At 33.3% G+C, this 72,089-nt stretch overlaps 4 protein-coding genes across 11 annotated transcripts in view; 2 read left to right on the top strand and 2 right to left on the bottom strand.

Annotated features, from left to right (window-relative positions):
* Positions 1-10,321, top strand: part of LOC129879986 (S-adenosylmethionine carrier 1, chloroplastic/mitochondrial-like) — a 10,839-nt gene extending 518 nt beyond the window's left edge. Inside the window, exons 3-14 of one of the 6 annotated variants that reach the window (XM_055953779.1) lie at positions 785-898; positions 1,816-1,902; positions 2,232-2,304; positions 4,240-4,330; positions 4,706-4,759; positions 4,833-4,928; positions 5,038-5,127; positions 5,480-5,531; positions 6,016-6,077; positions 6,171-6,251; positions 6,758-6,890; positions 8,848-10,321. In XM_055953779.1, coding sequence (XP_055809754.1) covers positions 785-898; positions 1,816-1,902; positions 2,232-2,304; positions 4,240-4,330; positions 4,706-4,759; positions 4,833-4,928; positions 5,038-5,127; positions 5,480-5,531; positions 6,016-6,077; positions 6,171-6,251; positions 6,758-6,862 — 905 coding nt within the window. In that variant the 3' untranslated portion in view covers positions 6,863-6,890; positions 8,848-10,321. Of the gene's footprint in view, positions 1-784; positions 899-1,815; positions 1,903-2,231; positions 2,305-4,239; positions 4,331-4,705; positions 4,760-4,832; positions 4,929-5,037; positions 5,128-5,479; positions 5,532-6,015; positions 6,078-6,170; positions 6,252-6,746; positions 7,136-8,115; positions 8,135-8,847 lie in introns of those variants that run through there. The other 5 variants (XM_055953787.1, XM_055953805.1, XM_055953795.1 and 2 more) reach the window with 5 other exon arrangements.
* LOC129894688 (tryptophan aminotransferase-related protein 4-like) lies at positions 7,167-11,967 on the bottom strand. Its single transcript, XM_055970352.1, is given in 8 exon segments — positions 7,167-7,393; positions 7,555-7,835; positions 8,049-8,341; positions 10,100-10,140; positions 10,143-10,390; positions 11,228-11,297; positions 11,490-11,661; positions 11,962-11,967. Coding segments are annotated over 8 exon segments (1,338 nt in total).
* Positions 11,968-39,399: 27,432 nt separating this feature from the next.
* LOC129879979 (protein GIGANTEA-like) lies at positions 39,400-54,412 on the top strand. 2 transcript variants are annotated; one of them, XM_055953746.1, is made up of 16 exons: positions 39,411-39,554; positions 40,277-40,381; positions 40,690-40,782; positions 42,790-42,861; positions 42,967-43,021; positions 43,131-43,273; positions 43,394-43,665; positions 45,354-45,409; positions 46,323-46,563; positions 46,638-46,788; positions 47,790-47,999; positions 48,124-49,668; positions 51,278-51,346; positions 51,942-52,160; positions 52,349-52,441; positions 53,753-54,412. In XM_055953746.1, exons 3-16 carry the CDS (start codon positions 40,696-40,698, stop codon positions 54,053-54,055), a joined length of 3,516 nt encoding a protein of 1,171 aa, XP_055809721.1. In that variant the 5' UTR covers positions 39,411-39,554; positions 40,277-40,381; positions 40,690-40,695; the 3' UTR covers positions 54,056-54,412. The 2 variants fall into 2 exon arrangements, with proteins under 2 accessions (XP_055809731.1, XP_055809721.1); XM_055953756.1 differs by lacking the exons at positions 51,278-51,346; positions 51,942-52,160; positions 52,349-52,441; positions 53,753-54,412 and adding an exon at positions 50,087-50,287 and having other exon boundaries at positions 39,400-39,554.
* A 1,463-nt stretch (positions 54,413-55,875) lies between these two features.
* Positions 55,876-60,880, bottom strand: LOC129879964 (UDP-rhamnose/UDP-galactose transporter 6-like). Of its 2 annotated transcripts, none has more exons than XM_055953729.1 (6): positions 60,611-60,880; positions 59,499-59,736; positions 58,735-58,919; positions 58,452-58,652; positions 57,266-57,427; positions 55,876-56,418 (listed from the first exon to the last, which is right to left on the bottom strand). In XM_055953729.1, exons 2-6 carry the CDS (start codon positions 59,626-59,628, stop codon positions 56,113-56,115), a joined length of 984 nt encoding a protein of 327 aa, XP_055809704.1. In that variant the 5' UTR covers positions 59,629-59,736; positions 60,611-60,880; the 3' UTR covers positions 55,876-56,112. The 2 variants fall into 2 exon arrangements, with proteins under 2 accessions (XP_055809704.1, XP_055809709.1); XM_055953734.1 differs by lacking the exon at positions 60,611-60,880 and adding an exon at positions 60,421-60,571.
* Between the last annotated feature and the right edge of the window lie 11,209 nt (positions 60,881-72,089).

The raw sequence follows: 72,089 nt of genomic DNA, 5'->3' as shown, positions 1-72,089 counted from the left end.
TATATATCAATTTTTCAAAATGTAGTTTGTAATTAGAGTTAAATTGACAGTTTTACTCGTATGTGTAATGATTAAATATATGTTTTGAGGAATTTTTTTCATTGCCTGCTCGGAAGCTTAATTGATGTGTGTTTAAGTTCAGTTCAGTGTGGTGATGATTTTATGTTAACCCTATGAAGTTTGTGAATCTCATTTTTTTTATCAAGCAAACCGTTTTCTGTTTTATTGTTATAATTTTGAAAAAGTGAATTATCATATGTATTAACTAGACTGGTTCCATTCAGCTGAAAGCACGGCAAAGATTTTCTGTTTCAAAGAATCGATGTGTTTGTCGTCTGTGGATTTTCATTAGCTGCATTAGGCTCTAAGAAGCAGCGTAGAACATTTTGAAGGTGGAAGAGGAGAGTGTATCAGATGTGCCAGATTTCATCATAGGAAACCTGCCTTCACAAATTAGAGGTAGCATCTCTGGGGAAACCTCACATAGTATCTGCATAACTATTAAGTTGATTATAGAATCATCACCGTAGAATTGGCAAAGTATCTGCAGAACAAATAGTTGAATATAGAAAACAAAGTAGGAAAAAGAAATTATATTTCAAAGCATTAGCAAGTGCCATTAGTTTGACGTATGAGCTTTTCCATTTCACTTGGCTACTTTCATTTGCAAAATCATTGTTCTTTATACCTTTTACACATTTACAAATGATTCCTAGGATCTGTTGAAAAAGTTAGATAAATCAGACAATTGATGTTCCATTTTGCCACTTTTGATGATAAAAAGATCTTGCAGAAGATAGACTGAACTTTGAGGCACTCAAATCCCACCACAAGTCAAAAGCTATTGCATCAATCAGCAAACAGCAGAATCCATTTGATCTCTTACGCATACTGTATGGTAAGTTCTTCTAATTGCTCTGGAAGTCACCACAATGTTTTCTAGAGTTCTACTGATTAGATCAAGACTTTTAACTTTACTAGAGAGTGACTGACCCTTTTAATATGAACATGAAAAAGTGAAGATGAAAATAGAAGAATTGAGGAAAGAATTTTGCTTCTTCTGGTAAATTCTGTGTTGCCTTTGGGACTACTCACGATTACTTTCAGTTCACTTAATTATAAAAATTTCAGACGACTTTCGGATAACCGCAATAATATCAAGACTAAAATACAAAATTATGAAGTTTCAGGTGAAACAGAATTTGGCATACTTATAGTGTTACGCATGGACCATTGTTTGTGCTCTTTTGTGTCTTCACTAGGTCACCACTGTGCATGAAGTCCTCAAAGAAACATATGCAGAGGATGCAGTGCTTAGGAATTCATAAGCTAAGTTTATTCATTTATTTATTGACTAGAAGCTCATTCTATTAAAAAATTAGAGGTACATTATGCTTGAATGGCTTTTGAAAAGACTGGGGATTTAAAAGGTGGAAATGAAGCAAGCTTATTCAAGTTTACTGAAACCATCTCAGAAGTCAAGATTTTTGATCTGGTATCTTTGTATTTTCTTTATCTTCTTATTGCGGCACGTTGTTGGGAAAAATGGTGTTAATTTACTTCTCATCTGGTGATGGTGCAAAATTGTGAAGGTATTGCTGAATGATACCTTTAAGTGCTCTTCTGGATTGTATATGAACACGGTTGATGTTATATCTCTCTAGGTAGATTAGTTGAGAGTTATATTCCCGCAGCTTTTTTGTTTTAGTGTCTTTTTTGTGTTGCTTTTGATTTCTAGTGACAGATTCTAAACAAGGCCTTGTGGCCATTTACCTCTCCTTTTTGATCGAAATATCTTACACTGGACTTCTTTAGAGGGAGCTGTATCTGGAGCTGCTGCTGGTGTTGTTGTAGAAGCTGCTTTGTATCCAATTGATACAATTAAAACTAGACTTCAAGCAGGTTTATTCTGTTAAACATTTGAAGAATACCTTCTATGAATGTGCTTCCTTCTTCCTACTACTCATCTTTTTGGCACATACTAACTACTTCTCTAAAAGTTTTTTCACTTGACATTCTGTCTATGAGTAGTTAAGACAATGAGATTAGCTTTTGACAATTTTTAACTGCTTCTTAACCTTTTATTTCTCATCCATCAAGCTTTGAACTTGAGTATCAATTTTCTAAAGTTTTGATTTAAATTATACAAGGACTTCAGATAAGTGAATCTTGTCACCGCTTATACTAGACTAGTTGATTTGACCAGCTGTTCATGTTTTAATGTTAGGCAGTTCGTGGTGGGGGACAGATCATTTTGAAAGGTCTTTATTCAGGATTGGCTGGAAATCTTGTCGGAGTCTTACCGTAAGTAGTCTGGATGTCAAAAACTTTACTATATGAATCTGAATCCATGGATGAACTTCTTGTTCAATGTACATTGTGCATTATAAAAATTACACTCAGGTCAATTTTCAATACATTATGGGGTCATTTGATAGGAAGTATTCTGATAATACCTATTCAATACTATTCTTATACACAGTAAATCATGAAATTAATAATGAGGAAATTTCATAAATAGCTAAGAGAAAAAATTTAATTAGCCTCCATAGCTACAATATGCCTAATTGTGGTCCATAGCTTTGGTATAATTATTTCGTTTGTATATTTCCCGTGCATTTAATAATTTATACAATTCGTCTCTCAAATATTTTTGAGGAAAATGAGAGGCAATTTCAGTTGTGAAAAAGGAAAACAATCCCATAAATCACGGGTTTGTATCTCATTGGAGTTTCATACCAAAAACACAAATTACTAAATCTACAAACATCCACAAATTACTTATCAATTATAAATATAATAACAAATCCAGTAGTCAATTCATACACATACAAATTGTATACAAATTATATTCTGAAACATGTGCAAATTTTTCCTACAGCCTCTGACAGAAATGCAAGGTAAGGCTGCGTACAATAGATCCTTGTGGTCGGGCCCTTCCCCGGACCCTGCGCATAGCGGGAGCTTAAGTGCACCGGTCTGCCCTTTATACAAATTTTTCCTACAATTTTCATATAAATATCCAGAAACTATGACAACAAAATTATACTATAAAAAATATATAATCAATTTATACATTTATGTAAACGTACTATCTAAATCCTATGATTTACTATATACAAATCAAATGTATCAACAAATCATATACAAACAAGATAATTTTATACAAATTTTGAATTTATACAGTTATGAATTTTTATAACTTATACAAACCAAATGTACCAACAAAATCGTGTACAAACAGGGTACAAATGTATACAAACCAAATATCTTAACAAATCGTTTTTAATGATACGTATACAAATCAGACATAAAAAATATACAAATCAAAATGTACAAATACCTCAAAGATCTTCCCCATCTTGTTGGTCCATTGACTTAGGAGTCGGATCTCTATGTTCCCCCATTCAATCACTCATGGTCACTCATGACCATGAGTGTTGAGTTTAATTTTCTAGGTAATGGAAACCCTAGCTTTTTCCTTCACTTTAAATCTCAATTGGGTGACTTCTCAATCCAGAAATCAGTCAATTCGAAGCAAATCGATAACGACGACATACAGAGCAATAATATTGTCCCTAAGGATGAGGTGTATACAGAGAAGAAGATCGAGAAAGTGACCTAGGCAGAGAAGACCACGGAGGGAGACATAATTTTTGGGAGCAAGATTTGAGAGGGAGACACAAAATTTTTGAAATTTGATTGTGCTTGAGTGAATTAAGGAGAAAAATAAGTAAAAAAAAATTATAAAGAGAGAGAAAGTCTACTTTGTATAATTGGGGGAAACCGAAAATATGATAATGTATTTTGGATATACACAACCGGAAGTGGCCCCACGTAAATAGTATTAAATGTTAGTTGCGAGCAGTAATATTTTCTAACTATAGCTATGTTAAATAATTAAGTAGTATATGCTTGCTTAGTCACAAAATCTTCCCATTTATAATACAGGGTACTATTCCTATTCTAATACACCTTATTCATTTACTACAACAAACCAAACAGTTGAGAAAATATAATGCCAGCAAAACTAATCCATATTCTCCCGTTTTCTGTTATCACCTGTTGTTTCTTATGCTTCAGTTATTACATTATTTTGCTACTGTTACTGTTCTTTTTCCCAGAATGTTATGTAATGCTTTATCTCTTATTTGTGATGTTTTCTTTATCCAGTATGTTCTTTTTCTTACTGCTCTGTTATGCATGTCAAGATTAACATTATTACATTGTTCTTTGCAGAGCATCAGCAATATTTTTTGGTGTATATGAACCTGCAAAGAGAAAATTGTTGGACAGCTTCCCTGAAAACCTAAGTGCCTTAGTTCATTTGGTAAGTATTGCAACTCATAAGCTGTCAGCAACCCTTATTTTGTTATACTTTACTTTAGATAATCAATGATCTGGGTCCATGCAATCTGTGTCCGCAGTTTATAGCCTATAACTATATTAAATCCTAATTTAAGCTACAATCCTGAAGATGGAACGGGAACTCTTTGAACCTCTCACTGATCATTCGTTCTTATTTCTGGAAGTGTATTTAAAATTAACACATCTATGTGAGCATAGAAGGTAATTTTCAATTGTCCCTTTTTGACTTTCGAATTGTCTATTCATTTATATTGAATAAATTAAGAAAACGACCAGCAATAAATGTCCCACATTTCAAAAATATCGAAGTATAAAACTTTATTTACACTCAATTTAGACTGCAGGTGCTATTGGCGGAGCTGCTTCTTCTATTGTTCGTGTACCCACCGAGGTAATGAAACCTTAATTGTCCCGTCCAACGTTTTGGTGTTGCTTCACGGGTTTAAGGTATGAATAACTTACAGGTAGTTAAGCAAAGGATGCAGACTGGCCAATTTGCTTCTGCCCCTGATGCGGTCCGACTCATTGTTGCTAAGGAAGGGTTTAGAGGCCTTTATGCTGTAAGTAGGTTTTTTTTCCCAGGAATTTATCAGAAACTTGCATCTATGTTGAATGATGGTTTTCTTTGCCCAGCCCTTTGAAAACCCATGTTTTCTTTCTTGAGTGCAGGGGTATGGTTCTTTTCTACTGCGAGACCTACCATTTGATGCTATCCAGTTCTGTTTATACGAGCAGATGCGGATGGGGTATAAGTTAGCTGTAAGTTGGCTGTGTATTGATGCTTACACATCATCAATTTTCATCAAATTCAATATTACCCGTTCTCGGGGGCGGAGCTAGAGTACAGGTTCAGCCAAACCCAATAACTTTGGTCCAAACCTTGCATTTGTCTTAAAAATCCATTGGACATATACTAATTATTAATTTAGAACTCAATAACTTAAAAAGAGTAGAATCTTTAAACCCACAAGTTTCAAATCCTGGCTCTGCCTCTACTAGTTCAATGCCAAATGATTATATATATAAACTCTTCTCTCTATTCATAAATTTACAAAAGCTTGTTTTTATATTCTTATTGTTGGAAAAGAGACATTCGTTTGTTCTTGTGCAGGCAAAAAGGGACCTTAAAGATTCCGAGAATGCAATGATTGGTGCCTTTGCAGGTAGTCACATGTCTTAGATTATTTCCAGTTTCTGTGGTATCATCTGTTTCGACTGGTACATCTGTGGAAATCCCTCACTAAATAAACTATCCACGTGTAATCAATGTACTTTTTCAAATATCTGTATACACATGAAGATGACACATATTTATGAATCACGAGAGCCTTTTGCTTACAGTCTATGGAATATTTCATGGATTGAGGATCAATTTCGAGCTAATCTATGTTAGTTAGGACACGCTTCTTGAAAAAACAAAAGAAGGAGAATTTTAGAGATGCATTTCACTTGAAAGTGGTCCTTCATCTGATGTAGTGTCTTGGATGGTAAAGTCTCTTTCCTATTAGAAATCAATTGGAAATGGATGCAAAGAGACAATATGCAAAGCTTGTTTCTAGATTCTTCTTCTGATTATACATTTAATATCGCAGCAATAATTTCTGTTCTTCAGAGATCTGTTACATTTGAATCTTACATTAATTGCAGGTGCAATAACAGGAGCTATAACTACTCCCCTTGATGTGATAAAAACCAGAATGATGGTTCAGGTTTGGTGCCCTCACGTCTCTCTAACTGCACATCTCTCTCTTGTTAATTCATTATTGAAATCCTGACTGTTTATGTTTATTTTACGTTTGCAGGGTTCAGCAAAGCAGTATGAAGGCATTTTGCATTGTGTTAACACTATTGTAAGAGAAGAAGGAGCCTCTACTCTTTTTAAGGTAGTGACTTTGTGTTCTATGACTTACGTTATGTGCACAGGATTGGGTTGCACACATAGTGATTACAATTCCACTTTTCATCTTGTCACTCCGAAAAGAAGAGTGCATATGACTGATTGGCATAAACTTTCTTATACTGATTGGAGTATCAATTTTTATATTAGCTTGTCAGTTTGTCAGCCATAATATATGATAGCAGCAGCATCCGCGATCATTCTCTCTTTATATCGCGTTTTATTTCCGAAACTTTGCCCATTGAAATTTGACATGTTGTCTGTCCTCTTTCATTTGTTGGAGGGAAAGAAGGTCCAAAGTAATACCAAGTCCTTCGAACATTTAATCTCTTCAACAATTTCATATAAAAACCACTAGGAGTTCTAATATTGCAATAGAGTTCAGCATGGAATTCTTGTGGGAAGTGATGTCTATATACAATGTTGACAATTAATTAAATATAACTTAGATGATCAAGCAAGCTGAACTAATTTTTTACAGTTGTATTGCAGGGAATAGGGCCGCGAGTACTTTGGATAGGTATTGGAGGATCCATATTTTTTGGTGTTCTTGAAAGGACAAAAAAATTAGTTGCTGCAAAACACCCTGTTGATTAGAATTTGAATCCTTATCAATTTGTGTCAGGTAAATTGTAGCTACGCGACCGGACATAGTTCTTTCGAAATGTTTCTTCATTTGTCAATGATTTATTGTTGGTTGAACCCTGCTGATTGAGGGCAGCGTATAGCTGGGTTTTAGTGTAATGCAGGAAGAATTGGGTCAATATTGTGCAGTTTGCCTTTCCCCTTTTCCTTTTCTTCTGCACTACTATTCTCAAACTATTATACTTTTATTAAAGAAAATTTGAAAGTTTAGAAAGGTTTACATGACATTTTAAATCATATAAATATTACATGATAATCATCTAATAATTAAAAACTTTAACATTGCTTCATATTCTTGGGAGATCAATTCTTTCAGTCGATAGATCAACATGTCAAAATCATGTTGGCCCTTCAGCAAGCTGAATCTAACATAATGATCTTCTGCTAAGAATTTTCTACCTGGACGACCTATAATTTTTGCAACTCTAAAGACTTCTGCGCAGTTTTTATCTTCTTTCCTCTTACACTTTACCCATGCATAAGCTGCCATCAACGTCACAACAATTTCTCTTTTAGAACGCACAGACACACACAAGCACACAGTGCATAGGTAGGATAATTTGTGCAAATGTTATAGGCCTATATATATTGTTACAAAAGTATATTTATGTAGAAGTTTTCTTAGAGTAAAAAGGAAAAGTCACCTGGAGATGGCTCTCTGGTTCTTTCAAGAAATGTGCAATACTGAGCTGGAATTGTTTGGAGGCTAAAATGTTTAGTAAGGGAGAAGATGTGACTCAATTTTTCCCAGCGATCCCTCAAGATTTGCTGTGCAAAATTGAAGATTTGCTTGCCTTCTCCTTGAACAACAACTTTCAAAAGTGTTAAAGCTCTCAACTGGACATCCTTTGAGATCCCCATTTCAGCCAAATCAATAAATTCCATCATTCTTTTATGCACTTTCACATCTTTCACAATAGCCCACCTGCATTAATGAATAGCAATTAGCCTCTTTTCAGCTTCTATAATTGAAAAATAGTCATTGTTTTGGATCTTATATAAATTAAAAAATAGCTACCATTCTCGAGTTTTAAATTTAACTAGAGAAATCCATGATGATGTGCTCTGGAGTTTCACTTGTGGAATTTGAAACTCCAAAACGACGACTATTTTTCACTTGGAGAGTTGTTTTTAATACCCAAATCTGGTTCTAGCATGACCAGTGAGCTTAGACATGGAGAAAATCATGAGATCTTCATCAGCAGGTGCTGGAATTGCTGTGTAATGAGGCCAGTAATAAGCATGATCATAAATGGGCTTCACATTTGGGCCTTTTAGAACTGGACTTTCCAAATTTCCATCTGGATTGTTTGGTGAAGTCACAAACTCAATCACATTTCCAGCAAAATCTGATTTGTTCTTCAACATGGATGAGTCTCCTTCAAATTCGTAATGACGTGTTTGAAAGTATTCCGTTTGATGCTTATAAAGCTGATAAAAAGTACTTTTGGTGAGAAACAATTTACGTTTGACCAATAAATTTTTAAAATACTTTTGAGCAACAATTACTGTTTGACCAAGCTTTTCCAAACTACTTTTCTCAAAAATATTTTTAAATAAAGTGCTTTTGGAGAAAAAAAAAATTAAACTTCTAAAATACAGCTTCTGCTGCTCCGTAGAAGGAGTTATTTTCTCTCAAAAGCTTGACCAAACACCTTACTTTATTAAAATAATCATTTTTGATCTCCCAAAAACTTGGCCTTAACCTGGACCTGATGGGTATGGAAGTGATTTTTTTCAAGAAAGCTTGGGGGTTATAGGAGAAGCTGTGCTCAAGGTAGTCTTACAATTTCTAAGGAATGAGAAACTGCTTAAACAAGTCAATGCTACAATGATTTCCCTGATTTTTAAGAAATCTTGCTACAATATGCTTTACAAATGCATATCTAAGGTGTTATGTGTGAAATTGAGAAAGCCGTTCTCCCACTTGGTTGCAGAAAACCAGGCAGCATTTGTAGCAGGCGGATCACTAGTGCATTATGTGCTTATTTGCCATGATTTGATGAGGCGTTACAAAAGGAAGACATTTCCTAGATGTTTGATGTTGATTGACTTAAGGAATGCATATGCTATGGTAAGTTGGGAGTTTATAGAGGAGCCTTTGAATGGATATGGTTTTCCGGTGTCATTTGTCCACTTAGTTATGGTTTGTATTACCTCAACTAAGTTCTCAGTCAAGGTCAATGGAGATGGACATGGGTATTTGAAGGAAAAAGGGGGTCTGAGACAAGGTAATTCAATGTCTCCCCTTATTTTTGTGTTGGCAATGGAGTACTTGACTAGGACTTTGAGAATGATGATTGGATTGCCTGGCTTTAAGTATCACCCTATGTGTAAGGGGATGAAGCTCACCCATTTGATATTTGCAGATGACCTCATGATTTTTTGTAAAGGTGATGTAAACTCAGTACGAGAGTTATGGAGGCACTTAAACACTTTAGTAGTGTAACTGGGCTAGTGGCAAATGAGGAAAAATCTAACATCTTCTTGGTTGGTATTGCAGACAGTGATCAAGCAGAGATACTGGACATTCTAGGTTTCTCAATAGGTTCACTACCTATAAGATACCAGGGATTACCATTATTTTCAAAGAAATGCGGGAAAATGGATTGTCATCAGTTGGTTGAAAAGATCACATATAAGATCAGTGTTGCTTACTCTAGGAATATTTCTAATCATAAATGATGTCTTGTTTCCCATTTATAACTTTTGGGGCGGGGTGTTGTTTTCATATTGCCCCAAAGTATTCTAAACGAAGTTGACAGGAAGGATAGAGATTATCTCTGGGGGAAAATGGTTGAACATTATACGATATCTTTAGTGGCTTGGGAAAGAGTATGTACACCCGAGAAATGTGATGGGCTTTATCATTAAAGGATGTAGGAAATGGAATGAGGCATCTGTTGGAAAATAATTGTGGCAATTGTCCGGGAAACAAGACATATTATGAGTGAAATGGATGCATGAACTGTAAAGTAGGGAAGCATTTGGAAACATACACCATGTCTACTGCTTTCAATTGGTATTGGAGGAAGCTAAGTGGCCTCAAGATGGACATGTTACATTGGTACCAAAATGGTAGGTACATACTCACACAGTTTGGTACGTACTCAATTATACAGAGCTACAATGCTCTACTTGGAAAACGGAGAAGAATGGAAGTAGCTGGAGTATTAGAGAATGAATTACCGCGTAATAAGGAATTTTCTTTGCAACCACTTTTGTTGAATATTTATCCAGGGAAGAGCATGAACTGCAGCATGTAGGAGCTGAGTAGAGCCTGATCCAAAGACAATGTATTTTCCATGTGTAATAGCATTGTTGGCAATTGCATGTATTTTTCTTATGTTTTTGTCAAGCTCTTTGGATATGTAGGACTGATTAGGAAATAAATAGCTCATTCTATGCCAACCTGCTACTACTACTGCACTGCTAGCTGCATTTTGCATCCAGAATGGTTCCAAGAATAGAGGATCACCACTGCATATTAATTTAATTAACAATCAATAACACAATAAAATGATGAAAGTACATTACATTACATTATAGAGATGGATGATTAACGATAATAACAATATCATATTCAGTGTAATTTCACATGTGAGGTGGAGATCAAAAATTAACAATAATAATATATTTAGTGTAATTTCACAAGTTAGGTATAGATGGATTATTAACCACAATAACATATTCAGTGTAATTCCACATGTAAGGTAGAGGCTAGAGATGGATGATTAACAACAATAACATACACAATGTAATTCTACATATGAGGTAGAGACTAAAGATGGATGATTAACAATAATAACATACTAGTGTAATTCTACATATGAAGTACAGACTACAGATGATCATTAACAACAATAACAAACACTACTAAAAAATCAGTATGTCTTCATTCAATGGCTATTCTCATATATATTTTGATTGAATCAGTGAAAAAAAGAAAAATGTCCAATGGCTATTCTCAGTATTTCAATGAAAATTTGTTGTCCACCGTGAGTTTTTCTAGTGCGCTCATTCAGTGGGAATTGAATGGGATCAAGAAGTCATGTTTTATAGTACAAATTTCTCATTGATTCACGATGTGCTTTAGATGCACGTGGTTCCAAGTTAATGCTAGATAAAAAGGATTTCAGTTACGCAAATAGTGTCCTAGGGGCCAACCCAGCACCGACCGGCTAAGACTTCCGTGCAGTAAAAGTGGAAAAATCTTTATTTCTAATAGTGTTATCCAGTATGATTCCATAGATGAGATAGAGATGGGTCATTGAGATTGTAACCCAAAAAAATGAATTGGAGGAAGGAGAATATTACTCTTCAGCATCAGCAGAACAATTGGGGGAAAATAAAGAGCAATCAATGCCAGCATAACAAGAATAGCATTTACCAACATGGTTTGTGGAGCAGTGGTGAGACTGCTTCACCCTTAATCATAGGTCTTGGGTTCGAGCTCTGGATATAGAAAAAGTCATGTTGGGAGCGCTACCCCGAATGTGCCCCGCAATGCGCAATCTGGATATAGTGGGGCTCCACGGGCTCCGGACACCGGGTGGAAAAAAAAAACAAGAATAGCATTCACAAATAGGCTTTCCATCACCATTAATATAACCATCAATATAGGCTCTTCCAAGGCCAGAACATGAAATTGAAGCAACTTTTTCTGCTTCTTCTGCTGCTCTTTGGCTCCAACTCAATTTCTCCTTATCATAATAATACATTTTACTAAAAAAATATATATTCACAAGCAACTAAAACAAAGTGACACAAAACATAACTAAACCTCTTAATCTTTGCCATTATGTATTGTCTTCCTTTTCTTTTCTTTGAGAACTAATTTGAAGGCTTCTGCAGTGAACAAACGCTATAATATGTATACCTTTTTTTTCCTTGGTGAAAGGGATATAAAAAATAGAGGAAAAAAAATGTGTAAGACTGGCAGGTAAGAGTGGGAACATGCTATTTAATTTTTGAACAAACAACACAAATTCCACTAGTTTAGGGGCTAATTATCTGTCTTCCCGTTAATTTTCGATATTACAATTAATTACTGTCATATTTCGGGACTCCAGATACATGTATCTGGCGCATCCAGATAAATGTATCTCGAATTCATGGTCAGCACATACATATAATTATGTGTATCTAAATATGAAATGTAATTGAAAGAGAATAATTTAGAAGCAAATCATGCACGCGTATAACTACTCTAGAATCCAAAAAAAAAAGTCAAAATTTCAAAATTCTTCCCTTTTTTCGAGAATTGGAAATATTTTCACTTCTTTCCTGAATTTCTTCTCCAATCACTGTTTCTATTAATTCGAATTTCGAGCTTTCTTGGATACACGTCGATATCCATATATTGGAAAAATGAAAAAAAAAAGGGTAGATATTATTGAAAACTACTGGAAAAAAATATTATTGGAAACTGACTGCGAGTAAATACATGACCTATATACATTTGCAAGATACGTAACACATATATGAAAGAATCAACAGATACACATCAATTCATATGGATATCAAATACACCATGCACAACTCAGATTCATACCCAGTTACACAACAAATACATAACATACATATGGCAGATACATGATACATAACATATCTACCCACTTAGGGGGCCAAATCCATCGGTGGCCTCTTAAAGTTGGCACCAATTTTCACTTAGACACTTCAACCGGGCGATGTTCACTTTAAACACCTCATGTAGGGGCCCGCTGTTTCATTTTAACACTTTTTGCTGACATGACAAAGTGAGTGTGATACACTCAACAATAACGCGTGAAAGGCTTTATTTAACCATTTTTTATTTTATTTTCTCTTTTTCTTCTCCATTTCTCAAGGCACCACCTTCCACCATTTTTCCAAGCCTAAACTCCCTCAATGGAGGTCGAATTTTTTATTCAAATCCGTTTCCAAGCCATTTTTTTCTTCTTCATTGTATTGCTTTTCTAAATCTACCATCACCTCCCTCCACTTTTTTCGCCGGAAAAATGGATACCAACACCCATATTTCATATTTCTTCTCTCTTTATTTCTTCCTCTCACTCTTTTCTTCCCACAAAACAACACTAAAAGAAAGAAAAGGAATAGCTATGAAAAGTAAAAGAAAAGAAGAAATTTTTAAAAAAGCACAAAAGAGATTTTTGAGTGTAATAAAAAAGGATGATTTCCAATGGAAAAGGAGGGTAAGGTACCATCACTGCTCTCCACCTTTTTCACCGAAAAAAATGAATACCAATACTCATATTTTATATTTTTTCTTTCTTTCTCTCCCTCCCTCCTCCCCCTCTCTTTTTCTCTCTAAACAACATCAAAATAGAAAGAAAAAAAAAGCTCTGAAACAACTTTAAAAAGAAGATTAAGAAAAAAATAAAGAAAATTGTTGGGTGTAGTGGAGAAGACAACTACCATTGGGGCGGGGAGGGGCGGGGGGGGGGGTTGCAATTGATTTTTTTAGAATAATGTTTTTATTTTATTTACTAAGTGAATTTTAAAATAATTTTTAACTTAAAATAACACATGTAATCATTTAATTGGTTGTTTGTCACGTCATCAACGAGTGTATTACACTCTCATTCTATTTTTTGCTTATTGTCAAAAAAGTGTCAAAATGACACAGCGGGCCCCTACATGAGGTGTCTAAAATAAACATCGCCCGGTTGAAGTGTCTAAGTGAAAGTTGGTGCCAACTTTAAGGGGTCACCGATGGATTTGGCCCACTTAGAGAGAGAATTAAGTGGGTAGATAAATTAGGGGCTCTATTCTAAGCAAATTTTAAGAAATGATGTATTTCAATGTATCCGATTCCAAATTTGGTACATAATTATTAAATAGGGATAATAGGTAATTATTTAAAAGTATAGTTGAAAGGTACCTTGAACAGTTTGGGCATGGATGAGTACTATTCGGTTTGTCTGTGTTGTGACAGTCAAGCGGCCATTATATGTAGCAAGGAATCTGGTATTTAATGAACAAACCAAACACATTGAAGTGAATTGTTACTATGTACGGAATGAGTTGGTAGCTAGCCGACCATACATCTCTAAGAGCCCGTACCAACTTAAAGCCCCTTTTTAACTTTTGGACGTGTTTGCCTAATGCTGACTTTAAGCTATAAAGTTCTTAAAGTCAGTCAAAAATGAAAAGTTAGGATTCCTAACTTTTTTTTTCAAAGTGCTTAAAGTCATTTTCTTTGACCATGAAAATTACTTTTATATCCCTTATATTTTAACTAAATTTCCAAACTACCTTTTTTTATTCTTTTAACCCTAAAATTCACGTCATAAGCACTTTTATCCAAACACTCAACTGCTTATTTATAAAAATAACTTTCAGCACTTCAAAGTTCTAAAAGCACTTCATACATAAAAGTTATTTTTTTTAAGTCAATCCAAACGGGCTCTAAGCTATGTTCCCATGAATTAGCTGATATTTTTACAAAGGTGTTGAAAAAGTTGCAGTATGAATATTTACTTGGCATGTTGGGCATTCGGATCCTCATGCTCCAACTTTAGGAGGGCAAATGGAGTAAATATGATAAATTGTATTTATGATGATTATGTAATTGTAATATAATTAGAAAAAGAAATTATTGTATTTCTAGTAAGACAGGAAAAGGGGAAGCCCTAGTATGACTATCATGAATTTTATATAAGAATGTGATATTGTGAATATTGAATAACAAGAAGGAAGAGGAAATTTCTCCCAAAAATGTCTCTTGTTTTTCGTTTCTGCATCTTTGTTTTAACATGAATCCTTTTTGAAAAACATGCGCATTAATTTCATTCGCTATTTATTGTCACGGCGATTTAGCAAACTTCGCCCGCATTAACCTGTCGCAATTGATTTTGGCGATGTTAACTGCAAGATTTGATAAATCGCCGTGACAATAAATATATAGCGAAGGTTTTTAGTCTCCATATATTGCACTTTTAACCTCCACAAATTGTCCCTTTTTTGATAGTGTGTGTGGGGAGAAGTCTATTTTCCATCCATTTTCGATGTTTGGAAATTTTCATTGTCTATACAAAATGACAAAACAAATATAAATAATGACATTTAGACAATAGACAAGGTATACCACTTAGGGATATACAAAAATCAAACTCAAAAAAATGTTATTGAGTTAATGTTATTGTGTTATTGGGTTAATGGATTTTTAATGATTTTATAAAAAAATTATTGGGTTATTGATTCGATATTGGTTTTTAATATTGGGTTATTGGGCAAACCAATAACTCATTAAGATAATAGTAATTTACTACTTTACCCCTAAACAAATATTAAATATTAATATCAATACTTTATTGGTTACTATCTTTGTCATTTAGTCTTCATTTCACATTATTGTCCTAGTTCTTTTATTTGTATTGCACCTGTAGAGTTCTTTTCATGTTAGTCACTATTATTTCTATTTTAGGAGCATTTCGTAAAGTTATATTATTGTCTTGTCGTGCCAAATTGATGAAGAAGTCATATCATTATTTTCTGAACATTTTTTTATTGGTTAAACCAAAAACCGAACGTTAAAAACCAAAATTGATAAACCGAAAATCAATAAAAAATATAGCATATTTCAAAATCGAAAACCGATAAACCAAATCGATAATATATAAAGCCGAACCAAATCCCCCGATGCACACCGTGATATCACTATCACTAGTATTATATAAATTTAAACACAAATAAATTTAAGAACAATTACGGTAATATGTAGTGGGATACAAATGAACATTTTGAAAAATCACGTGTTTAGTCAAACCTTAGGTAGATCGTGAATTTTATATTACTTTTGACCTATCCCAATGATTCTGGAATGATATTATATGCATAGTGCACATGAAAACAATTAAAGCTCTTGCCAGTAGTGATACATGGATATTTATGGAATTAAGACTTTGGAGTGTTCATGGATGGTGTGCCACATGGGTACTATCCAGCTTCTCATCACAAGCAAATCTCTCAAAGAATAAGAAGTGAATGACTATCTAGATTGGTCCTTTCATATTAAATAGAGTCAAAACTGTCATTATTAAAATATGTGGTGCAGTAAATAGAATTTTTTTTTATTTAATTAGAGATCTCGATTTCAAACTCTTTTTATAAAAAAAAAATCCTTAATTGGGAAAGTCACCCCGAATAAATTCTACCCAACAAAAATCTAAAAAATTAGTCGAGGTCCTATGCGAATAACAAGTATGGAAACCACCCCAACAACAACCAAAAAAAAATGTCAAAACTGTCACTACTTTAAAAGAATTCCTAAACCTGAACTGACGCTTAACAATACTTTTAAAAACATGCCTTCATTATAAAGTAATCTCTAAAAGAATTAATCATATTTTTCTTGAGTATCCAACTCGACTACATACTGGACTAATTTGGCATTAATGACATTATTATAATTTATTAGCTAGTGTTAAAGAACCTTAAACCAAACCAATGGATACTAATTGCAAAATAAGTAGTCTTGTACGGAGAAAAACAACTGCATGTGTCTAGGAAAGATCCTCAATTTTAGTGAAGTTGTCAAAATTGTAGACAAAGAGGATTTAGATGAAGAAGCAAGAAGATATACGAAACCAATATACGAGCAATGGGCAGTTATAAAAAAAATATACAGTCAAATCTTTCTGTAATATTGTTGTTTATCAAAATATTTTTTGTTATTATTATAAAATGAAATGTCATCACACAAAACATATAATTTCTCCTTACATAAAATTGCATAGCAGCTCACGGGTAGCTGTTTGTGGACAACAAAACTTATCGCATGCAACTTAGACCTTCAATTGTACTTATACTAAAAACCTCATGTAGATTTTTATAAATTAGATGATAGGAGATTTCGAAGTTAAATTCTTATAAATGGCCTTGATGCAACTTGGTTTGCATCAATAATTACATTTTATAGCGGTATTTTTATATAATTATAAAATGTAGCTATATTTTACATTTTATAGTAAATATACATTGATACACGTATTCCAAAATCATAAGTAGAATTCTTGTATGCACTTGCATATATGGCATCTGTGTATATTTAAAGTATCAGTGTATATACATTGATATTATATACGTGCACATACCATTATACACTATGTTTTGAAGGAAAAAATATAGGAAATATCACTTTTTCTGTGCAAAAGGGCAGAGTTTTTGGCTAAAATCATCCCTAAATTATGGCTTAAACATAAGGCACATCCTTATATTATCTTAATAAACAAAAAACATCCCTATACTATTTCAAAAGTTGCAAGATCCATCCTTCTGTTAATTGCAGTCAAGAAACTAACGACACCAACCAAAAAAACGTGTCAAATCCGTGACTTTTCCCACCCCAGTCTTGATTGTCTTCCACCTCCAGGATCAAACAAGTAGGAGGCTTCAAAATTTACCTTTTTAGTTCGAAAATAGACAATCTTTTTGTTGAAATTCTTATTCATATGCTGTCACTTGCAAATTTTCTCTTCTTTCTTGTTCTTATAGTGCTTTAATTGTTTAATGTATTTGATATATGTTTTCGTCCTTTTTTGTTATTCTGAGAGAAATTATTGTTTCCTAAGAACAATTAGAAATAATCAAGATTTTTTAAGTCGGTGTTAATATGTCCATTACATGTTTGATGAAATGTCAAAAAAAATTGCAAATTTTCTTATTTTCTTTTCTGATTGTGGGTTTGGATAGTTCCAATGTTGCACTCACTTAACAATACATAAAGAAGTATCTGGATGCTAGATAGATTAAAATAAAATCAAAGTAGGATTAATCTAGAGAGGCACCATTCTCATCTGCATTGGTATCATAATATTTTAAATTTTATACTGAATCTAAATTCTGAATTCGCATAATTTTCTATTTGAAGTTAAGAGAAAGTCGAAGTATGAATTAACTTTTTCATACTTTCTGGGAGTGGTGCCGTAAACCTAGGACTAATAACACGTATCATTATTTGGTGTTAGGGTGAATTTGGTATTCTCTGGTGTTCAGATCAAAAGAAACTGCAAGTTTTTGAAGCCTTATTTAGGGGGGTTAAAGCCATGTGCTTGGAATTTTTGTTTTTTGTGCTGTGAGATTTTTGACAAAGATGGATGGAAGGAGGAATCTCGCAATTTTTAAAATAGTATAGGGATGTTTTTTGTTCAGTGAGATAATATAACGATGTACCTTATATTTTAGCTATAGTTTAGGAATGATTCTAGCTCAAAACTCCAAAAGGGCACACTAATCTATTTTGAGGTCCTAAAAAGAATAAGTATTCAAGCTAGTTCTAAATGAAATCTAGATTTCCTATCATTTAATCTGTTGGGCTTTAGAAGAATTTAGTGGGCTTCATGCAGCTTTCACAAGAAGAAACCTTTAAACCAAGCCAAATAAAAGTAAGTTACTGGATGGAAATAGCCACGTTATGGACTTTTTTCCTCATTGGATTTCACTTGTTGGATCTTGTATACTCTTTTAACAACTTCAAAATTTTGTTGAGAGTGATATCACTTATAAGTTCCCCATTTATGTGTGTAAAATTAAACTAGGTGAAGTGCACAAATACTCGTTTTGGGGTTGTTATATAATTTAGGAAAAATTATCAAATTACACACCTTATATTCCTATATTTTCAATTATTCTTTGTCATTTGTAAAAATTTCAAAAATTCCTCTTCTGATACATAGGAATGATGCTGATACATCGCGATTTGATACATAAGTCTTTTTCATGATACATCGCTAGTTGATACAAATCAAACACAAAATATATCAGCAAAACATAAGTTTTATTGCTATTTTTGTTGTGTTCATGATATATTAGGTGTTATAAGCTGATTCATAAGTTTTATTGATATTACAATGTTTGGTTTGTATCAACTAGCGATGTATCATGAAAAAAACTTATGTATCAAATCGCGATATATCAGCGTCATTCTTATGTATCAGAAATCTGGAAAAAGAGGGAATTCGGGTAATTACCAAAAAAGTCGGGATAAATTGTAATTAGACTTTTTTACTATGGGATTTAAGTAAAATACCCATGAAAAATTTATACTTAAAAATTAAATTTTTTTACAAATTTATGGGAACAACTTTACATGTGCGGTTTTAGTTGCGAAATTCACATCTAACTTCAGTCATTTTCGTCTGAAGTATGGCTCGCCAAGACCACAATTTTTACTGAAGTTGTAGCCTAGTTTCCTGTCATGTCAATTTGTTGGCCTTTGGAAGAATTTAGTTGGGCTTCATCGCAGCTTTAATTATAGCAAGTTAGTAGATGGAAATAGCCATGTTATGGACTTCTTCTATTGGATTGGAGTTGTTGGATTCTTCAAAATTTTGCTTCGACTGACACCACTTATATGTTCCCCATTTGTTCGTGTAAAACTAAACAGGCTAAATGCACAAATACTCCTTTTTATGCCTAAAATTAAATATTCGACCTAGTAAAGTAAACCTCGAAAGACTATAAGTAAGAAGACAAACGAAAAATATACCAAAAGTAAATGCAATAATTTAACGTGGTTCGGTCAATCAACCTATATCTACACGAGAAGATGAACAATCTATTATGTAAAAGAAAGTACATAATATTGAGAAATAACCCCACAAATTCATTAGAATAAAAAAAGGTTTACAAGTGTTATCAAATATACTAAAAAAAAATCAATTATTCTATGAGGACAAACCTGACAATGCAACTTCACGTCTAACTTCGATCATTTTTGTCTGAATATGATTCGCCAAGACCAACTTCAAATAATTTCAAAAGAAGTTGTTGGTCAGTTGATTATTGAAAACCCTTTCCCTTTAGATATTTTCTCCAACTTATATTATATGATTTTATTATTTTACCCATTGTTTCACTCTCCAACCGTCCAAAAACTTTTTGATTGGTTTTCTTGAGTTTGATTCCACGACTGAGGCAAAATATAATTAAATAATAATAGGTTGCCACGATTACAGATTAGGCTTTAATTAAAGTATTAATTAATTACTATAATCTCTACTTTTGTTAATCGGTGCCGACTTCTGTTTGACGCTTTCTCTAATGCTTTGTTTATTAATATAAAATAATATAATTAAGTTTGTTGCGTAAAGAATTCTCTTAGTCATGGAAGTTTCCCTTCGTTCCCATACTTATAGATTATTCCATAGATACTATAATAATATTTTTCGATTAAGTATCGAACATATTACACACATAAAAAATAAGAAATTTACTTATTTCTCAGAAAAAATATATGAGTTTTGATCCCTTTTACATAGAAAAAATGTATTTAAATTATTTTCAAAGTTATATTACTCTCGAACACAACTAACTTTTTATATTATCAATATATAGAACTTAAATTATTATTTTTATTCAAAAGAATTCTCTTCATCGTGAATGTGTTTCCCGTGTTTCATGTCTTTCTAGATTGTTCCATTGACATTTAGATGATTAGTGCAATTTTTATTTTGGAATAAAATCACTTCAACCCTGCAGTTATTTGATAAATTTTAATTTTTGATCTTTATAATGTTTTATTAAACGAATTTAATCTTAATTAATTTTAAAAATTACGATTGGTACATTCACATAAAAAAAAATTACATTTTCAATTATTTTAAACATATATTTAGAGTAACAGTAAGTTCTACTAATATTATAAAAAGGGAAAAGAGTATGATATACCCCTCAACTTTGTTATTTAGAGCTGATATATTCATTGTTATGAAAGTGACTCATATATATTCATACTGTTACACAAATGACTCACATATACCATTTTCTTCTAACGGAAGTGGAAAAATTAATTTTAAATTTAACTTTTAAAGGTTTTTATTTTAAAAAAATACATAGGGGTATATTTGATCCTTCTTACACATAATTTATTTTTTTGACTTTTTTGATTCAACGGCTAATTTGAATTTATTATTTTGATGGTCAAATTTATTTTCCTCACTACTTTTATTGTATAATTTATTATACATGCCCCAATTTTTTTATAGATACAAAAATTAAATTACAATATAGCAACAAGAAAATTTGTTTTAAATTAAAATGTCGTTGCAAGAAAATAGTTTTAAATTTTTTTCTTATTTTTTTTCTCTTTTTTCCATTCACACTTTTTTTATTTCTATTATATTTACACCAAATAATGAAAAATAAAAATAAAATAAGACTTAAAAACTCAAATAACGATAATTAAAGAAGTCAAAAAATAATTCATCCGTGAAAAAAATTATATATACCCCTAAACTTTGTAAAACAAATCACATGTATGAGTGTGTGTGTACGTATATATATATATATATATATATATATTATTTCATTATCTTTTTACTTTCTCAAAAAAAAAAATATAACCGCATACATGAATTTTTTTACAAATTAAAAATTAAAAAAATAATTTTTTCACTTCCTTAAGATGAAAAGGGTATATGTAAGCTATTTTCTTTAAGGGTGGGAGTATATGTGAGCAATTTTTGTAACGATGGAGGTATATTTGAGTCATTTATGTAACGGTAGGGGTATATATAAACCACTTTTATAACGAGGGCACTATCAGCTCTAAATGACAAAATTAAAGGGTATATCAGAACTTTTTCCCTTATAAAAAAGATAACACTATCTAGAAATATAATCCATATTTTTAAAATAAAAAAATTGTGTAAGAGAATTCTCCACATCATGAATGTTTTCTCTTGTTCCATATTTCTGGATTGTGATTGGCATTTCGATTATGGAAACTACACAAATTAAACCTATTAGGTAAAGTATTTACTCAAATTAAACTCAATTCAAACTATTTATTTGAGTTGGAGCACGGTCCAAACTATTTATCTATCTGGCCTCTTGTTCTATTTACTAAATTACTGTTTCTCCATGCTTGATAGCATCGGAATGTGTGTGTGTGTATATATATATATATATATATATATATTCTGATGATTATATATATATAATCCGATGATATCAAACAATAAATGTAAATTAGCAGTTAAAAATAGAAAATATGAAAATAAAGAGATATAAATAGTTTTCCTTTTTCGGTACCAGTGTTGTTTTCCCTTTCTACTATTAGTGGCATTTTTTATTTTTTAATTTCTAGATTGTTCCATTGACATTTTAGACTATTAGTGGTATTTTAAATTTTTATTTTTTTATTGTGGTTTGATTGGTGATGGCTATAACTTGAGGAGATAATGTTATGACTTGTGAATCTATTAAATTATAATATAATACTAGTGCTAGTTGACTACTTTTGACAATAATGTGCTAACTTTTAACATTCTAAAGCATCTCCTTTTGACTTTCACCCAAGTTGAAAGTTATTTTCATTTTCGTCCATTAATCTTTTTAAAAATATATATGTTTGCGTTTGACCTAAGAAGGCACTCACTATACTTTAACATTATATTTTGTTGGTGTCTTATCAAAGGCACGATTTTAACTTAAATATTAGAACGACAACAACAACAACGATCCAGTGAAATCCCACAACGTGGGGTCTAGGGAGGGTAAAGTGTACGTAGACCTGACTCCTACCAAGGTAGGATGGATGTTTCCGAAAGACCTTCGGCTCAATAAAATCAAAAAAGAAATCAGATAAGAATGAGAAGTTCAAAACGATATAGAAAAGCAAGTAACGAAAGCAACTCAGATAAGATAGAGCAGTCAAAGTAATGAAAGTAATAAATAATAATAGACATCAGACCACAGAAAATTATAGTGCGCTAATACGCCTACTAATAAGAAAAAATAACGAGACTATGAACTAGCCTTCTACCCTAATGTGGGTCCTCCACACCCTCCTATCTAAGGTCATGTCCTCGGTAAGTTGTAATTGCGTCATGTCCTATCCAATCACCTATCCCCAAAATTTCTTTGGCCTACCCCTACCTCTTCTGAAACCATCCATGGCTAACCTCTCACACCTCCGCACTAAGGCATCTGTGTCTCTCCTCTTCACATGCCCAAACCATCTCAGTCGCATTTTCCGCATCTTGTCTTCCACCGAGGCCACTCCTATGTTGTCCCGAATAGCCTCATTTCTAATCCTGTCACTCCTGGTATGCCCACACATCCATCTCAACATTCTCATTTCAGTAACTTTCATCTTTTGAACGTGAGATACCTTAACTGGCCAACACTCAGCCTCGTATAACATAGCCGGTCTAACCACCACTTTGTAGAACTTGCTCATAAGTTGTGGAGGCACTTTCTTGTCACATAGTACACCGGAAGAGAGCCTCCATTTCATCCACCCTGCCCCAATAAGATGTGTGACACCATCGTCAATCCCCGCTGCCTTGCATAATAGACCCAAGGTACTTGAAACTACTTTTCTTTTGGATGGTCTAGTCACCAAGCCTAACTTTCGTGTCAACCTCCTGAGGTGTCTCACTGAACTTGCACTCTAAGTATTCTGTCTTGGTCCTACTCAGCTTAAACCCTTTAGACTCCAAGGTTTGTCTCCAATCCTCCAGCTTAGCGTTAACTCCGCTACGAGTCTCATCGATCAAGACTATGTCGTCCGCGAAAAGCATACACCATGGCACCTCACCCTGAATTTGTCGCGTCAATCCATCCATCACCAAGGCAAATAAAACAGACTAAGAGTTGATCCTTGATGCAACCCCATCACAACTGGGAAATGCTCTGAGTCGCCTCCGACTGTCCTTACCCTGGTTTTGTCCTCCTCATACATGTCCTTGATCACCCTAATGTATGCCGCAGGTACACCTTTAGCCTCCAAACATCTCCATAGTATCTCTCGTGGCACTTTATCGTAGGTCTTTTCTAGGTCGATGAATACCATATGCAAGTCCCTTTTCCTCTCCCTATACTGCTCCACCAGTCTCCTCATAAGATGGATGGCTTCTGTAGTTGAGCGTTCCGGCATAAATTCGAACTGGTTCTCTGAAATAGACACGCCTCTCCTTACCCTCATCTCCACCACTCTTTTGCACACTTTCATCGTATGGCTTAGAACGACAACTTCAAATATTAATAATTATTTTTAAAATAATATATATACTGTTTTTTGGTGCTTTGATTATACTATTGTTTGGAACGCTTCCGTTATCTACTTTCCTACTTTTAATATTCTTGTCTGACCTTTTTTCTTATGTTTCTATTGAGCCGAGGGTCTTTCGGAAACAGCCGTCCTACATTGGTAGGAGTCAGGTCTGCGTACACTTTACCCTCCCCAGACCCCACGATGTGGGATTACACTGGGTTGTTATTGTATTTATATATGTTTAATGTATTTCTTAATATAAATTTATTGTTTAAGAAAAAATTTATTAAATTGGATCGAAATCGTATTCGGACTTTTAGGTCCATCATGGTGTCTTGTTACGTTTTCATAGGTATACCTAATTCTTTCATTTTTCTTTGTTAGTGTGTTTATTTCAATAGTACAAACTCTTTACTAGCTTGAATAATTCAAATACTATGTTAAAAATAATTTTTTTATTTCTTTATCTTACCCAAATTACTTAAAATCTAGAAAAAAAAATTATACTTTGTCTATCTCAATTTATATGATATTTTTTTGAATTTTGATAATTAAAATTTTTATTTAATTGTGAATTCGTATATAAAATTTTAAAATTTTTAAATATAAATTTATATATTCAAAATTATATTACAAATACTATAAGTTATACTTCAATAATTAATAATTTAAAAATTTTAAATGACCATAGTTAAAAGACCATTCACAATATGTAAGTAGCAGGCCAAACATATACACGATTTTTAAAATTTATTCTTAAATTTTATTTTAACATTTTAACTTAATTTTGTTTTATTTTAATCTTTTAACTCTATTTTTGATGTATCATTTAAACATGAAATGTTGCTTAGATAGATTGATGAGATTACTCATTTTTAAAAGTGTGTGAGATATTTTTTTAATTTTAAACTTCCCCCCTTATTTATTTTCTCTATCTTCTCTTCATCCCTATTTATTCCTTCATCTACTTTATTCATCCATCTACACCTTTTCCATTTAACTCTCTTTAGGCCAAATACATATCTTTCAAGTGAAACAATGTCTCAAAAAATCATAGACAAAAAAAATCAGGTCGACATAGTAAGTGTAAATTATGATTTAATATTATATTACTGTCTTTTCGAAAAATAATCAAAATTCTTAAACTATGTTAAATTAAACAAAACTGCAAATCGATGGACTTACCAGTAGACACCAACGATCAAAGTTCCTTTCCAAAAACGACAAAAACAACCTTAACTTTCAAATGTAGCACAAAATACGAAATTAGAAGAAAAAAAAAGCCACAAAATATGGTTTTTAGTCTTCAAATAATGGTCGAGCCATTGATAATTGAGGTTCATCTCTTGAGAGCGGAGATTTGTGAACGATTGTTGGGTTAAATTATAGGTTAGAGACTTAGGGTTGTTTTGGAGAAATAACTACGAGAGTGTATTTTGGAGAAATAGTTATGAGAGTTTCTTTTTTACCCCTGTTAGAGTTGGGTTACCCGAATACAACAACAACCCAGCGAAATCCCACAACGTGGGTCTGAGGAGGGTTAAGTGTACGCAGACCTTACTCCTATCAAAGTAGGACGGTTGTTTCCGAAAAGTTGGGTTACCTAATGACATGAAGAAAATAAAATATGTGACTTTATTTAATTGAATGTTTTTATCATTTCTTATATTTATAATACACGCGTTGAAAACTTAGTGTAACGATTTATCTCCGTCGTTAGGGATAGGCCAATGGGAAGGAATATGGGCTAGAAAACTTCGGGTAGTAACTTCGAAAAATTGGAACCTAGGCCAGACTTTGACTAATTCTGAGTCAGGTGAGGTCTAGGGTGACCCTGTGATAGGTTGGGGATCGAATATGCAATATGATTAAATTAGCTGATAGCCAAAATAATACAGAGGCTTTACGGCTTTACGAAATCGCATTTGAACTCTCGAAATTGGATTTGGTGAGAAGGGTATGATTTAAGACGCCATGGGTTGAGGGTGTGTTGTGAAATGAGAGTTTGGAGCTCAAGTTCCGAGCTCTCTGTTTCCGTGCAACTCGCTAGAGCAGAAATAATCCCGTTAGAGCGAGGCCGCCAAAGCAGGATGGTCCCGCTGTGGCCGGACAAAATGGGATTTAAGTCTGAAAAAACCCCAAAATGATTTATTTCATTCCCACTTTATTCTTAAAAGATCAGAAGTGACCTAAGGCAATTTTCAACTAGTTTCCACCCCAATTTGTGCCAAAGGTAAGTAATTTATTCCCTAAACTTGTAAATTGATTGATATAACCATAATCTATGGTGGGTGATCCTCGAGGGAGAGTTTCAACTTGAAGCTAACGGTGAAAACTAGCCCTAGAAAAGGGGTTAGGATCATGGTTTTGGCCTAGTATGGGAATTGTGTTATAATTCATATTAATTAGGTCATTTTGTTGATCTTTTGTATGTATTTACTGTTTTAAGACCAAGAACAGGCTGAACGAACTTGGAAGGGGAAAGCTCCTGCACTTTAGAACTGTCAAAGCTTGACTTTGAGGTAGGTGATGACTTTGTTTATCGTACATAATTCATGTACTTGCTAAATTACTCCATTGTATGCATATATGTATATGAATAGTGAAGCATGCTATGAATTATGTGAAATGATCACTTACTGGCCTAACTTATGATGAACGTGTTCTTGGTGACATAATGGTTGAATATTGATTGTATTTGTGGCTGATTTGTATGTTTGGATTGAGTATCACGTTTCGATATATTTTTGGATAGAGTGTCGCATATCGACACGTAATTGGATCAGGAGTCATGTTCCGATACAAACTTTAGATCGGGTGTCACGTTTCGATGCATAAATAAGTGTTTGCGGGTCTCATGAGAGGACCCTTATGTGAAATTGCATGATATTAAGATTGATGAACTGTGATCTTGCTGAGTACTGATTGAGATGAAAATGGTTAAGTTTATTTTGTATATATATGCTTACTATGTTGGGTTTACTCGTCCATGACTCGCTTACTGGCTAACTATTTGATCCTATCAGTACACTGTTGATTTTGTTTACCGATACTACACTTGCTTTGTCTTTATTGAATACATGGCATATTCAGTCGGCTGCGAAGAGAACTCGCATAGAAGATAGATAGTTATTCGAGTTCAAGCGTGAGCCATTTCTTTCAGGCTGCCGTGAACTCTCCTTATCCTAGTTCTTCTTCCGGGACTTGGATTTTTAAACATAGGTTTACTTTTAATGATTTTTTTGGGGATTGCTTTCCTTTTCTTAGACTTGATGGTTGCTAGAGTTTTGGTACGATGACTTTCAGTTCCTACGTATTTTCCGCATGTTTTGGGTTGTTGACTAGACTTTGTTGAGTTTATGGGGACTCAGCCTTATTTCTTTAAATTAAGCTGCTTTCGCATCTTTACACTTCTTATATCTCGTGAATGTTGATAGTTGGACTATATTAATAGTTCTCCCATAGGAGGATTAGCGTGGGTGTCAGTCATGTTGGGTCGGGATCGTGACACTTAGATTATACTGCGTAAAAAAATTATTTAAAAATGGTACATGTGAAATGGACTTAAAGGGTTAAAATAACATAAGATTGAGTTATTGTGCCAAAATAAAATTTAGGAACAAGTTAAAAAGATTGTGTATGTGTTTAGCCTTAGTAGTTACGTTCAGCAATAATTACACCTTGTTTGGTGGTTGTTACCCGTTGTATTATGTTATATTGTTAGTTTACATATAATATTTGTTTTGATTGTTACTTAAATTTTATTGTATCATTTCATTAAATATATTGTTAGATAACGATGAAAAGTCTTATTTCATACAATGAATGATTAATTTGGTGGATCGTTGTTATCCTTTACCCTACATTTTCATAGTAGTTTTATCATGTACCCTACTTTTCACGTAGGTTTATTATTCAAATTCTTGATGTGTGACAATATGTAATGACTAAAAATAATACAATCTATCCAAACGTTGCATTCATTAAAACAATATAGTACAATACAATACAACACAATACAATATAATACGATGCATTATGAAATAATACGTAACAACCGTCCAAACTGAGTGTTGTGGTGTCTCCAAAGGACTCGGAGTTTGGCTACCTTCCTCCATATGCATACCTAAAGATTTGTGAGTGGAGTAAGTTTAGTGTAGTCAACCAGGGGCGGAGCTAGAGTATGGGTTGCGGGTTGGATCGAATTCAACAGTTTTAGTTCAAATTATATATTTTGTCTTAAAAATCTTATTGAAATGCACAAATTATTATTAGAACCCAGTAATTTGAAAGATTAGAATTAAAAATCCATGGATTTCAAATCTTGATTTTGCTTCAGTAGTCAACAAAAGACTCACCTCTCTAACATTGATGTTAATTTGTTGAGGCTGCAAATCATATTACTAAGCAATTTTTAAACCATGTAACATAATCAAAAAATAAATAAATATATATATATATATATATATATATATATATATATATATATATATATGTGTGTGTGTGTGTGTGTGTCATTAGCTGTGAAAGTACGAAAAGTAAAATCTACATCCAATGGCCCATAAAATTTTTAAATGTACACCTCATATCAAGCATATTGGAATTTCTTTCAAGAGGATGCCATTTTATATAGATTGGAACAACATTTCATTTGAAAACACTACATACACAAGGTACCAATATTCCAAAAGACATTGCTAGATAGAGGAAAAGAGGTTGTGGAAAGGGACTGTTCCTTTCTTTCCATATGTGCCACAATTAGTAAGCAACAAAGATATAAGTCTATAACAACAACACCCAATGTAATCCCACGAACTAGGGTATGGAGAGGGTAGGATGTACGCAAACATTATCGTTACCTTAAAGGTAGAGGTTATTTCCAATAGACTCTCGGCTCATTAAAAACAATCCAAAGTAGTATAGGGAGAAATAACGTAAATGAAGATGGTCATGGCAAAATACTACATACAACCTGACATATTATCCTAAACAATAATCATAACAAGCTACATCATTAATGATCAAAGTGTACAAATAAATAAATAAAAACCAACAACACCAACAACAAAAAACCCAAAAAATCTCACTAGGTGGTCTGGAAAGGGTAGGGTGTACGCAAACAACACTCAACTAATTAACTAATCACTTATCATAATATGTGTCATTCATAACTTTTTGTCTAAAGTCATGTCATCGATAAGCTGAAGTTGCGTTATCTATATGAATGAAAATAAGGTTATTTCAATTTTCACAACCAATTGAAAGATTTGGAAGAGCCATGATTCCATTTTGTTGAAGTATGAAGTAACTTAAAACAAAGAGTTAATTGTGAAAAGAACATTATTAGACCGTCCCAAATATTTTAACCTTGCTTGATAGAATATTGAGGAATATAGCAAGACTCAGATTAAGCAACAAATATTAGTAGGTAGATCAAAATATAGTCTAGAAAAGTTCCAACTATAAATAAATGACTTCAACCTACATTATGAGTTGTGTGAGTTACAATATACTACTAACTTTTAGAGAACAAAAATCACAAGTAATCAATTTCTAGTTTATAAAATTTTAAAAAATATATTATTTAAAGAATTTAAAATTTAAAAAAGATATTCTAAAATAATAATATGAAATTTCACCAAAATATAATTTTTCTTTATTAAATATTTATTTTAGTTTTAAATATTTATAATTTTAAAAAATAATCACTACTAAAAATAAAATGAGAAAAAATAGTTTATCATTAAAATAATAAATAATTTGAAATAATTAATTTTAGAAATTATGATAATTAATTTGATACGAAAGGTATACTCTTAGAAACTATAGAAACAACTCAATAATTATTTCGAACAACATGTCCTCTCAACAAATAAGAATTCGCAACGTGTATGTATAAAAATATTCCTATGAGTCCATGACATGCATGAGTGAAAAATTCCATAAGTAGGCCCACCAAAATGTGAGAGATTTAAATCAAAAGAAAGAAAAAATTAAAGAAGATTTAAATCTGGAAGATGGTTGATCCACGTATGTAGAATTTAATATAGATTTTGTTATAAAAAAATTAGATTTGAAAACACAATTTAAGGAATATACTTATGCCTAAAATTAAGAAGTATTTTAACTAAAATATTTTATTTATGATTTTTTCAAGATTAAGAATACGGTAGAATTGGAATTTTATTTTTGTGAAAGAGATATGAAAATAATTTTCAACAAGAGTACTTAATCGTGAAAAGAACATTGTTAGACAATCTCCAAATAGTTTGATTTGGCTTGATCGATTATTAGGAATATAGCAGGATTCAATTAAACAATGAATATTATTAGGAAAATCAAAATTTGTACACAGAAGTCTCAATTATAAATGAAAAGAGTTAATCGCGCAAAGTGTTGAGTTTAATTGATAGATTGAATGGAAAATAGAGGGAAAAAGAAGTGGAGGGAAAAATGAGTTGTACTCTCTTGTTTTATGAAATAAGCATTTGTCCCACATATGTGGTGGAAAGAAACGGTATCTTACTTAAAAGTAGAAGCACTCCTTTATGTTGCTAAAGGGTCAAGAAGAGGGTCTCCCCTTGCGCCGTTGTCGTCGCTCGGCTCGAATTCGGTCAAATGATCTGATTGATTGATAATTTTTTTGGACCAAATTTCCTTTAATTTTAATTAATTATTATTTAATTAATTGAAAATCCTGACCCGTAACCTGACTTCTTTCTTTCCCGGATTAATTTAAAACATTTCCTTTCAAAAGATTGCAATCTTTTCTGAAAAGTTGCAAACCTTTTCCAACAGACGAAATTTTCCGAAAGGTTGCAAACTTTTCTGAAAAAGTTGCAAACCTTTTTCCAAAAATATTATATATTTTTGTTGATCTTCAGAATTGACTACGATTTTTTTTCCTGATAATCATCTTCTTCTTCTTTCTGCACTTCTTTAAAAAAACAGTGTGATATACTGCCTTCGAGTGGTTCGCAGTCACCTTAATTTGTTGTACCGCTATTTTGGTGAGTAAATCGTTCTATCTTGGGAGAAAAGATTCCAAAAACCTCGGGTACATTGAGGGGGATAATTTCCTTAAGGACACACTGTGCATTCAATGTGCTCGATTTTTGTTCTTACATAATTTTTCAGATATTGTTCTTATTTTAAGTTTCTGTCCAGTTTCTATCTTTTATTTCTAAAAATTATAGTTACAGTTTCAACGTTTTACAATACAGATTACTAACACAAAGAACATTGTTAGACGTAATATGATCTGACTTACGAATATTGAGAATAAAGAGGGACTTAATTAAGCAGCGAATATTAATAGGAATCCCAAAACATAGTATAGAATACCCTCAATTAAAAATAAATGACTTCAAGCTTACATTATTAGTTGTGTGAGTCACCATACAAATTATTGGGGCGGGGCGGGGGGGGGGGGTCACAAATCAATTTTTAGTTTATATAATTGAAAATTAATTAATTATTTTAATATCACAAAAGAAATTCTAGAATATAATATATGAAATTTCACTAATAGAATTTAAAATTTTGAAAAGGTTAACTATTTTTTCAAAATAAAATGTTGAAATGGCTAGTGCACGTCATTTATTTTAGTTTTCTCCCAAGCTTGGTCAAAAAACATTAGAAAATTGAACCGACAATTTTCCTTTACTTTAATGTTTATGTTTATGTTAATAGTAATAATAATGGAGTATTTAATAAATCTCAGAAAAAGGCATTAGGTTCTATAACTTCTACCGAAAACTATATAAAACACACAATAGCTATTTTGCTTAATACATAAATAGTTTCTCAAATTTACCAGCGAATTTTGTTTAAATACTCTAATTATAATTTATTTTAATTAAATATCTAAACACGTGATAAAGTATTCATATCAAATACTTAGAAGAAATCATGTAACAAAGGAGATTCTTACTTATAATTAAACATTTGAATTATTTTTTGTACGTGATCTCAAATAATCATTGAATAGATAAGTTAACCACTTATCTTTAATTATACACATCATGCTCAATCGGAACATGTCCCAGGTTTTATGCTTGAGATTGATTTGTGTATTTAAATAGTGTGGCATATTTGAAGAAACTTATATACGTAATGAATATTTCAGAACATGCGTAAAATATTTTTTTCAAATTTGAATAAAAAATATTTTATTATGTGTTTAGATATTCTATCAAACAAATTATAATTCTGTGTCTAAATGAAATATATTGATAAATTTAAGCAGATATCGATGTAGTATAAGCCTGATTATTTTGAACAATATGTCCTCTCAACAAATAAGAATTCGAAACGTGTATGTATATAAGAATATTCCTATGAGTCCATGACATGCATGATTTCATGAAAAAAAATGCCTCACAAATGTGAGAAATTTAAATCAAGAGAAAAGAATTTTTTTAGAAGATTTAAATCTGGAAGATGGTTGATCCACGTGTGTACTTAATTAGGTCAAAACATATACTCTATATATTCAAGTGTGGACACGTCGATTAAAAAATTATTGACCAAAAAACAAGAGATATTTTGATTAAGGTACTCTTAATTGTGTTTTTCTTTTCTTTTTAAATTGAAATAATTATCATCAAATTTGCACAAATTTAGGAATGTGTTACAAGTAAATTTGAGGGGAGAAAATTAAATAACTTCTTGGTTTTGTAAAGTATCAATTATTTTGGACTAATTATTAGAGGCTAAAATATCAATTATTTTGAATTAGAGGGAATATTATTTTGTAATATAAGATCAAGCTGTTTGTTGTTAAATCATCGTATATAACTCGCTTTTAGTATTTATTATCAAAATATCTATCAGATATTTCTGTCATGCAGATTTCATGCTTGTTGACCATCAATTATTGGATCCTCGTGCATATTCACATCTTCTTTTATTTGATCCGCCTTGGACAACTCTTCCGCTTGTTAGCTCTTTATTTGAATCTTTCAAGTTAAAGGTACATCAATAAAAATTTACGTATATTTAAATATTTATATTAGACTAATTAATGGAAGATATGTATTATTTTGTACATATTTATCATTACTTAATTATAGTTAAGCGGTGTATATTTGTAATATGGTCAATTTAACTCTTAACTATCAGAATTAAATTATTTAATTTGGTAAAAAATTAACCGTATATTAATATTTTTACCATAATTAGTCTCGTTATGCTTTTATTCGTGGTGAATGTCAAATTATTCATGCTTTTAATTTTGTTTCCATGTACCTCTTTATTTTTCCTATTTTTTGTTTTTTCAATCCCATTTTCTGCTCCTTTACTTATAGATATTGCATTTACATTGTCCATTATTATCTTTAGATTATTAAAAGTTTGAGCTATGATTTGAAACTTTTTTATGTGTTATTGTGTTATTATAAAAAAAAAATAATGAAATAGTTCATGTTTAGATGGTCAATTTTTTTCAATTTGAAGCCCAAAATTAAAAATGTTCATTAAGATCTAATCGAACAAAATCAAACCATAATTGATAGAAAAAAGTAACTAAATCGGATCAAATTTTAGAATATTGAAGACCGAAAAAGCTAATCAAGATTTTATCCTCATTAACTCAAAAGTTTCTCTTCGAGTAAGATCCACATTTAACAATACCTTAAAATTATATAGCTTTAAAAATGAAGAGCAGGGTTCATTATTTTTAACCAATGATATATTTTGGCGTGAAAAGGCTAATCCATAACATCGCAAAAAAAATGAGGTTTGACCTTGCTTGTTGTCACTAGTCAACGACCTTCCCTAACTCCTTTTTTTTAGTTTCTCACTCAGTGTTCGGAGCTTGCATTGAAATCCTGACTAAATCTGAATTGCGCATTGCAAAACCTATTCGGAGGGTTATCTCTCTCAACGAAATTTTCTCCATATCCAAAATTCGAACCTGAAATTTCTGATTAAGAATACAACAGTCCCGATTTCTCCAACTCCCTCGGTCACATCAACTTATGGCGTGTTTTCCCCACTCTCTCAATTTCCTCTCCAACTATAAGCTTAATTTAGCAATATTTTTTCCATGATGAAGTATACGAGCACTACCAATATGTTTAAAAAAAATAAAAATCTTCGTGCCTTTAATTGAGTGGTTCACTAAAGTATGATATTTTAGAGAGATGCATTGATCACCTACTTTTCAATGAGTCAGCTATTTTTTTTTTAGTTTTTATTTTTATTTTTTATATTTACAACTTTAGTCTTGATCTTTTATAAATTATAATAGGAATAATAATATTTTTGATCCCTCAATTATTGATAAAATCTAATTTTAGCTCTAATTGTATATATGACTAAGCATATTTGACCAACTAAAATGCATTTTTTTCTTAGTTTCTTTATATAATAGATATACTATATTTGAATTATTTATGAAATTATATTACCTTCAAAATATAAAGTAACAATACAAACATAACAAATGGATAATTAAAAGGTGTAATTTTTAGCAACTCAGTAAACTTGTGAAGATTCACAGGAAGAGGAATCAAAATGTATATTTAAATTAATTGAAGATTATACGTACTTAATCAGATATAACAAGAACTAACATCATAATTTACCAATAACAAGAAGTTGCTATGTACAATATTTGATGTTGACATGATAAAGAAACTACTTAATTTTTTTTTAAAAGTCCCCACTTTGAAGAAATAGTTAGCATATTTGGATCTTTGATGTGAGAATTTCTTTTGTAAATATATCTACCAGATTTACAACTTGGCCAAGTTGTACAACAAAAAATTCCTCTTAGTTTGCATATGTTTCCTTATTTGCAATGTTTTAGCTAGCGTTTTGCCCTAAGTTTACAAATATTCTTGGCAAGTAATTTTTGGGTGAAGTTTTGGTGAAACTTCATCATGCATTTGGCCATAAATTTTTTCAAGAATATTTGACTCTTTTAAAATATATTATTTTATACCCGTAAGTTCTAAAAATTATTTTAAATACACATAAATTTGTGTTATTATTTTATAATGAACATGATCCGTTAAAAAAAACCTTATAACATAATTGATAACAATCAACAACAATAAAATAACAATATGAGCAAGAACAATACATTAATCGAATTAAAAATAAATTATTTTTTTTCCAATTTTGTCACTCAAACTATTCTTTTCCGAAGGAAGTAATAACAAGCTATTCTTTTATAAAATCTTCCCACATAACGAACAATCTCTTCTCGACAATAAATGATGCGTTTTTATAAAATATAAAAGTTTGGGGTGATTTTTAAATTTTTAAAATTTCTCAAGTTTCCAAGTTCCTAAATTCTAAATTTTTTTCTAGAACTTGAGATATTTGTCAAATATATTTGCCAAGTAATGACAAATTATATGATCAAATACTAATTCTCAAAATTTTTAAATTTTTTTCCCAAAAACTATTTGGAGCCAAATGACACCTTACTACTGTATATTTTGTATTTTGGTTCTCAAAGTGCATTGCTTCCTCTTACATGTTTGAAAACTTCATTTTTGTTGTACTCATAAATTTCTATAAAATGGGATTGAGTTTACAAAATAGAGAATAGTTTTATATATTTCCTTTCTTTAATTCATTTCCTAAGCACACCATGTGTTTATGTTTGATCCAAAAACATTTTCTCCCGAAAAATAATTTTTTCAAAATTGAGAAAAATAACTTTTCATGATGTTTCAAGTTCATATCCCTAGACCATCCCCATCCCCCAAACACCTTCTCCTCACCCTTTCCACTCTCATTATATATATTTTACTGGATTATATATAAATATCCTGAAAAATTACTGAATTTCCAAAAATAATCAGTACTCAATTTCCATAACTTTGACAGTATTCAATGTTCTCACTTGAATTATTGGCACATGAATATTTAATTAGTTTAAAGCATGCTTAAAGATGCTTACACTCAAAACAAGATACACAAGGCTCCTTGATCATTCTGTTTAACCTGAGGTTGACAGCTTCCTGATTCCCCAAAATATCTCTTAGACAACTCCTGCCACTAATACATTTTATATTCAATGACTCATCCAATTAAATAATTTTTAATTTCACTTCTTCAGGTTTTTGTCCTACTAATTTCTCGTAAATTTAAGTTGTTTTACCCTATTATAAGGAAGAAACAAAGTTCATTTTCACTTGGGGATTCACAAAAAGAAAACAAAGCTTGTTTTCTTCTTCTATTCTGTTGTAGAAAATAAAATAAACTTCTTATATTCTTGATTATTGTTTTTATAAATTACTAAACAACAATAATAACATATCCAACATAATTCCACAAGTTGGAGTTAAGAGAGTGGAGTGTACGCAAATCTAACTTTTACCTCGTGGAGGTAGAGAAGGTGTTACTGGAAGACTCAACTCAAATGCAGCAAAACAAAATATTTATAAAAAAGGAAATACGTCAGTGAAGAAAACTTGTCAATTAATAAGGAAAGTAGTACAAATCATTCAGAAAAAAGAACAATAACAACAGTGAAATAATGCAGTAACTGAAACACAATAGACAACGAATGAAATCAGATATCGAAAGCAAGAAATTACATATATAAAGCTAATACTACGACAACACGGTGCTCCCAAACTCCCATCAAGTTAATCCCGCCAAAAAGTGAGTCAAAATTCAACTACCTACTAACCTTCGTCTATCTTAATCTTCGTGTTCTCCATACCATCCTATCTAATGTCATGTTCTCGATCGGTAAGTTGAAGTTGCGCCATGTCATATCTAATTACCTCTCTCTAATATTTTTTTAACCTACCACTACCTTTTCCCATACCCCTATATTCAACCTCTCACACTTATTTACTCGACATATGCATACACCTTTCCTCTTCACACGTCCAATTCATTCCAATCTCGCTTCTCTCGTCTTGTACACCACAAAAGTCATTGCCATATTATTTCAAATATTTTTATTTTAATATTATCTCTCGTAGTATGTAAACACATTTATAAGTTCTTAAACAATTGCAAAAACAATATTATGAATACTACAATTATATTATTTATATATATAAAAGCAAGACGGGTGAGTTTGTTCCTTTTTGGCGAATAGAGGGTGAGATATGTGATCAATTTTTTTTTTCTCTAGATATAACTTTTGTTTCAACTAAATTATTTTTTCTTGCGAGATAATTCTAATTAACATAATATTGACTTTGATCTTAGTGAATCCAAGAGGGTGAATGCTCCATCCATTATAATTTCTTTCCGAGTTTATAGGGATCACACGTTGGGCTAGGAACAAACTCAAAAAGATTTTAATATGATGTGATATTATAATTTGCATGATTTTTATTAGAAGATCTAACATCAAGGGTTGTTTAGTAGATGACTTGGAAATGAGCTATGTTGGTATTAAATTATGCATAAGTAATATTACGTTTAGCGTAACTGATTAGAAATTAAGTTATTTCATATATAAAATTAATATGATATATATTTTGCAATTTAAGAACCCACATAACTAATATATGTATAATTTATAAAGTAATCTATTTATTATTTTATGAGAAATAAAAAATAAAATATCTAATATATGAATAATTAAATCATGTGCAACTAAAATCTGCATAAATTAATACATAATTTCTCTTATAACTAATTATAAATTATTAATACATGCATAACTCTAATCAACTACTAAATGCCCCAGGATATTTCTACACATTATATATAGCTTATTTTTTTTCCAACTATTAGCGTGAGACTTTGTTTGCTCACCCTACAGTTTAGTCCTCAAACTAAGTTTCACATGACCGCTCCTGAACTAATTAGTTCTACATGACCCATCAAATTATGAACTTATCTGCTAGAGATTCACGGTGGATCATCACATCATCAAAATATTTAATTTATAGCTATCAAAACCAAACTAGCTTTTGGTTTCTTATGTGCATATTCAAAGTTACAAGTAAGGATAGTACTAAATCATTTTTTATATTCGTCTCGTCAAATCATTAACTCTAATATTTATTATTAAGATAAAATAATTCAAAAATATTTTTAATATGATGTGATATTATGTGCTTTATGACAAACAACACACGATTTTCATCAAACAACTTCTCACAATTAAAAGTATTCATGCGTACCACCTTATATGTGCTTTGCTTTACTTTTTCAACTAACTAGCAATGTGAGATTTTATTCGCACCTCCAACTTCACAATCTCTTTCTCTCTCAAAATTTTCCATCAAGAAATACTAATTAATTGGCTTAAATAAAGTAGTGTTAGGGTATACAAGAAAGTAGGTAAAAAAAAAGAAAAAAAAAGAGGAGAAATGAAAAGGGAAAAGAAATAAATGCTCCCTTAATTTGTATCGAAAAGTCAGTTACACACTTAAACTATCATGGCAACTTATTACATATCTAAACTATCTAAAAGTGAATTTATTATCCTCCTGAGAAGTACATAGCACCACTCTCGCAGTATGTGGTGTATTACGCTCGCTGTCACGTCAGTGCCATATCAGAAATTATAATTTTTTATATCTTTTTCTTTTCTTTTTTTTATTAATTAACTTTTTTTTATTAACTATATTTTATATTAATTAACTCCTAATTAATTATTAAAATTCTCAAAACATCACCTATCTGACCCCCCTCCCAACCCCAATCATCTTCTCCACCAAAATCAAATTCACCCTCCTTCGTTTTCTCAGCCATACCCAAACACTCTCTATTTTTCTAGTCAAATTATATTAAATGTTCTTGCCTATAAATTTAATTTGCTTGAATCTGAATAATTTGAGTAAAAGATAATTTCTATTCCATATCTACAGTGAAATAAAGAAGAAATTTGACTTATAGGTTTTTAGCTATAATTCTTCTTCTTTTTAATGGGTTTTGAAAGAAATGAAAAGTAAATGGAGGAAAGCAAAGGTGGGGCAGATAGGTTCCAAAAAAACTTGAAGATTCATCGGTGGTGGCTGAAGGGAAATTTTTCAATGTTATTTTGTGGTCTCACACTTTGAGGTTATGATGGAAAATAAAGAATTGTGATGAAAAATAAAGAATTGTGTTGAAAAATAAAGAATGAAGAAGAAGAGGATAATGGGTGGGATGCGAAGAAGAAGAAGGTGGGTGGGTGTGAAAAAGAAAAGACTTGGGGGTGAGGTGATTTTATTTTTTAAATTTTTTTACTTTAATTTTAGTCTAACAAGCTATTTTTTTTGCCACGTCAGTTTTAGGGAGGGTAATAAGTTCACTTTTAGGTAATTTAGGTGTGTAATAGATCACCATGATAGTTTAAGTATATAACTGATTTTTCGATACAAATTCGAGAGAAATTTATGTTTTTTCCGAAATGAAAAAAGGAGATGTATGTATGTATGTATGAATTTATTTACATGTGTGATGGTGAAGCAACTAGGTAGTCCACTTGCTTGCCACATGGCCTTTATAAAATCTGAGGAAAATATCATCGCCACGTATGCATTCAGAAAACAGAGTTAAAGATCTTCTTTCTGCTCCATATCTTTTTCTCTGCTTTAATAAACTCTCCTTCTCCTCCTTCAATTTTCTTCTACAATTTTTTCTCTACAATATCCCATAAATATCTTCACAGAATCCTTCTATTATTTCCAGATTTACCCTCACCACTTTTCAGAATTCCCATCTGCGGTAATAAAGTTTGTTCTAATTGATTTTCTGTAATTTTATCGAATTTTCTGGGTTTCTTAGTGCATAATTTGTTATAGATGTTGATCTGTATTTGTTTTTTAAGGTTGATTTAGGATTTTTTTTTAATTATTATTTATCGAAAGTCAGTTTTATTTTTACTAATTTCGAAGTTTTTGTAGGAATATGTAACAGTATTAAAATCGGAGAATTGGTTGTATTTTTAATTTACTTGACAATACCTTTTTTTTTTTGGTTTGATTTTTAAAAATACACATTTGTTGAGCTCGAACTGTTTATTTTTTATTATTTTTTGACAGTTTGTGCAAGTGATAATTTTTCTGGAAAGTGAAATGAACTGCAAATACTTTTTCTCTTAATGAAAAAAATGGAAAAAAAAGTTATTTGTTCCCTTTATTTTTATGAGAAAAAGGTTCATTTTGATGAATTAGTATCTCTATTTTTAGTTTTCAAAACGTAATTTGTGTAATAGTTTGATTATTTTTTTTGATGATGATTTGTGCAAGTGAAATGAACTGTAAACATTTTTTTTTCTGTTAATGGTGAAAAATGAAAAATACTAGTAATTTGTTCCCCCTTTTTTTAGGAGAAAATGGTTCATTTTGATGCACTTAAATACCTTCTTTTTTAGCTTTCAAAAGGTACTAATGTAGTTGTGTATTTGTTAACAGGTTGAGTTTTTTTTTTTTTTTTTGGTTTTGCAGGATAAAGGAGTGTATTGGTATTGTCTTCTTCATTGTTAAAATAGTGAAATTTACAACTGCCATAAGCTGGTTATAACATTAAAGGGACTAGCTTGAAGCTCTAAGGTGATTTTTCTTGATAAGATACATAGACGGCAGAGCCAGAAAATTTGATTTACGGGGTCCAAAATATGACGAAGTAAACACACGAATAAGTCGAAGTGGGCTCAATATTTACTATATATACATAAAAAAAAAAAAAAAAATTTAACCATGTATAAGCAGTAGTTCGGATGAACCTCATGAACCCTTACTAGCTCTGCCCCTGCCTGGACCATCCTCAGATTTGGCTGCAAATATGTTGAATTACAATATTTTGTTCCTTGATTTGTAGCATTTTCTCATATCGCTAAAATTCTTTGATTGTCAAACAGTTATATATGGCTTCTTCAAGTGAAAGGTGGATTGATGGTCTTCATTTTTCTTCATTATTTTGGCTGCCTCCACAAGATGCAGAGCAGCGGAAGGTGCACTCATCTGTTTTACTACGATATCTTTATATGGTTTTTTTCGTTTGTTAGGGACATTTTAAACTAGCTATGGTGACCTTTCAATTTCTTCTTTTTCCAGTGAATGTATGGCTATCATCAGTATTGTGTAGAGAGGTGCACCTCCTTAGGGACTTGGATATAATAGGGATAACAAAGTGAAAAAGAAAAGCGCTTCTTCTAAGGAAATTTGAAAAAAAATATCAACTCAGCTAATACTAAGTTGCTTAATTGTTATATTTTTTTGTACATCACTACATTGTGATAATTGAAGAAAATATATGAGTAGGTAGAAAGGTATACAAAGGAGGAATACAATGTCGCTGAACCTAACGTACCTGTTGCATGTGACAAAAGAAGGCCCTCCAATCTAATTAAAGATAGGTTGAGGGAATATCATGTAAAATGCATATGGCTTTGCTCCATTACAGAAGATAGATAGTCTACTTTCCCCAAACACTTTTAAAAAAAAACAAATGGCTCTCAGAATGTCGAGGTAATGCTCTATCCATAGACCATACCACAGCTAACGAACCATGCAGCCAAATAATAACACTCTGTACGTGATAAGAAGTCCCAATATTTTACAATCACAAACTAATGAGGTTGAGATGAAGTCACAAGAGACCTACTCAAACAGCACAAATAATCTTTTCTGTAACTCTCTTGCAAAAAAAACAACTTCCTCATAGTGTAACTCTCTGGATTTATCATTTAAAAGTCGTAGTTGTATTTTGTTATAAACGTTAAACCTCTCTTGTTTGACACCAAGTAAATGCCTGGATACTTGGTGGAAACTTTAGCTAAAAGGATTTTCTTCAAGGGTGGTGATAGAATTTGTTAAAAGATTCTAACCATTAAGAATGTTGGTATGTCTATGATAATGAGAAGGATGTGAAACTTTTTCCTGGAGTTGGAAACATTGACGTTATATAATTTAAGTGCTTGGGGTAACATTTACTTATAAGCCCATAAAGAAATGGAATCCGAGAGATGGGAATATAGTAAATGTTTAAAAGCTAGTCTTGATTTTATGAGACAGTGAGGAGCATCTCTAACCAAATAGTCTTACAAAAAGCAAGTTATTGCACTATGCTTTATTCTTTCTCAAACAGGAGGATGGATGAAGGATATAGATGTGGGATACATTTCATGGACTTTCAATTCCCCATGAAGATGGCCTAGTGGCTGAGGCACGGGAGTAACAGTTTGGAAATCCTATTTACGGTACTTAGTATGGGCTCATTTGCTCCAACCTTGGTGGCATGATTATCTTTGCAACCCGTGCTTGTGCCTTGTGGGATGGACATGCTACAGTTGAACTAGTCGAGATGCGCATAAACTGGCTAGAACACTTCAAAAATAAAAAATAAACTCGGATGTACTTGGAAACTGGCTAGTCGAGAGCCATTTCACTATGCATCATTAGCACGTCTAAGCGTGCAACTACATCCTTCATCTTGTACTTGGAAATTGGAACGGAAGGCTGCAGAACTGAGAACACTACAATGAGGGTTGGTGTTGTCTGAGACGTACTTCAAACAGTTGAACAAGAAATTGCTTTTGAGGGGTGCCTCTGCTGCATTATATTAAAGGGAAAATGTTAACCAAGGAACAAACAACTCTACATATTGTATAATGGCTCTCCAATAAAGTAGAGAGGAAAGACGAAAAAATGTGCTTCTTACAAGGGAAACAAATGATGCATAGTGAAAAGGGTCATAACCTGAAAGGTCCTACATCAGGAAGGTAGCAATTGCTTGAGGATCAGAACTCTTAAAAAATTCCAGAAAGATCTCTGACACAGGATCTGACCTTCCAATGCTATTTGTCTGGACTTGGATTGGGTTGAATTAGTCTCATTGCGTTATCATCTTAAATTTTTTATGCCTGAAAGACTTCTTGCTTTTTTTGTTTATTTTCTATAAACTTTTTGTATTTTCACTCATGAGTCATGACAAATCTCCTTTTATATTCTCTTCATAGGCTCAAATTGATGCGTATGTTAAGTACTTTGGTCAGTTCACATCAGAACAATTTCCTGAAGATATAGCTGAGGTATTCAGTAAATTCTGTAACTATCTCTGTTTATAATTTTCAATATCTGAACCAAGTTTTGTTCAATCTTCCCTCTAAATTAACAGCATGTGTTATAATTGGCAGCTCATACGGAACCGGTATCCATCGAAGGAGAACCGACTTTTTGATGATGTTTTAGGTATTATCATTATTCTCACCTATTATTTAGCATTTACAGTATTGCTTCCACCTACTTGTAAGGATTGATTGAGCTGTTTCTATGTTTTGTTGTTTGTTATAATTACCAGCAACTTTTGTTCTTCATCACCCAGAGCATGGACATGCTGTAGTTCATCCAATTATTTCATGCATCATTGATGGTACACTGGAGTACGATAAAAGTAGTCCACCTTTTGCTTCTTTTATATCATTGGTTTGCTCAAGTAGTGAGGTACGCAGTTCCTTTAACCATTAACTTAACTAATCTCATCATGCTTTTTCACACTATGATTTTTTTAAAGCCCATCTTGAATATCATAATCTGAGATTAATTATTAACCCTTAAACACAGAAGGAATATTCTGAACAATGGGCTCTTGCATGTGGAGAGATTCTACGAATCCTCACACACTACAACCGCCCGATTTTCAAAGTTGATCATCAGGACAATGGAGCAGATAGAAGCACCAGTGGAAGCCACACTTCAACTAGTAAATCTGCCTGTAGTGAACCTGGTGTGCCTTCTATACAACATGAGAGAAAACCTCTGAGACCATTGTCTCCATGGATCACTGATATATTGCTTGCTGCTCCACTGGGGATTAGAAGCGATTACTTCCGTTGGTAAGCATCTCTCAATGTTGCTTGTGGGTTCGATGTTCCATTAGGCTTAAAAATTCATCAAAAATGCAGGAAAAATTCATTAGCATTAGTTGATAGGAATATTTTGTATCCATATTTCTTGTACTGGAACAATGGGCATTTGCATCTGATTGTCTTGGTTTAGCGTGTTGCCCATTGATTACTTGTCAGAGTTTCTGGACAATGTTGGTTTTGGTTTGGGTTACTATTTTCATTAGGAGTAAGTTGAATTTTGGAAAGAGAAATTGACTTCAACAATATTTTTTAACTCTATTCTGGTCAATGCAAAATTGTTCTTTATTTCCTGATTCCTTCTGACGAAACTTTGCAATCTGTCCATACTTGTGTTCTGCTGTTTTTTTTTGTCTTTCTTGCATATGCTTAGGCTTAAGATCATATTCCCTGGCTGGTATGCAATGTCATCTTTCAGTTTTTTTCGCCATTACCATTTTGTGGGGATGTGGTTTGAATTGTACTTTGTCCTCATTTCATGTACTGTCAACCTACTTTGCCCCTTAAAATGAAAAGTATATTTTATGTTTAACAGTTTTTTCTTCCCCATTCAAGAAGTTATGGATGACCTAGAGTACACCTTTTTTTGCTCCATATTTGCTGTTTTAACATGATAGGGTTTTTAACCTCCTACATAATTGTTTCTTCTCCTGTTTCATCATGTATGATTCTTTGCGAAAAACATATTACACTGGTTGATGCTGATCTGTGCATAGAATAATGTTCAAGTTTCTTAACGGCGGGCATGCTTGCAATGCTTTCCCTTTATGAATAAAGAGCAGCCCGGTGCACTAAAGCTCCCGCTATGCGCAGGGTCCGGGGTAGGGCCCGACCACAAGGGTCTATTGTACGCAGCCTTACCTTGCATTTCTGCTGTTTCCAAGGCTTGAACCCGTGACCTCCTGGTCACGTGGCAGCAACTTTACCAGTTACTGCAAGGGCTCCCCTTCCTGTTATGAATAACCTTCAGAAAAACTTCTATTTTTTTCTTGTGCATGGCATATTAAACTACAAAGGATATAACTCAGAAGACCCACATGGATAATTCATCTAAGTAGTGACACAAAGACACTGGTGGCTTCTGCTTGTCAAAGGAGAGCCTAAGCTCTAAAACTAGGTGCAAAATAGGTTGTGCGCTTTGTTTCGGTGCAAGTACCAAAGTGCCAAGACATGTGCCTCATCACCCACGGGCTCCCTCTTGAAGAGGGAAATTTTAAACAATAAAAAACTTCATCTAATTGTATCTTTTTCAATTCTTTTGTCAAAATAATTGTGGTTTGGGTTGTCTTGGAGTCTGTGTGTATTATTTCCCTTCAATTGCGCCTTTCGTCGCTAAAGCCCGGGCTTTATCAGTGCTTTGTGTTTAAAGCCCCTAATTAACTTCAGAAAGCTTCTTTTTTCTTCACTTTTCTCCTTTGGTCACACTGTTTCTAGTCCGTTTGATTCCTTCAGAACTTGTCCAAATGCTAGTCGACATCTATCTTCTTTTTGGTGCTTTTCAAATTAAAGAACTTAGACACTATCATTTTATAGACCTAGAATAATTCTCATTGAAATTCTCCAAATTGGTAACTTGTAGAGTTTGAGACTGATGAACGAGGATAACCGAAAACTACACTATCCTACTAAAGGCTGTGAAATCTTTCATGCTTGTGCAGGTGTGGCGGTGTTATGGGAAAGTATGCTGCTGGAGATCTCAAGCCTCCATCAAGGGGTATGTGGACTTCTGTTTCACTAAATGTTTGCTCCTGTTTATGGCTCTAGACCTGCACTTAAAATTTTTATTTTTTATCACCTAGTTGTGTAATTTCTATGGACACTGATAACATGCTTGAGAATCAGTGCAAGAAGTCTTTTCTTACCATGCTGGGTAAAAGTGGTAATAGATTATTGACCTCTTTTTACTTGCCCTATGTATAGTCATCACCTAGCTAGTGAAAATGATGCTCTGGGCTCATGTTTCTTACCAAGTCTTGCAAAAGAAATATAATCTTCCTCACATAATAACATTAGTGCCTTTTCTTTTTCTAGATTATGTTTCTTGAAAAGAATAAAATGAGGAACAGTTGTCCCTGACTACCATTGCAATTTTCCACTAATTATGATTATGTGTAAGAATCTAAGCATTCACCCCTAAAACCTTAAGGCACTGGGTGGAAAACTCCAAGATCTCTACAACACTATGGAAGCCCTTACACTACCTATTGGGACAAATATATAGCTGAATAGTCAATACTCAATACCTTTTTGCACATGTAAGATTCATACATTAACTCTAGTGTGGACTCACTAGTGGGTGAATTGGCTTACCAAAGGATGTGTTTGATACTATGTGAATCTGAGTACTCAAACTCCAAATCTTAAGGCTATGGGTAGAATAGCTAAAGACCTTAATAAATTTATTTGGAACCTCTTACACAATCTATGTAGGAAAAGCAATATAACTCAAACATAACTCAATAGATAACATACATTTGCTTTGTTTCTCTTCATTTTCTTCCACCTGTCCCTCCTATTAGACATTGAGTTTCCCAACTTTCTTATAGAAGGCTAAGATATTAATTTTGAAGTGTTTTCATATGTTAGAATTGCAACAGAACTGTTATTGACTTGAAAGTTTATTTTAGCTGCTTCTCGTGGGTCTGGAAAGCATCCACAACTACTGCCTTCAACTCCAAGGTGGGCTGTTGCTAATGGTGCCGGTGTTATCTTAAGTGTTTGTGATGAGGAAGTTGCTCGCTACGAGACTGCTACCTTGACTGCAGCCGCTGTTCCTGCACTTCTGCTTCCACCTCCAACAACGCCTATGGATGAGCACCTCGTTGCAGGACTACCACCACTTGAGCCATATGCACGTTTATTTCATCGGTAAGACGAAGAGCATGATTTAACTTTACAGCTTTGAATTAAGGAACTCATTTTAACTTCTGTTTCTGGATTAGATATTATGCAATTGCAAGTCCAAGTGCCACCCAGAGGCTTCTTGTTGGACTTTTAGAAGCTCCACCATCTTGGGCTCCGGATGCACTTGATGCTGCGGTACAACTAGTGGAACTTCTGCGAGCAGCTGAAGATTATGCATCTGGATTGCGTGTAAGTTTTAAACATTTCCGTCAAAGTATTGTGATATGTGAGCATCAATCTGCTATATGTCTGAACATCTTAGCCATTTATATTCATTTTTCAGTGTTCCTTGTGGTTCTTTTGTACAATTGCAAGGTTATACTTTTTAACCATCTTATGCTATGTTGGAACACATAGATTGATTTGTTCTGTATGAATTATTTATAAACTTGTCCTAACTACTATGCTCTCTTGTTCTAATCGAGCATATCTGTAGACATAAAGACAAATCTGTTTGCAGTCTCGATATATAGCCAATTCCAGTATGTTAAATTGTCTTAGTTGCCTCTCCAAGTGCTTAAGTTGTTAGAAAGGGACATTTTTGTTTTATAGACATGTACAAGGTATTCTGCAAGACTATAGTACAAGTTAGCACCCTCGCTAATCTTACATGTGCCTGTTATTTCTGACACCTTCTGTCAAGTTGGTGCCAAGCTTGTTACATATGAGACTAGTTCAGGGATGTGCAAGAGGTTTGATCACGATTGATGGTAGGTGTGACTCTATATGAATATCTGTTAAAAGAGGACGAAGTAGACTCAAAATCACATGGGAGGATACTGTCTAAAAAGACCTATAATCTCTCAGAATTCATACACACAATTTTCTTGTAGATTTTGTCAGTAGAACATAGAGAGGACTTCTAGTTCCAGAGAGTCTGTTATTAATGGAATGGTCCCAAATGTACCAAAATGGATACTGGGGATCAATATAGCCAATCCCAACTTGTTTGGAATTGAAGCATATAGTTGTTCTTGTTGTTGTTTAACTTCTGTCTCCTTGCTTTCAGCTATCCTTGAAATCATTTGCATAAACTATGACCTCCGAAATGTTCTCCACAAAAACATATTTAATTGTTAAGGAACTTGATTTTTTTTTTGTTGCTCGAGTACACCTCTCTCCTACATTAGTGGAAGTTTTTCTTATTGCTCCTTTTCTTAGAATTCCTGACATTTTATGTATTGCCAAAGCTTCCTAGGAATTGGATGCATTTGCATTTCTTGCGTGCAATTGGAATTGCCATGTCCATGAGAGCAGGAATTGCTGCAGATTCTGCAGCAGCTTTACTTTTCCGAGTGCTTTCTCAACCTGCTTTGCTTTTCCCCCCCCTAAGGCAAATTGAAGGAATTGAAGTTCAACATGAACCCCTGGGTGACGAAACTTCATGTAATAAAAAGCAGGTACTTCCGTCAGTTATGATTGTTGAGTTTATCAATGTGCTTGTTCTTCCGTTCCGTGGATTTCTTCTTTTTATTTGGATATAGATGATTGGAATATGTGATTACCATTGTTATTATTCTTCAGAGAGAAGTGCCTGCTGCAGAAGCCACAGTAGAAGCCACTGCCCAAGGAATTGCATCAATGCTTTGTGCACATGGTCCAGAGGTTGAATGGAGAATATGTACCATCTGGGAAGCTGCTTATGGCTTGATTCCTTTAAGTTCATCTGCAGTTGATCTCCCTGAGATTGTAGTTGCGACACCTTTACAACCACCCATTTTGTCATGGAACTTGTATATACCCCTTCTGAAGGTTCTAGAGTATCTTCCTCGTGGGAGTCCATCTGAAACTTGTCTTATGAAAATATTTGTTGCAACGGTCGAAGCGATTCTTCAGAGAACGTTCCCGCCTGATTCTTCTAGAGAAGAAACAAGAAAAACCAGATATGTTTTCGGCTCTGCCTTCAAAAATCTTGCTGTGGCTGAACTGCGAACCATGGTTCATTCATTGTTCTTGGAGTCATGTGCCTCTGTTGAGCTTGCATCTCGACTACTTTTTGTTATCTTAACAGTATGTGTCAGTCATGAAGCAAAACCAAACGGGAATAAAAGGCCTAAAGGTGAAGATTCTCTGCCACCTTCTGAAATAGGGGTAGACACGCTGGCAACCATCAGAAAACAGAGACAGATAGGAAGTAAGAAAGTGAAAAAACAAGGACCTATTGCAGCATTTGATTCTTATGTTCTTGCTGCTGTCTGTGCACTTTCTTGTGAACTTCAGCTCTTCACTTTGATTTCAAGAGGGACTAATCACCCAGATCCAAAAATCATCATAAATGAAGCAAAGCCTGCAAATGATTCATCTACTGAGCTACGAAACGGGATTCATTCTGCCGTCTGTCATACTCGGAGGATATTGGAAATTTTAGAGGCACTTTTTTGTCTTAAACCATCGTCTGTTGGAACCTCATGGAGCTTCAGCTCAAATGAGATAGTTGCTGCAGCTATGGTAGCTGCTCATATTTCTGATCTGTTTAGACGCTCCAAGGCCTGCATGCAGTCTCTTTCTCTTTTGATACGGTGTAAGTGGGATAATGAAATTCATTCCAGGGCATCATCACTTTATAACCTAATTGATATTCATAGCAAAACTGTTGCATCAATTGTCAATAAGGCTGAACCATTGGAAGCTTATCTAATACATGCACCAGTTCTAAAGGAGCGGCCCAGATGCTTGAATGGGAAAAAACATTATAAATACACAAGTCGTAATTGCTTAACATCAGAACAGCCGTCAGGGCCTCTCTGTAAAGACTCCTATGATTGTAAAAGTTCACTTGTGTGTGAGAAAGCTTCAGACTCAAGTTCACACTCAAATGAGGTTGCTGGGTGCACCATCAGCAAAGTGTTTGCAAATTTCTCCTTGGATGCTTCAGACTTGGCCAATTTTCTGACAAAGGACAGGCATTTGGGATTTAATTGCAATGCACAAGATCTTTTAAAATCAGTACTTGCGGAGAAACAAGAATTATGTTTTTCTGTTGTCTCATTGCTCTGGCACAAGTTGATTGCATCACCTGAAACACAACCCATTGCAGAAAGCACTTCTGCCCAGCAAGGATGGAGACAGGTATCTACCTTGTTACTTCATGTTAATTGCTGTTAATGAATTTAATATTTCCTGTGGCAATTGTCTGTTAAGAAACAAGATATCATCTTCAAATACGAGGCAACATACCTGATAGCATATGCTATGTGCAATGCCAATGTCATAGCTTGGTATCCTAGTTTGAGTATTCTCGCTTGGAACTTCACTTGAAGTTTCAAAAGGTGGTTGGTCATTAGTTTTGGCTCCAAAGATGTGAAAACCATTTTTCACGCAGAACAAACATCCCTCAAAACAAACATTATTTGGTCACTCGCCTTTAAATTTGAGTATACAGAGATGTTCCTTTTCTTTACATGTACAGTTCAATCCCATTTCCTTTTCCTGCAACACCCACCTACCCTCTTTCTCTACGTGCATGGAATATTGGTTTTTTTGCTAGGAAGAGCCCTGTTTGCTGAACTTACTCTGTTGGCTGAAATTTTAAAAAAGAAGTATTGGCAATTCCAACTTTACCTCCCTCGAAACTTTTTTTTTTAAAGAAGAAACAACAAAGGTTACCTCCCTCAAAACATGTTAAGCTCATGCCAAAGGAGACCGGAGAATGATATGGACTTCTCTTGTTTGGTCTGAGGTAGCATCAATCTCTTCTTCTATTTTAGGTTTCTCTATGAATATGAATTTGTTATCTCAAGCCATGCACTCAGTCAGTGTAACATATGGGTTCGGACAAACCCAATAACTTTTCTGTAGACCCTATATTTGTAGTAGAAAATCCAGTAAATATACATAATATTTATGTGTGAACCCAGTTACAGAAACAAGTGAATAATGGTTCAGTGGTAAGGAAGAGACAACCAAACCCCTCTGATTCCCGAGAACGTGGGTTCTTGGAATCCACTTGCGTTAGTTTCTTTTCTTTTTTAGCTATATGCCTGATTTTCCTTTCAGAAGAAAACATAAACTCGCATCAGTTTTTTCCTTTGTTGTCTGAGCTTTTTCCTTTTTGCTATATGCAGATTTTCTTTTCAAAATTTTAATTTTTAAGAAAAAAACATAAAATTAACAAATAAAAAAAGCAAAAAGCACTTCCTCTGTAAAACAAAAGGAGACTATTGTTTCTTCTACTGTTACACAAACGCAAACCCAAAATCAGATTTTCAAAGAAAAGATACGATTTCTTACTTTTTAAAATATATATTGAATATCGGTACTTGTACCTTAGTTTGGCGGTTAGTATATTAGCTTGAGGTCATTGTCCCAAATTCAGAACCCATAAACGTCAAATCCTGGCTCCGTCTCTGCATGCACTACATCCATAAAAAATGCGTACATCCAAAATAGCAGTAACTACCAACAACCTTAATTAGAACTGTATGCAGCATAAGAAGCAAATCATTGAACTGTTTTCATTTAAGAGGTGAAAATGTTATGATAGCAGAAACTGAACTTGTTAGATTGGGAGTCAAAATGAGAAATTGTTGCATTTACGATTATTATGCAGTGGTTTTGTGATAGCATGAAGAATGTCCATAATCAAGTTAAAGCACATGTTTCTTTTGCATAATATATTTGAAGACACAAGATACTTAGTAGCTTTTTATATGGTGTTAACAATCGTCCATAACTACAGGTGGTTGATGCACTATGCAATGTTGTATCAGCGTCACCTGGAAAAGCTGCAACAGCCATTGTGCTTCAGGTCCAGATTTCGCTTTAAATGTATTTGGTGATTATAGATCGTGATCTTTTTTTGGTTAGGCTGCTGCTAGTATATGCAAAGTTTCTATTTATATGGATCCAAATTGCTTAACAGATACAGCTGCTATTTCAAAAAATCACATTTTTCCTCGACTCCTACTCCAACTTGAGGGCAATTTTAAACTATAGTCGAAAGACAAGGGGTAAATTTGGACCTTTTTTCTTAAAGAATTTGGACATGTGTAGTCCACCAATTTCATGTAGGAGCTCTGTTAATTAAAAGAAAAAATATACTAAGATGATTTGCTTACAGCAAGGGTATTAATATTTAATGGACCCAAAGTGTAATAGAGGAAAAATTGAGCAATTCCGAATAGTTTAGGGCAAATTCTGGAAGTTTTCCCTTTCCTCATCATATTTTTGGCCTCATCACATGACAAAAACATCTTTTTATGTTTATGGGTAGTACTTTGTCTGGGTCCAGAGCTTTTTAGATTTGCATGCATTAATAGTTATCTTCACTTTGCTTCTAGGTGTAAGTAGGTCTTCATCACCATATTTGTTTGGTCACTTTCTTGCCAAACTTTACTTGTCAGGCTGAGAGAGAATTGCAACCATGGATTGCTAAAGATGATGATCTTGGTCAGAAAATGTGGAGAATTAACCAACGTATAGTAAAATTGATCGCAGAACTGATAAGGAATCATGATATAGCAGAATCATTGGTTATTCTGGCTAGTAACCCAGACCTCCTTTTACGGGCCACAGATGGGATGCTTGTCGATGGAGAAGCATGCACCTTACCACAGCTGGAGGTAATGACATTTTTAGATTTTTCTGGTTTAGTGGTACATCTTTTATAGTTCTTGTTTCTCACCTGATGAACCTATGATTCAGAAAGCTAAAACTTCCTATATGTGCGTGAGTGCTTGAATATGTCCAAGGATGATTGATTCATTTTCTAATATATTTACATCCTTGATCTTTAAAAAATATTGAGCAGCTTTTGGAAGTGACAGCTCGAGCAATTCAACCAGTGCTTGACTGGGGAGAATCTGGACAGTCAGTTGCTGATGGCCTCACAAACCTATTGAAGGTGATACTCTTTGCTAGACTTGGTTCAAATTGGGGAACAATAAGTGTGTGCTTGGTATGAAGGAAAATGTTTTCTTGGAGAACTAGTGGGTTTCTTACTTATTTTCTAGTGTTTGGTAAATAAGCAAAAAGAAAATTGTCCCAAAAGTATTTATATGTAATCCAGCAAAAGACTGGGGAGTGGAATGATTGGGGGTTGGGGCTGTTGGGTAGGTGAGGGGAGACAATGAACTTGGGATGTCACTTATGAAACTTGTTGTCCATCCTTCCATAGGAAGTTCTTTTTCTCATTTTTTTGGTAGTAAACTATGAATGTCACCATTACACCCAAAATATTTACAAACTACGAAGGGTGCAGAGAGCATCTAGACCTCAGGCACCAGCAAAACAAAAAAAAAAGCATTTCAAAACTAATTACAGGGTCTATGATTCAACAGTTGACAGTTCCTAGCCTTCCTAGAGCTTGAAACTAACTCTAGTCTCTCTTTCAATTCCTTTCGTATGTGTAATAGAAAACTCAGTAATTACAGTAAATTGCCTAAACAATTTCCAACTGCTGGCTTGCCAAGTATACTTCATCAAAGCACCATACATTAGCAGCTACAACTTCCTTCTTAAACTGTCTCCGATGTCTTCTTTCATCCAGTTCAGGCTTTGTTTAACAGTTTTCTGTGGTAAAGATGCACCAATCCAAGAAGCCAAAGCATTCCTCACTGTAGTTATCCATTGACAGTCTGCAAATAGGTGCTGATGAGTCTCAGCATCCCCTCATCACATAAACAACACACATCAATCATCGTCATGAACTGAATCTGTTGTCTGTGCAGCCTTTCTTTGGTTAAAAGCTTGTTCTGGTATGCCAACCAAACCATCAATCTCTGCTTCGGCAACATGACTGAACTCCTGACCAATTCAGCTTCAGCCAATCTATTTAGATCACCAAACATGGGATTGTAACTACTTGACATTGAGTATGAACCATTAGGAGTTGGTAAATCTCTCCTTGATAGCAGTGCACCATCAACCCTTTAAGAGAATTCAACTTCTTCCTTCTTCCCGTACAAAATACCAACTGCAGTCCTGAGGTGGAGTATGTTCCCAAATATCATCATTTTCTAGGAACTTGCTTTCCTAGAGAAAATGTTTCCCAAAATATTTTGACCAACTTGAGAAAATTGAAAAACATCTCCATACCAAACACACCCTAAGAGTGTAAAAGTGATCTTATATTCTTGAATTTACTTTAGCACTTGATGATAAGATAAACAAAGGTACAATACTAACTAGGTTCCTTTGGGTTAATACATTGCAGTGTCGCTTACCTGCCACAGTCCGCTGTGTTTCTCATCCAAGTGCGCACGTCCGTGCTCTCAGTACATCAGTTCTTCGTGACATTATGTATGCTGGTTCAGTAAAACCAAGTGCTAAACAAGAAGTAGATGTAAATGGCATCCACAATCCTGCTTATCAGTACCTAAGCATAAGCATCATTGACTGGAAAGCAGCTATTGAGAAGTGTTTGATGTGGGAAGCTAATAGCCGGCTTGAAAATGGAATGTCTGCTCAATTTCTTGATACTGCTGCTAGGGAATTAGGCTGTACTATTTCAGTCTGAAAACTCACTTTTCTGGGGCATGTATTAGGTCTCTCTGTACCATACCTATCTTGTAAAAGTCACTTTTAGTTAGAAAATGATATTTTAGAGTCCTTTCACTCACCCATGATTGTTGCACAATGGCATGTAGATAGTCCACTTGTTTTGTTTTCCATTTGGTTCAGATTATGTTTGTTGTACGTCCAAATACAAACATGAATGTGGAAATAAGTAGATTTAGCAGTTTAATATTCGAGTGACCAACAAAAGCTGGCTCAGCTTTAGAATTGAATTTTTCCTATCATGTAATAACCCTGTCTTACTTTGTATTGTACATTCAGCAGATAAATCATCTACGCAGTTTTGTTTTTTGTTTTTTGTTTTCCTTGTTGATCTGGTTTCTGATTTAGATAACTAATGGTTATGTGAATGGCCTTGAAATCTGGTCATAGTAACATAATGGGATTAAATGTTGTGTTAACTAGTCTTAGCTGATTCAACCATGTTTTTTTGGATGCAACATTCTTACATTTATAGATGGCTTAGGAGGAGTCTCCTCTTATGTTTATGTTTCCATATGATAATACAAGTTACATGGGCTAATACCAAGCAATCATCTTTTTATACCTCTGTTTGATATGATGATGATATGAGTTGAGCTTAAATGGAGTAACGACAACTCGTATTTGGGGCACAAATTTTGCTGAGTTATTAGTCAGCTCATCGAATAGACTTGCATCAAATGGTGTATAGTTAAGACTTATGTTGTGTAGACTCTTCAAAAGTGTTTGTCTCTTTTGCATGTCGGATACTTTTAAAATACAATCTTTTTGGAGGATCTAATACACACTTAGCTATATTTTTGGAGATTCCGAGTAACATAGGTTGAGAGGGAATTTCTATGTTGTTTACTTTAAGTTTCAGCCACTCCTCTGGTGACTAGAACGTGTTTGGTAAATGTTTTACATATTTTTTATGGTTGGTTGATAAAAAAAAAAATTAAAAATATTTTCTATGAAATTAAGTTCTTTAAAATGTATTTTCTGGTGGAAATAAGAAAAACAAATTTCATGACCTCCTTACTCTAGCACACTGCTCTCAACCTCCACCAGTCCACGCCCTTACCCCCTCCACCTTTATTTCCATAGTGTTTGCCTACATTATTTATAGAGTTTTTGGAAGCAATATCTTCTGTTTAAGGAAAAAACATTTTCCGTCCAACCAAACACACCCCTAATGTCAACCAATCATGCCTACGTGAAACTACCCATGCTAGGATGTTGGTAGAGGTTTTGAAAAATTAAAAAGAAGAACAAGAGCTATGGCACTTTTGGACAAGTGCCATTGTTCTACAAGAGAAACTGCAGTTAGCCATGTCTGAAAAATAACCTCCACTTTGGTCTAGCAATGAATTCCTTGTTTTGGTCTTTTGCTCCTATTTTGTGTTGGTCTTTAATTTTTGTTCTTCAAGGCAAATAACTTTTTTTGCGAGAAATAAATTTATATTACCACATCATAATATCCCACAAGTTATGCAATACGGCCTTAAAAAAGGTATGCCCTACTAGGCATAAGTTCCATTTTTAAGAGCAAAAAATAAAAATCAATCCATTCGTCGAAAGACAAATTGTGCAATTAAATGTAAACAGCAAACTGGACAAGTAATAGATCATAGCAATTTTAATTGGAGCAAGAGTTGAGAGATTTTATATGGGTTTGCACCTAAAAGGTTTCCTGATAATTACTTTGTTTGAAAAAAATTAAGAGAACCCTTTTGTGGAGAAGAAGTTGTTCAAGGTATACTGAACTAAATGCAGATATTACCTTCAGAGAGGAAAAAAACAAGCCAAAAAACTCATCACTCACTATAAATTATTGATCAAATAAAAAGGAGAATGAGAAAAACCAAGCTCTATACCCAAGTTCAATCTCTTCTTACTGATGTTATATTATCAAAAAGATGAATTATAAAGAAAAATCTAATTTGATCGAAGGAGGTGTGTATGTAGAGTCAGCTGACTATTAAATTTTCTGTTTTTTTGCTATCTCTTCTGTTTCAGCTTCAATGCTATAAAATCTTACACCTTATCATCAGCTTGTGACGAATCTGATCCATGCTTAATTGAATGGCTACGACGCTCTTTCCCACCAGGTTTAGATGAGGCATTTCCATACCAGATCATTCCACAAACTGCTATGATCATGCCAACTACCACTTGTATGTTGAGACCTTCTTTCCCGAAAAACAAAAATCCAAGTATCAAAACGAGGATTGTTTTCATATGACCAATAACTTGGAATGAAACAGCAGTGAATCTGCCAATGCATATGAACTGGCTGAGATTGGTGCCTATAGCTATAGTGCATGAAAGAATTATGAATACCTGCAGAAAAAGAGAGTTGATAAGAGTGTAAGAGACCATGTTTTGAGAAGCTGACAGCTAAAGCTACTAATACTCATATCATTGTTTGATAGAACAAAAGGTGCATGGATCAAAACCTATATAGAATATTGTTCACATCAGAGAGAAAAGAAATAGTGTTCATATCAGAGAAACTATTTCCTCTGGTGTCTAATCCATTAAAACTTTCTTTGTACCCCCCCCCCCCAAACACACACACACACACACACACACAAGTTTTCTATTCAAATGAGGTCCATCATCCACTATCAGAAAAAAAGAGATGCATAATAGACGGGGGAAATAAGATGTTTCAATTGATGGCAAAAATTAACTTATAGTGCTGTGATGGCATGAAACGGGTTTTAAACATACATTGGTGAGCACTAAATCCTAATCTCCTGACAAAAAAAAAACAGTAAACAAAGTTAAGCATGAGATGAACATTGTTCTAAATGTTCTATATCAGCTTTATTCAGCAGTAGCAAAATTCTGGAACCTGTTCGTACAACTTTTTGGGGGGGACAAAATAAGCCAGCTCATACAACAATTAACATCGGATATGTGCATCTTAAAGTCGTAATTCATTATTCATCAATATTGCAGGTTCATAAATTTTTGACAGAGTGAAATATATATAACCATACATCAAAATATCAGACAAAACATACATGTAAGACTGTTCAAGCTTCCAAATTTCATCAAGTCCAAGGATTATAAGTAAGAAGCATTTCAGAGAGTATTCCCACCAACATAAAAATCACTTTTCACTACCATTTTTGTTGAAGAGTTAACAAATCAAACAGCAATTCAAGAGCAAGGTACTAACCAAAGATGGAAAATTGAAGGCAAAGTGATCAATCCTCTTGTTGGTCAACCAATAATCCACGAGCGGGCCTAATAGCAGCAGACTTCCAGCCTGAACTGGTGCAGTATGTCCCAGCAGATTGAAAGAACTAAGGGAGTATTTTCTTTGAAGGTAATGAACATACTGCAGATACAAACCAAGTGCAAATTTCAGTTTTTAACCAAGTGCAATTACATTCAAAGAGAAGAGCTTCAGAAAATTAGAAGACAAATTTAGGGACAGAATATTATTTTTCAGATCTAAGTCAAGCGCAGAAGTGACAAGTTGTATACAATTTCCCAGAAAACAAGTTTTCCATTTCTAAACGAGGCTTAGGTCTTGTTTGATTTCTCGACAAACATTGCATTTCTAAATGAGGCTTAGATGTTGTTTGATTTCTCGACAAACATTGCATTATGAATTAAACGTCTCATTTTACTTATCCCAAAAAGAAAAAAATGACTAACACAGAATGTGATTTCCCATATAAAACTCTATATTGCTAATACAACTCTGAATTGCTAATACAACGTTTGGCTTCCTATATAAAAGAAATACCTGCATATCTTATGCAGGACAGCAAGAGCCCATTTATGCTCTATAGGGGGTATAATATAGAATAAAATGTGTGCAGAAGAAATACCTTGATAATAGCATCTAAACACAAAATGGCTTCAATGTAGGGGGGCTTATGTTTAAACTGAATACAAACAAATTTAAGAACTCTTACAAAACCTTTAGAAAAATCTTTAAAAGTATACTATTTAATAGAACTAATCTTGAATTATTATAATCCTTGCAGAACTATTTTTTACGACGATTGTCTCCAACTTAACTTGCATGCAACTCGACTAATCCACTAACCTACCTGCTACAACCACAAATATAGTTTCCGAGTAAACATGGTCGCGCACAAAGACAAGAATAGATGGGCTCACACGTAGTATTATAACTGGATTTGAATCCTAGGATCTCCAGACTGTTACTCTTATACAGTACCTCAAACAATCAACCAACCCCTTGTGCTATACCTGGATTACTAGTCCAGTAATCAAATGGCACCATACTGATGGTGCATCTATTCCCTTGGTGTATTGATGTATTATTTAACTGATCAGATCAAGCTTTTCAAGATGGCATAAGATATTAAATTGCCGAGACAACTTACATACTGTTGCAGAGCAGTGCTCCATACGGCTACAAAGGCAGCAATGAAGCCTTTGGTATTAACACTCACGTCTGTAACTGTGCAAACAGCAACACCTAAGAGTACCACAACAATGCTCAGCTTTGTGTCCCTAGAATAACGGATCTTGTCAAAGGCAACTTCTAGTAGGCAGGAGACAGGGATCATACTCAACTTAGCAATCTGAGAGTGATAATGGAGATTAGTATTTGAAGTCCTCAATAGAATCAGAAGAGCAGGATGAATGTGATGAGCATAGAATTACCTGGTAGAATCCCACCGAGTTCCACATCAAACTGATGTTCATCCCAACAATAGAGAAGTTTGCAAACAGAACAAATTTTAGAAGATCTGGAAGGGGTAAATGAGAAGCTTGGATGTACCCAAGCCACCTAAGAACAATCGTCATCAAAGTTGTTGTAACAAAATGCATCCCCGTTAATGTTGTTGCTGCAAAGATTGTTGTAATCAAAAGCTAGAACAACCATATAACAAAAAGACTGAAAGAAGTGTATAGTAATGTCAAATCTTCATTGTCCAACATGCCAAAAAAACATTTATCAGTTTTAACATGAAAGTGCCGGTGCTGCAAAGATTGTTGTAATCAAAAGCTAGAATAACCATAACAAAAAGACTGAAAAAAGTGTACAGTAATGTCAAATCTTCATTGTCCACCAAGCAAAAAAAGAATATATCGGTTTTAACATGAAAGTGCTGGTGCTGCAAACCCGCTTAGGTTCAAGTTTGTCTTAAGAGTCTCTTTTCAATGTTACATGTATTAAATTCATATCCGCTAAGTAATTTTTGTATATCATGTAAATTGTGAGTTTCAGTTCGAAGAAGCATGTGTTTCTCTTCGTGCTAAATGTCCCATCAGACTTGTCATTTCTTTTGTTGTTTTTCCTTTTCTAAGAAGCAAAGTGTATATTCTGATAATTGAAATTAATAGATATAACCAATGTAAGCTTGAGTCTTAATACAAAGGAATGCTGTTCTCAGAAAGTGATAGAATATCGCGCAGAAATTTACCAAAGAAAAAGCCGTAGTTAGCCATTAAGGCTTTGTTGACAATAATGATTCCAACTGAAGTGACGACATTGAACATCCATGCAGCCACATCACCTGCAGCCTTCTTATCAGCCTTGCTTGAAGGAGCCATTTGCCTTTATTTTTTGCTGCGAGAAACAAGTTTTACCCTCCAAGCAGCAAATAGAAGCATTCACACTTCTACATCAAAATTTCCAAATCTTTTATTTTCTCTTCCCGCCTATAATACATAGAAGAAAACATTACAATCCATAACAGACAGATCCGGCAAACAGAACAATTCCCCTCTATAACCCAATCGCATAAGTAAGAAAATGAAGTTAATAATATCATTTCCATAATTGTAATGGTCTAATAAGCTCTAAAAGCAAAGTAACGGTAAAAGCAATACAACAAGCAAAGAAAGAAACAATTCACCATATGATCAAGTACAAAAACAAACTTTTAGTGAAACTCCCCCGCAACTTACCATAATCAAAACTCCTTCTCCCCCTTCTTTTCTTCTATAAATTTTTATTTTTCTAGTCAAAAATCATAAATTGCAGAAAATCAAAGAATTCTCAAGGATGCAAGACAAATGAGCTAAATTAACTCCAACTTTTGTTAATACAACAACAACACCTCAAAGTACCCAAGGGTGTCCCATTGCTCAATTAAGTAGGTTGAGAACCACGAGGTTTCAGGTTCAAAAGACCGAAACACTAGGTGATCTCTTCCCATTTGGTAGACAGAGTTACCACGTTATCAAAAAATAAAAAACTCAATCCCAAACTAGTTGGATTTAACAATATGAATCCTCAACATCCATTTCGACCCGTATAATTCCAATAGCACAGTAAAAAATTAGATTAAAAAAACACATAATCACTATAATCGCATCAATCACAGATGCAGATCCACATACTTTTACATGAACTTGGCTTCAAAATGTGCTACTCTATTCTCAGATCTAAATTTCAAAAAACCCCAAATTGCAATCAGTGAATTAAAATTCTCATAAATCATTCAACAGATCTATATTTGCTGTAACAACGCACACAATTGTCAAAGAAAAACAAAGAAACAGAGAGAGATTTAGTGAATGATTGACCCACCAGTTGAGAAGTAAAGAGAAATGAAAATGACCCGTTTTAGATGCAGATCTTAACGTGCGAACTGGGTCTTTACTATACGTATATGTATGTATAAACGAATTGAACAAATTTGGACTGTATTTGTGTGAATGTAGGGGGGGGGGGGGGGGGGAATGGAGGAATTATGGAAGGAGGAAGAGAAAGTTGCAAGCTTGAAGGAAGATGAATTTTATGATTTGTCAAAAGTAGAATTGAATGACAAATAAGAAGTGAATGAAGTTGAAGAAAACACCCAACTGTATCAAGTGTATGACATGTTGTGTTACATGTACAACGATGATGGAGAGCGTGGGAGTATTGTGGAATGTACTATTTTCCAACTTGGTCCATGTGCTTCAATGTGTGTGTGTGTTTTTTTTTTTCTCATTTACCATTGGAATGAGGGTAAATTAAGATGGTTAAATGAGCCCGGACTACTCGGAATCGGATCAGATTGAATTGGTTTTCGATCGGATCGGACAGGCCCAAGTAAAGGGTGTTGGGGGTTGTGTTGAATCAATATTGTATGGTTCAAATTTTTCAATCGGTGGTTTAGGATTGTTTGAGATCGATAATGTTACATTAACTATTAATTAAATATCTGATGGGATACGATATAGTTTGGTCCTACTCTTAGGAATTGCTACTAAAGGTCTCAGTCCTCTACTGGCGGGTGAGTCTTCATCCTAAATTCGTTTGGTTCTAGGTAAAACTCCCAACGGAAACATGCAAATAAACTAAAGACAGTAATAATTTGATAATACTAAATATGTTGATAGCCTTAAAGAGTGAAAAAAGACCAAAAAAAGCCTGAAAGAAAAACTGTCGGAGCCGTCTACGAGGGCCATCTACGGTCCGTAGATTGATCTACGAGCCGTAGATTCCTCTAGTGGAAATCAGGCTTAAAGTTTCTAAATTTCTGAATTTTGATCCATGAGACTCATTTACAATCCGTAATTTCTTTTACGAGTCGTAAATGTGGTCCGTAAGAGTCATGCTGAATAGAAGTTTTTAAAGTTCAAACCACAAGATTTATTTATGGTCCGTATTTTCTTTTATGACTCAAACACCCATCCGTAGAAATAGGCTAAAATTTAATTTCAATACTTTGCTCTATGAGATCATCTACGATCCATAAAAGGGTTTACGAGCCACAAACTCAACTCGTAAAACTCAAACTGAAATTCTTTATCTTTGAAGTTGATCTACGGATTCTCATTTACTGTACGTAGTTCCTTTACAACTCGTACATGGTGTCCGTAAAATCTAAAATCTACAGACTTTGAATTTTCTGAGCTTCTCAAGGTCTGATATGAACTTAGGAACTTATGAGGTGTTACATTATTATACTATTTTGTCGGTGGTATTGTTCTTTCTTATAGGCTCTACATTGTTTTTCTTATTAACTGTTATGCTTTCTCTATTGTTTTCCTCTCCTTTACTTTGTTTTAATGCACTTGAGCCGATGGTCTTTCAAAAATAATCTTTCTACCTTCACGAGTTAATGATAACATCTGCGTACACTCTACTCTCCCCAGACCCACTTAGTGGAATTTTACTGAGTATGTTGTTGTAATGTTATTAATTATGTCTTAGAAATCTAAGTTTGACTATTAATAGTTTATATAGTTATTTAATAATAAATAAGTATGGAAAGAAAAATGATATATTTATTTTGATTTATTAAAATAGTTGGGTAAATAAAAAATTATTTTTAATATAAGAATAAGTAAAAAGTATTGAAAGAAGGGATACCTTGGTATAGTCTGTAGATTTATAAATGTGCCTCAAAAAGAGACCTAATTTAACTACAAACAATTAAATAAAAACTATACATACTTTTTGCATATATAACTCAATGATCATGTTTGCAAGTTCTTTCCAATAAGGAATGTGTATATTTATAGTTAAACATTTCACATGGAGAAAACTACAACAGAGTATGTGGAGTCATGCTATCAACCAACTCAAAAGAGCAATATTTTTTCTTTTACTAAAATTCTAGAGCTTATCGAAAATGTTGTTCAAGGGGATTATCGGTTCTAAAAAGTGGTAAAATTAATTTATAAAAGCATGATACATTAAAGTTCAAATGGATTAATGAGCCGCTTATTTATTAATTTAATTCATTTTGATATATCCAATTAAACTTATTTAAAAATTGGACTGATATATGGCCTAATAATCAATAAAAGAATCTTGTAAAAATATTTTTGAAAAAACAATTTTTATTTGATGCTTTATATTTAGTCATAACAAAGAAAAAAATAAATTATTAGATACTTGAAATTTTTCTTGGAAAAAAAACAACAAATAAATTAAAATCTAGTAAGATTTTCACATATTGACTATGGTTCACTGCTTTGCTCATTATGATTAAGCTCATTTCACCCCAAGTAATATTTGAAGGATCATTAACCACTCATTTATTAGCTCAATTCATTTTACGCCTTAAATTCAGTTCAAATCCACTCATTTGACACTCTTTACTGATATTGTTAAAACAATTAAAGAAATTATTATTTCTCAATATTAAATATCGAGGAAATTTAGTGAAATTTACTCAAACAAAAAGGCAAGATGTTTTAGTAAAAATTTATAATGATAATTTAGTGCAAAATATTGAAAAATATATGATATTGAAAACGAAAAAATACGATATTAGTCATTGGTCGATGATATTAGAATAGAAATTTTTGAAGATATTATTACCATCCAAATTTGAAAGTCATGACACCGCATTGTACAAGTCACTATTTGCAAAGTGAATCGTCCAAGTTAAATCAAGAGAGAGAAAATCATATAATTAAGTCTAAAATTTCAAAACATAAATAAATAGAAAAATCTCGATAACAAAAGCTTAGAAAGTAAGACTATAGAAAATATAACTTAAAACTCATACAATATTATCAAGGAATATCTACAAAAATTGAGTACAAAGTGTAGGGGTGTAACCTAACAATTATTCAACAAAAAGATAAGTGATATGGAAGAGATGTCACCACAATTTAAACACAGTCACCTCACCTTTACTGATATCTCTAAATACCCCCAAAAATATAAATGATGCCTAACAATACTAGCTAATAGATTTGCATAGAGTAGCTACTATATGTACAATACATAGTTATATTTTTAAAATATTGTCAAATACAATAGTTATTAATTAAATAATAATTTATTTGATTATTTTCTATCTCCTTTTATAGGCTTAAAACACTTCATATATCTATCCGTTAACTTTCTCACCAAATCACACTTTTCTTAATTTGCTCTTATCACATTACACTTGATTTTCTCCTATTTTCACTCTCACAATTTTTTTCATATTCTCTCTCTTAGCAATCTATTTTATCGTTATGAATGGTTAGGGTCATAGTACTTTATCTAAGTCCCCATAGTTTGTTGGGAAGATAGAACTAGAAATAGAAAATATTTGTCAAAATGGATATTTTTGATCATGTGTTGAGTATGTTGTAAATGGTGGGTGTCTTCTGTTTTTGCACGGTTAGTGTTCATGGGTTCGCTACAACGAATGGGGCTTCACCATAGTGGAGTCGTTGTAGTGAAGACAAGGCTCGTCGTAGCAAAGCTTTTTTCGTTATAGCAGATCCGTTGCAACAAAAGAGGTCTGTTGCAGCGAGAGACGCGAGGCGAAATGTGTTTAAGTTAATTTTGTTAGTAAACTGTATTGTAAATATTAAAACAGTAACAATAACTATTGAAAGTAATAAAATACAGAATCTAAAAAATTAACGTAAGAACAAAATCGAGCCCACTGAATGCACAGTATGTCCTTAAGGAAATTATTCCCCTCAACGTACCTGAGGTTTTTGGAATTTTTCCTCTCAGGATAAAATGATTTACTCACCAAAATAGAGGTACTGCAAATTCTGGTGACTGCGAACCACTCGAAGGTTGTATATCACACAAGTTTTAGGAAGTGCAGAAAGAAAAAGAAGAAGATGTTATTTCAGAAATTTCGTATGGAACATTCTGATGATTAACAGATATAAATAGACTGTTTGCACCTTTTAAGAAAAGGCACCTGTTGGGAAAATATTTGAGAAAAGGTTTGCAACTTTTCGGACAAGGTTGTCAAGGCTGCAACCTTTCAAAAAATCCGTTGGAAAAACAGAGGAAAATATTTTTAAATTAATCTGGAAAAGAAACGGGTCGCGGGTCACAGGTCAGGATTTTTTCACTTAATTAATTAAATAAATAAATAATATTAATTAATTAAAATTTAAAGGAAATTTGGTCCAAAAAGATTATCAATCAATTATATCAATTAAGCAAATCCAAATCCAAATCCAAATCCGAATCTCAATCCGAAGCCAAGCCGAGCGAGCGACGACGACGACGGCGCGAGGGGAGACCCTCTTCTTGACCCTTTAACAACATGAAGAGTGCTTCTACTTTTAAGTAGGAGACTTTTCATTTCCACCACCTATATGAGACCAAAGCTTATTTCATAAAGTAAGAGAGAACAAATCATTTTTTCCTCCATTTTTTCCCCCTCAATTTTCCATTCAAACTATCTATTAAACCCAACAATCCCCCACATGAATAAGCAATGTCTTCAAGATAAAGGAATGCACGGATAAGTGTGTGATATACAAGCGAAGATTAATTGCATCTAGATAAGTAGGTTTCCCTTTGAACTTTCCATAGTGAACTTATATAGGATATACTCGATCAATCGGTAGATGCGATATCTTTGAACCGTCGAACTTTGTTGTATAACTAGACTACATAAGTCACACAATTAATCATCAACCATCTATGGTTCTCACAGTTGTGTTCGTTTCAGCCATGAACACCGTCTGGTTTCGTGAATGCATAGAGAATGGGCCTTTACCGTTATTCCCCTTGAAGCGGCTTATACTTCACATTCACTTAGGTGATTTCTAAACGTGTAGTCCTATAGACACACTATGTAGTCATTTTCCGCTAGACTTAGATAATCATTAAAAACCTTTAATGTTTTATTAATTCATTAAAAAGCCTTAAGGTTTTATCCTTTGTTTCTGAACATTGTCATCATCACGAGAATGGGTTGAGTTATTTGACAATTTTGAACCGCCAATCATAACTTTGTTTGATATCTTTGAACCTAGTTCTTGGGATCTCTAGTCTACTAGGTAGAGTTACCGTCATGATGACTTGTCCTAGGCTTTAACCCCATTCCCCTCGATGATCTTTCAACAGGCTCTCTAAATAGGCCTTTTGTTAGTGAATCCGATACATTATCTCTTGACTTTACGTAGTCAATTGTGATAACACCACTAGAGAGTAGTTGTCTAACAATATTGTGTCGCCGTCGAATGTGACACGATTTTCCGTTATACATAACGCTTCCTGTCCTCCCTATTGCCGCTTGGCTATCACAATGTATACATATGGGTGCCAAAGATTTGGGCCAAAATGGAATATCTTTCAAAAAATTTCGGAGCCATTCAGCCTCTTCATCAGCCTTGTCTAAAGCTATAAATTCAGACTCTATTATAGAGCGGGCGATGTATGTCTGTTTTGATGATATCCAAGACACTGCTCCTCTACCAACGGTGAAAACATACCCACTTGTGGATTTAACTTCAGATGATCTGATGATCTAGTTTGCATATCTATATCCCTCAATTACTACGGGATATTTATTATAATGCAAAGCATAGTTTTGGGTGTGTTTCAAATATCCCAAGACTCGTTTTATTACCATCCAATGAGTTTGATTGAGATTATTCATGAATCGACTCAACTTGCTAATAGCACATGCTATATCTGGTCGTGTACAATTCATAATATACATCAAACTTCTCAAAACTCGTGCATAGTCCAATTGTGAGTCACTTTTACCTTCATTCTTTTGAAGTGCAAAACTTACATCAATTGGAGTTTTTGCAACATTAAAATTTAAATACTTGAACTTATCAAGTATGTTTTCAATATAGTGTGACTGTGATAATGCTAGACCTTGTGGAGTTTTATGGATCCTAATTCCTAAGATCAAGTCAGCAACCCCTAAGTCTTTCATGTCAAATTTGCTAGCAAGCATACGCTTCGTAGCATTTACATCGGCAATGTCTTTACTCATTATCAACATGTCATCAACATATAAACAAACAATGACTTCATGATTTGGAGTATTTTTAATGTAAATACATTTGTCACACTCATTAATCTTAAATTCATTTGCCAACATTGTTTGGTCAAATTTCGCATGCCATTGTTTAGGTGCTTGTTTAAGTCCATAAAGTGACTTAACAAGTTTGCACACTTTTCTTTCTTTACCTGGAACTACGAAACCCTCAGGTTGTTCCATGTAAATTTCTTCCTCCAATTCTCTATTTAAGAAAGCCGTCTTAACATCCATTTGATGGATTTCAAGATCATATACAGTTGCAAGTGCCACTAACACCCGAATAGATGTTATCCTTCTTACCGGCGAGTATGTGTCAAAGTAATCAAGGCCTTCTTTTTGTCTATAATCTTTGACCACAAGTCTTGCCTTGTATTTATCAATAGTGCCATCAACTTTCATTTTCCTTTTAAAAATCCATTTTGATCCTAAAGGTTTATTTTCAAGAGGAAGATCAACCAATTCCCATGTATGGTTATTCAAAATTGATTGAATCTCACTATTGATTGCCTCTTTCCAAAATGCTGAATCAGAAGAAGACATTGCAGCTTTAAATGTTTGAGGCTCATTTTCAAGCAAGAATGTCACAAAATTTGGTCCAAAGGAAGTAGATATCCTTTGACGTTTGCTACGCCTTGGATCCTCTTCGGTTGGTTTACTTTTCTTTAGTTCTTCTCACGGTCGTTTAGATCTTTCACTTGTGGACTCACATCTAGTTTTATACGAATAAATATTTTCAAAGAATTCGGCATTATCTTATTCAATTACCATATTAACATGAATTTCAGGATTGTTCGATTTGTGAACCAAAAATCGACAAGCTTTGTTGTTTGTAGCATAGCCAATAAAAATACAATCCACGGTCTTTGATCCGATTTTTACCCTTTTGGGCAAAGGAACTTGGACCTTTGCTAAATACCCCCACACTTTGAAATATTTCAAGTTGGGTTTTCTTTCTTTCCATAGTTCATATGGAATAGATTGTGTTTTGCTGTGGGGCACTCTGTTGAGTATTCGATTAGCTGTAAGGATAGCTTCCCCCCACAAGTTCTGCGGTAAACCAGAACTTATTAATAAAGCATTCATCATTTCTTTTAATGTTTGATTTTTTCTTTCTGCAATTCTATTTGATTGTGGTGTGTAAGGGACAGTAGTTTGATGAATAATTCCATATTCTAAATATATCTCTTCAAAAGGAGATCGTATTCTCCACCCCTATCACTTCTAATCATATCTCTTCATTTTTGTATTGCTTAAATGAGTCAATTGCTTCATCCTTACTATTAAGCAAATACACATAACAATATCGAGTGCAATCGTCAATAAAAGTTATAAAATATTTCTTCCCACCACGAGTTGGTGTAGACTTCATATCACAAATGTCTATATGAATCAATTCTAAGGGACTAGAATTCCTTTCAATAGATTTATAAGGATGCTTAGCATACTTAGATTCAACACATACTTGACATTTTGATTTATTGTAATCAAAGTTAGGCAATATATTTAAATTAATCAGTTTTCGCAAGGTTTTAGGATTGACATGTCCTAAACGTAAATGTCATAAATTATTTGACTCAAGTAAGTAAGAAGAAGCTTGAACTTTATTATCATCAACAACCATTACATTTAGTTTGAAAAGACACTCAGTGAGGTAGCCTTTTCCTAGATACATTTCATTCTTACTGACAATTACTTTGTCTGAAACTAGAACACACTTGAATTCATTCTTGATAAGAAGACCGACAGATATCAAATTCTTTCGTATTTCTGGAATATGATAAACTTTGTTCAGCATCACCACCTTGCCAAATGTCATTTTCAGAAATACTCTCCCATATCCTTCAACCTTAGCATTTGCAGAATTTCCATATAGATCGTCACATCAGGTGCTGCAGGAGAATAAGTAGAGAAGGCTTCTCGAACTGCACACACATGCGAAGTAGCTCCCGAATCAAGCCACCATTCTTTGGGATTACCTACTAGGTTGCATTCTGATAGCATTGCACACAGATCATCCATACCTTCTTTATTTTCCACCATATTGGCTTGTCCCTTTCTCTTGTCCTTTTTTGGAAGACGACAATCTGGAGCTTTGTGGCCAACTTTCCTACAATTATAACAATTGCCTTTGAACTTTTTCTTGTTCTGCTCTTGATTCTTTCCAAAAGGTTGCTTCTTTTTCTTATTCTTTGGAGCAGCATCTTCAACGATGTTCTCTCCCATAATCGTTGAATTTCCACGCGACTTCTTTTCTGCTGTTTTGTTATCTTTCTCAATCTTGAGACAAATCACAAGATCTTCCAACTTCATTTTTTTACGCTTGTGCTTTAGATAATTTTTGAAATCTCTCCACGAAGGAGGCAACTTTTCTATCATCGCAGCCACTTGAAATGCTTCATTAACTACCATACCTTCAACAATAAGGTCATGAAAAATAAGTTGTAGTTCTTGAACTTGGGTTCCAATAGTTCTGCTATTTATCATTTTATAGTCTAGGAACTTAGCAACCACAAATTTTTTCAAGCATGCGTCTTCAGTCTTGTACTTCTTCTCAAGTGCATCCCACAATTCTTTAGAAGTTTTCACAGCACTATAGACATTGTACAAATCATCATCTAAAGCACTTAGGATGTAGCCCTTGTATAGAAAATTCGCCTGTGTCCATGCCTCAGTAATCGAAAATTTTTCATTGGCCGGCATATCAACAGCGGGCATAGGAGGGTCTTCGTTGGTGAACTTCTGCACACCAAGAGTGGTAAGCCAAAAGAACACCCTTTGCTGCCATCCTTTGAAGTTGGCTCCAGAAAATTTTTCTGTTTTTTCTGTCGGTGGTACAGAAGTACGGCTTGTTGCAACAATAGTCGCAGAAGTAGTAGCAGTATCACTTGTCATTTTTTTTCACTATCAAAATAGACAAATTGTCTTAATATTTCAGAATATCAGACCTTTTACAAAAACAACAATGAAGTTTTTATACTCTTCAAATCGTTGTACAAGTATGACTTTAATATTCCAACAAAATTTTTATACTCTTCAAGTCAGAATATTTATTTCATACAAAGTAGAAAACCACACAAGTTTTAGTCTTCAAAAACAGAATACAGTTTAATCAGAAAAACAAAAATAACAGTAATTTCCTTAAGATTGTTAGTAAACTATATTGTAAATATTAAAACAGTAACAATAACTACTGGAAGTAATAAAATACAGAATCTGAAAAATTAACGTAAGAACAAAATCGAGTCCACTGAATACATAGTGTATCCTTAAGGAAATTATTTCCCTCAACGTACCTGGGGTTTTTGGAATTTTTCCTCCCAGGATAAAATAATTTACTCACCAAAATAGAGGTACTGCAAATTCTGGTGACTGCGAACCACTCGAAGGTTGTATATTACACGAGTTTTAGGAAGTGCAGAAAGAAGAAAAAGAAGATGTTATTTCAGAAATTTCATATGGAACATTCTGAGGATTAACAAATATATATAGACTGTTTGCACCTTTTAAGAAAAGGCACATGTTAGAAAAAGGTTTGCCCGTTGAGAAAAGGTTTGCAACCTTTCAAAAAATCCATTGGAAAAACGGAGGGAAATATTTTAAAATTAATCTGGGAAAGAAACGGGCCGCGGGTCACGGGTCAGGATATTTCACTTAATTAATTAATTAAATAAATAATATTAATTAATTAATTAAAATTTAAAGGAAATTTGGTCCAAAAAGATTATCAATCAATCATATCCAAAGCCGAATCCGAAGCCGAGCCGAGCGAACGACGACGACGACGACGGCGCAAGGCGAGACCCTCTTCTTGACCCTTTAGCAACATGAAGGAGTGCTTCTACTTTTAAGTATGAGACTTTTCATTTCCACCACCTATGTGAGACCAAAACTTATTTCATAAAGCAAGAGAAAACAGATCATTTTTCCCTCCACTTCTTTTTCCCTCAATTTCCTATTCAAACTATCTATTAAACCCAATAAATTTTTGTTCCAGTCATATAACAAAACTTAAAATATTCGAATTAGAGAACCTCAGAATCGATTTTTTCAAGGTCTATAATTTTTTCTCGCTAGAGATCAGTGTTCTTTGTCAAACTTTTCAACCTTTAATTCGAATTCCTCCTACAATAAAAAAATATATGATCTTTATGAAAAATTATAGGTTAGGATCCTAGAACTCTTGAAATAAATTGGTGGAACAACATATGGTAGATCTAGTTATACATGTAATCTGATTCTAAGTTGCTTAATTCTACTTCTTAGGCCGAAACAATGAATTTCATTATTATTTATAATATTGGGAAACACAGAAAACCCATAAAAATGACTTTTTTTTTAGCATATAAATTGCTCAAGAGAAGTTAATGGTGCTGAAACTCCATAAATAAGATAGGTATGATTATGAAAGTCTTTCGTATGATGAAATAACTTTGGGTAAATGATTAGACTTTGTTATAGGATAGAGTTACGTGGGTTTGAATGCCCAAGATCATTATTTGAAGAGTAGATTATTAGATACTCTTATATTTTTATTTGTCTTAGAATTTGAGAATTCTGAGACTTTGAGAAAAGGAAAAGTTCTAACGATTTAGGTTGTTTGTTTTCAGTTCTTTGAGTGAGTTATGTTACGATTTATTTGAAGTTGGCTTTTGGCAAATTTTTGATATGTGATTAGTAATTTCATTATTGCATGTTTTCGTCGTTAGGATATGATTCACCCACCAAGGAGGAATAAGATAGTGTGGGTGTCAATCACTATAATTTAGGTTATAACATATTTACCTACTTCATCTTATATGCTAGCTGAAATAAAAGTCTCCTTATATGTTGATTTTATAAGGCTCCTACAATCACGATTATTTGCAATAATCAAATCTTTTAATAAATGAATAAAATGGTATAAACGGATTAATGAGTTCAAGGTAAAGAGGTTGGTGCATACATGTATATGAATTTGAATACATTGTATACAATATTTATAAATAATTTGATTTTTTTTTCAAAAATCAGACAAATTACCACTCAATAAAGCCTTAACTCTCTCTCTTAATAATTTTCATACTTAGGTACAATAGAAATAGAATTAAGTTTTCACATTGTACTTGTTTTGTATATTTTTTGAGCATCATCAATTTCTAATTACTTTGAAACCGCAATAACAAGGTCTTCATATGAAGCGTAATCCTTGATAACTATACCATCTATAATGTAATCACTTTATTCTCAAAATTACTATCCAGAATGTCGAATTAATACCATCATATTTGATACTATGAATAAAAGATATAACAATAGCGGACGAGGTGCTACAATACCTAA

The sequence above is a fragment of the Solanum dulcamara genome, chromosome 1, assembly GCF_947179165.1.
Source record: "Solanum dulcamara chromosome 1, daSolDulc1.2, whole genome shotgun sequence".
Taxonomy (NCBI): Eukaryota; Viridiplantae; Streptophyta; class Magnoliopsida; order Solanales; family Solanaceae; genus Solanum; species Solanum dulcamara.
This window is presented reverse-complemented; position numbering and strand designations above follow the sequence as displayed.

Excerpts from the sequence above, each read along its gene's own strand:
- LOC129879979 (XM_055953746.1), top strand. The coding sequence starts at position 40,696 with ATGGCTTCTTCAAGTGAAAGGTGGATTGATGGTCTTCATTTTTCTTCA. Across the intron at positions 43,274-43,393 it reads TGGTTTGCTCAAGTAGTGAG|AAGGAATATTCTGAACAATG; the intron begins GTACGCAGTTCC and ends CCTTAAACACAG. Across the intron at positions 49,669-51,277 it reads CCCAGCAAGGATGGAGACAG|GTGGTTGATGCACTATGCAA; the intron begins GTATCTACCTTG and ends CCATAACTACAG.
- LOC129879964 (XM_055953729.1), bottom strand. The coding sequence starts at position 59,628 with ATGGCTCCTTCAAGCAAGGCTGATAAGAAGGCTGCAGGTGATGTGGCT. Across the intron at positions 58,920-59,498 it reads TAACTACGGCTTTTTCTTTG|CAACAACATTAACGGGGATG; the intron begins GTAAATTTCTGC and ends CAATCTTTGCAG. Across the intron at positions 58,653-58,734 it reads ACTCGGTGGGATTCTACCAG|ATTGCTAAGTTGAGTATGAT; the intron begins GTAATTCTATGC and ends TATCACTCTCAG.